At 51.0% G+C, this 60948-nt stretch overlaps 1 protein-coding gene across 1 annotated transcript; it reads right to left on the bottom strand.

The window, feature by feature from the left end:
* Nucleotides 1-472: 472 nt before the first annotated feature.
* Nucleotides 473-60292, bottom strand: TMEM266 (transmembrane protein 266). Its single transcript, XM_049777885.1, has 10 exons — nt 60163-60292; nt 55544-55732; nt 42155-42309; nt 40141-40214; nt 29545-29601; nt 28231-28369; nt 24915-25030; nt 8466-8655; nt 2923-2985; nt 473-1123 (listed from the first exon to the last, which is right to left on the bottom strand). Exons 1-10 carry the CDS (start codon nt 60198-60200, stop codon nt 570-572), a joined length of 1575 nt encoding a protein of 524 aa, XP_049633842.1. The 5' UTR covers nt 60201-60292; the 3' UTR covers nt 473-569.
* Nucleotides 60293-60948: the final 656 nt, after the last annotated feature.

The following is a 60948-nucleotide window of genomic DNA, read 5'->3' as shown; positions in this document are numbered from 1 at the left end:
TTATTATTAAAGCCAAGGTTGAAAATGGTGGCTCCCCCACCCCCACCCCCTCTTCCCTTCATGTGCATGGCAGCGAAGATGGGACTCGTCTCGGACAGACCCTGGAACACTCATGCGGAAGTGAGAGGACGAGGACAAAGGAGACGGACTCTGATGGCGTCGGCATCTGTGTGTGATGGCGTCTGCTCCCCCCCCAGGAGTCCTGGGGAAGACGGCATGGGTGGGCTGGGCTGGGCGGCCCCTGCTCACAGTGCTGCTCCCAAGGGGCCGGCTGGGCGACGGGAACAAAGGCAACAGAAGAGGCTGATCTGGCCCCCGTGCTCGACCCGGCGGAAGCTGGGCTGTGGGCAGGTTTCTTTAAAAATGGTTAAAAAGACACCACAAAACCACCACCGCCAGATCCCAGCCAGGAGCACCCCTCCCTGGCAGGCGCCAGCTCTGGGTGCTGAGGTCTGACCTGGGTCTGGCCTGGAGAGCACCCTGAGGAGGGGGCCGCATGGGCTCCAGGATGGCCTCTCCCCGCTTGCCACCCAGCTCTGGCAGGGTGGGGCCCGTCGGGGAGGGGTTCCCTAGGCCTCAGGGACCCTGTGCAACTTTTGCTCTTTGGATTCCAAAGATCTGAACTTGTCCTTCAGCACAGGTGCGGGGGACTGGAAGTGGATGACAGGCTTGATCTGAAAGACAGCAAAGTCCTCTTGGTTCTTCTGGTTGAACAGACCCACCCGCTGCTCCAGCCTGGGACTAAGCTGCGGCGAGCCCAGGGGGTCTGGGTCCAAGGCCCCTTGGGACGGGCAAGGGTCCTCCGAGAGGGAGGAGAGCAGGTCCTGGACCTGGGCCTCGCCCACGGGCGGTGGCAGCGGCGAGGGGCTAGGCTCCGACAAGGGCTCCTCGCGGGCAGTGCTGCAGTCTGTGGGCGAGCCCAGTGTCTGGCTGCTGACGCTCTGGGTGCGGATGCCCGAGCTGTGCACCGAGTGAGACACACTCTCCGAGGTGGCCCTGGTGTCCTCACTGCTGAGCTTCAAGGGCATGTCAAGGGAGAAGAGATCAGAGGAGATGTTGGGCTGGTGGATGTCGATGGCCGTTGTGGTGACCACGCACACAGCAGGCTCGGGGATGCCGCTGTCTGCAAGAAAAAAAAAAAAAATAAAACGGAAGGTCACGTGTACCCTGGGGTGCTGGGGACAGGCTCTGCTCATGACTTGTAGGGCTTTAGAAGACTTGAGCTCAGGTGTGGACATGGCAGCGGCTGCAGTTTTCATCTATGAGATGGGACTGATGACACTTCTAGAAAGCACCAATAATGCTGTCCAAGTGTTTCAGGGCTGCCGAGTGCAGGGCAAGGAGAACCCCGTGGCTGAGCCCCTCTTAGCCACCAGGATTGATTTCTGGAAGCCACTGTGATATAGGGCTATGGGCTACTTGTGACTCAACAGGCCATCTTGGAAAGCCTGTGTGGCAGCCTGATGTATGCTTTGAAGCCAGAGGGAGGCTGTTGAAGACAAGGTCCTTGTCCACATGCTAGGGAAGTGCTTTCTGAGGACTGCTCAGTGCAAGGGCAGAGATGCTCTCAGCAGCCTCTAGGTTAGAGATACTGAGGCCACAACTACCAGGGGTGCTACCTGGTGTGGGTATTCGGGTAGGGAGAGAATGAAGGCTAGTGGAAACGACCTCAAGAGGCTAGGGGAGAGGAGAGATGAACGGGCCTTGAAGGAACTGAATGCCAGACAAGAGAACATGTTGTCAGGTGTCTTATCCATGTTGCACAACAACATTCTGCCTTAGCCTGGAACCACAAGGACTGAAAGGCTGAGCCAGGCCTGCTATGGGATTCAAGACTGGTGCGGGTTTGGTTCCAGAGGGCAGCACTGGAAGATGTGAGCTCACCACATTCACATGATCCGCAGCTTCTACCAGAACAATTTCCCTTGGGGGAAAGTCCCTGAAAAGCAGCTGATTCCAACACATCAGGCACACAGAGGAGCAGAGCAGCTAGGAGAGGCTGAGATGGAATCATGATCTTCACGACAACATGAATGATATTGGACAGAAGCTCTGACAGTTGTTAAGAGAGGAGGTATCTTAAGTTCTGGGCAGAAGAGAAAATCTTGGAGCATAGGTAAAGGTCCTTCATGCAGGGACCATCTACAGTCCCCATTTTTTTTCTCCACTTTGGGCCAAGATGCCAAGTAGAAACCTGCAACTTCAGACAGCAACAAACCCTTCACTGTTTGTGCTCAGTGCCTAACTTGTAAATGAACAATAATCAGAATAAAATAGATGGTAATGATATACTTAAGAACAAATGAAACAAGTATGGTCTCTGTTTCTCTCTCCCAAACAATGTTACATGGACTATTCAGACCAGGTGACTACAGGTAACTACAGGTAACTAGAGTCCTGTGGCTCGCTGTGACTCTACAGCGAGTCATTGGTTGCACACCTGAAACCAACATCCTATTGTAAGTCAGTGATCCCAACAAACAATCCAAAAGCATCAAAGCTCAGAAGAAACCAGCCACTGAAGGAGATAGGGTCTTCTATAATAGAAGGGAAAACCATAGGGTCCCCCGAGCCTTTTCCCAGAGGGAGATGAGATCCTGGCTCCTGCCAGCACAAGCCCAAAGATGCTGTTCCTGCTCCAGCACCATCCTCTGGTTCTCTTACCCTGTCACCCTCTATTGAGCCCTTAGGTGTGGGTGTGCTGGGCCTCCAGCTTCCTTTCTAGCTGAGGTGCCCACACACGGCCCTCACTGGTGACCCGGAGGCCCCTGTCAACACTCAGAATTCCAGGCATCTGATACTTTGGTTCCTGGGCATGGGAGAAGGGCAGGGTGACTGGCAGATTGCCTCTGCCCTCAGCAATCAGGGCTCCCAGTGCTGCCCAGATGTTTTGCCACATTGGTCCTGGGACCCCATACTTACCACTGCTGGGCCCATTATAGTACTGGCTGATGTAGCTGTTCATGTCATCTCTCACTGTGGCATCTAGGGAGGTGGAGCAAAAGGGTGAGTGAGTCTGCAGGCGTGGGGACAGGGCCAGCCACACACCTCTCCGCTGTCACCACCACTGTGAGATGCGAGATGAGGTACTGCCAGGAGAAGTGACTCCACAGGGGACCACAGGCCGTGTCTGTCCCATCGTGGGGCTAAGGAAACACACAGCTTCCTGTGGGATGGGGGCAGCGTTTCTCTTCTTCACCTTCCCTGTCTCTGAAGCAAGGGGGCCTGTGAATGTAGCCGTGGCCTTTCCAGCTCAGCTGTCTTAGGCCCACAGCAGCTCTTGCTCTGAGAGTGCTGTCCTCCATGAGAAAAGCCCCCACACCATGCTACCCAAGCTTCTGGCATCTGTGCAGTGTAGGGTTGTCCCGGGGCACAGCCACTGCCCACTTCCATGGTACCTGGCACATGGAGTAGGGGCCAGGAGTGAACAATTACTAGGAAGAACAAGTGGGCAGGGCAATCCAGGGCAAGGGAAATGTGGGAGGAGGTGGTCGGGGGCTCTAAGAAACTGTGGGTCACTGCCCCATAGGCCTAGGGCAGACGGGAATTGGGAAGATCAGGCAGAATTGAGAAGTTCAGGCAGAAAAGCAGGGACAGGCACACACTTATTCCAAAGGCAGGGAGAGAGGAGGGAGTCTGGGCTTGGGCTCAGGGGACTTGGAAGTCCTACTTGTCATGGGCTGGGGGGGCAGTAGAGGGCACTACCAGGCCAGGTGAAAGCCCTGAAGGAGAGGGTGGAGTCAGGAGAGAATGTGCCCCCCACTAGTGCCAGGAGGTGGCCGAACAGTTGAAAGCTGGCAGCTCAGCGGGACGCCTGCCACCGAGAGCCTTGGCTGAATCACTCCAGGGCCTGAAGCCTGCAAGGGGCCTCAAAGTGACCTGGTTTCTGTCCTCAGCTCCACCCCTGGTGGGCTGTGTGTGCCCTCTGGTCTGTATGTAAAGAGGGGCAACCCCCCACCCTCAAAGTCCAAATGGAACCTAATAACAAGTTTGGGGTGACCCTCTGTGGAAGAATGACAATGCCCCCTACCCTCGGGCACCCCTGGGCTGAGAAGCAGGAATGAGTGTGAGAGGTTCACTGAAAGTCACTGAGGTCAAGCCCCTCCACTGCCACTTTGGGGCCCATTTAATAGCCATTAGCCCAGGCCCTTAAAAGCTTTTTTGGCCTCTCCTGACACGCCTGAGGCCAGAGGCTGCCTGAGCTGAGGGCAGGGTGGGTGGTGCAGTCACTGCTCTGCCAGGACCTGGACCTTCCCCCAGTCTGGGGCCTCCCTTCCTAGGGTCTGGGCTGTGAATGATGCCGAACCTCCAAGCTTCCTTCAAGCCAGGAACTGTGAGTAGCCCATCTTCTTAAGCCTCAGGCATGGGGCACTTAGTGTGGTTTCTGTGGCCGTGTGACGTGGCAGCCATACTAAAGCATCCACAGATCTATGAAACTCTCTCCAAGAAGGCCTGGACTTAGACTCTAGACTCCCCCACCCCCCATCCCATCTCAGTCTCGGTCTGGGCCTCAGTTTCCTCACCTGGAAAGGTTGGCAAGGTTGTGACAGGCTGAAAGTGGATGGGCTGCCGGCCTTAAGGTCCAAGCAGAGCTGCTCCCCAATCTCTGTGCCATGTCCCCAAGGCATGCCAAGGCAGTGCCCCCCCCCTCCCATCTCTGATGAGCTCCTTCCTCCAGCCAGCACCTGCCCAGCTGCCTTTCAGGGCCATTAGCCCACCAGGAAATGCCAACCATGCAGAGTTCCATGGTCCTGGTCTTGGTGCTACAGGCCTCTAGACTCAGTCCACTCCACCCTGACACTCAGACAGGACAGATGACTCAGGGGCAGCACATGTGCCGGGCTTTGAGTTCTATCCCCAGCACCGGGAGTGACCCCCCACCCCCACCTCCACAACCCTCACCTCCCTCTGAGAGTACTTCTGGGAAACAGCACCCCACACCCATGGTGGGGTAATAGGCCTTCGGGGCGATGGGAAAGGCAGGGACGGGGGGGGGGGGGAGAGGGCTGTGAGAGTAGCTTCTATGAGGAAGGGGGACCCTTCAAAGCTCCCGCCGGTGGGCTGGGCCCTGCACATGCTGATCCCCTTTTAATCCGAGCTGCTGTCCCAGTGAGTTCACAGTAGGCCTCGTGCCAGAAGCTGCAGCTCACACCCCTCTTCCCCAGGGGCTGACAGCGCCCCACTCTGTGACTCACTCTGGGTCCATGCAGATGCCTAGGTTGTCCTGCAGAAAAAAACTGGGATCCCTCAAGGCCATTTCTTCCTTGCCCCTGTGACCTCTGTGATGAGGGCACACTTGTCTCTTTCATCACCCAGGCTGCAGGAAGATTTGGAGCCTAACCAAGGCTCCTCTCTACCCCTGCATCATTTCTGTCTCTCTGTGTTTCGGTCTCTCTACTCCTGGAGGCCCTGCTCCCATCTTCCTGCAAGTTGCTGACAAGAACAAGCCAGGCACACCCTTGAACTCTGCCTGGTCTGGCCACGCAGCGGCTTTCCCAGATGACCTCCCAATTAGCTCTGACGAAACAAGCCTAGAATAGAACCCAGTTCCTCCCTTCTAGCTTGTGGCTGGACCCTGGGCACTTCTCATGTCCCCTTCCTCTCCTGCACCAACCTCACCACAGCCAAGTTTGTCCCCGTAGCCTCTGCACTGGCCTGAGCTCCAGGATCAGGTGTCTCCTCAACTGGTCCCTCAGGGTCTCTTGTAAGGGGTTTAAGAATAGAGCTGCTCTGGGCCTGACTGTACTAGACAAACCATCTGCAGGAGGCCACTGTAGGCCAGGCCAACCTACATCTAAGCCCATGTCCTCTTCCCCGTTCTCAGAGAGATCTTGCAGATACAGGCTGAGACAAGGGACTCTGTGAGCACTGCCAGCCTCCTACTCCAGAACTGCCCACAGGCCTGAGAGCCTTTGGGACTTACCAAGTGTCCCTGGTGCTCGGCACAGAGGCCTGGACCTTCCAAGACCCACCTTTAGGACCTCCCAAGTCCCCCTACATTATGACCACCCCCTTTGCTGCCCAGGAGTTGCTGTGTGCTGGGAAGTTTGGGGAATCAAGATGAGGGGTGAGGCAGGCACAAGGGTAGGATTTGGGCTGCCTAAGAACCAGAGGGGTGCAGGTTCCAGGGCCACTGCCCAACTCAAGCTCTACCCCAGAGCCCCCTCTGGGCCTCCCTCCCTGGGCTGGGAAGCTCCAGTCCTAAACCTCCCTGCATCTCCCAGAACCCCTGGTCCACTCTCTCCCTGGGATCCCCCAACATTCTGGATTATTTTTGGCAGAGGTCACCCAGACTCTGTCTTTCGGGGTGTGAGAGTGTGATGTGACGTCCCCTCCCTCAGGTCTCTGAGGTCCCTTAGGAACAGCCTTTGAACTCGCAGGCCTTTCCTTGTCCAGAAATGGGGGGGGGGGTTTCTACTTCTCAGCAGATGAGAAACCCCAACACCACCAAGACTACTCTGATGCTTCAGGAGGTTTGCTATGGATCGTGCAGAAACGCTGGGGCTCTCCCCCAAGGGACCCATGATTCATAAGTTACGAGCAAGCTTGGAGGCTAATAAATTTGGGGGAGCATTAATGACTGCTCCGGGGCCCTGGGAACAGGGCAGGCCCCAGAGTCTGCACTGCCAAGGCCTAGGTTTTAAAATTGATTTGTGCAGGCCAAGTGGGGATGGAGCTGGTGGGCGCTTGTCAGCCTGTGACCACAAGCAGCTGTGTGGACTGCAGGAGCGAGAGCTGGGTTGGCACCATCAGTCCCAGCACCCAGGACAAGAGCTCTCTGGAGGTTCCTGGTACGTATCACCAACTGCTGACCAATCCTGACTGCTGTCTGTGTGGAATCGTGAGGAGGTGGGTCACTGGGAGCTACCGGCCCTGACTTTCTCTGTGGCCACCACTATAATTCCTGCTGGCACCAAGAGCCGCCCCCACATGGCTCCTGGCCTGGGTGACATACAGTGCTCAGCCTCCCTGGCCCCTTGGAGGCTATGAATCATGCCACGTAGCTAATGTTCTGCAGTAAAGGAGCTGATGGGGTGCAGAGAGAGAGAGAGAGAGAGAGAGAGAGAGAGAGAGAGAGAGAGAGAGAGAGAGAGAGAGAGAGAGAGAGAGAGAGAGAGAGAAAGAGAGGAGAGAGAGAGAGAGAGAAGAGAGAGAGAGGAGAGAGAGGAGAGAGAGAGAGAGAGAGAGTGTGTGTGTGTGTGTGTGTGTGTGTGTGTGTGTGTGTGTGTGTGTGTGTGTGTGTGTGTGTCTGTCTGTCCTGGAGGGAAAGGAAGCAGCGTCCTTGGGCTGATAGCAGAGGTGCCATTATTGCTCCCTCACACATGGTGTGATGATTCCCCTGGGCAAGACTGCCACTGACCTTGGTCACATGACCTCTGCTCCCCTGGTGTCCAGGAGGTCAGCACATACCAATCCCCCAATATATTCCCAGGTGACATAGCTAAAACTGACACCTAGTGGGCAGTCCCTTCGCCCTCTTAATTCCTCCCTCTCCCCTCTTCTCCCTCACCCCAACAATTTTCTTCCTTTACCTTTCAACTCTCCAGCCTGGAGGTGGGCATCTGAGCACAGCTGGAGGAGGGGCAGCACGTGGCTTGGGGGAGCTGCCCAGGGCTGGATAGGAAGTGCTCTCTGATGGACAAGTCTACCCTGGGGTGTGCCAGACTGTAACCCGGCTCCACCCAGAGACAGTGAGCAGAAGACAAAGCTGCCTTCCCGAAACACTTTCCAAAGGCTTATTACATTTAATTGGGAGCCATATTCCGGATTTTCCCCAAGGCAGGAGTGCATTCCCGGCTCCGAGCACTTGAGGGGGGTTGGGGACCCACATGGGCCAAAGGGACAATACAGACCTTTGGCTTTGTGTTCTCTTGGCCCAGCTATGGGCTTGCAGGCCAGAGAGGAAAGCCTGAGAGAAACAAGCGTGAAGGGGCGCACTGGAAAATCCTGAGGGGAGGGATACTGGGAGTTCCGTTAGGGGCTGGGAGGGAACTGGGGCTCACTCAGATGGGTGCCTTGTTCCTCCATCCAAGCTTATGGCTGGACCCTGGCACTCCTCATGTCCCCTTCCTCTCCCAAACCAACTCTACCCCTGCTGAATGTGTTTCTGCGGCTTCTGCACTGGCCTGAGCTCCAGGATCAGGTGTCTCCTCACACTGGCCGCTCAGGGCCTCTTGTAAGGGGTTTAAGAATAGGGCTGCTCGGGGCCTGGCTGTGCTTGACAGGCGGTCTCCAGGAGGCCACTGGAGGTCAGCCAGGCTACATCCATGCCCCTGCCCTATGTCCTCTTCCCATTCTCAGGGACTTCTTGCCTGGCTTGATGCCTTTTCCTGAGTCTAGAAAGGTGATCCCGGACCAGAGGGTGTCCTCCCCCCTCCAGCACAATCTCGGACCAGCCTCAAGGACGACGCTGGGTCCTGGTAGACTAGAGGAAGGGAGGGACGCTCACACCCCCTGGGGCTCACCCTGCACGGGCCGCAGCTCCTCCACCAGGCTCTCGGCCGCCGTCTCCTCTGCCCAAGTGGCCGCCTCCACCACCTTGTAGCGGCTGCGGGGCTGGCTGAGCACGTGCGGGGCCTGGAGCGCTGCCTCTCGCTCCGCTGCCAAATCCAGGTCCTGCTGCGCCAGATGTGCCCGCAGCTGCCGGATCTCAAACTGCAAGAGAAGGAGGGAGGGCGTGTTGGGTTGTGGGCCCAGCAGGTGGAGGGGTGAGGGCAGGAACAGAGCGCCCAGGGGGGCAAGGGGTAGTGAAGGCAGAATCCGCATTCCCTGGCAGGTTGGGGTGGTCCTTCCAATGAGCACCCCTGGAGGCTGCATATTCCTGTGGCCCCATGGACACCAGGCCAGTGACCCCACCGTGAGGACCAGAGGTCAGAAGAAGACACACGACGAGGCTGGAGCAACCTAGATGATGAGTTCGGGTTCCCCCAGCCACTTGCCACCCAGGGAAAGGGAGAGCAGGGTCCAAACCTCTGGCGGGATGACTGGCAGCACCCCCTTTCCTCTGCTCCTGTGGCTGTTCTGAGATGGTTCCCGGCCCAGCCTCAATGGACTTGTCCTAGCCCAGGCTAAGGCTGGCAAAACTAGGCCTTGACTTCTTCATCTGTGAAGTGGGTGTTACCCACCATAAGCGTTCTTTGAGGACTTGGTGCAATACGACGGCATGTCAAAAAGCTGCACATGTGGGCCGGAGAGATAGCATGGAGGTAAGGCGTCTGCCTTTCATGCAGAAGGTCATTGGTTCGAACCCTGGCATCCCATATGGTCCCCCCGAGCCTGCCAGGAGCGATTTCTGAGCTTGGAGCCAGGAGGAACCCCTGAGAGCTGCTGGGTGTGACCCAAAAACCAACCCCCCCTTCCAGAAAAGCTGCACACGTTTGGGTTTTGGTTTACTGGGGGAGCTGGGCGACTTCCTGGTGCCCCAGATCCCTAATGAAGCGGCTTGTTCCTCCCCACGGCCGCCTTGCAGACCAGTTGGAGACGGGTCCACTTGGGAAAGGAGAGCCGTCGCCGCCATCTACTGTTCGAATCCAGCAGTGCACGGCTTCTGCACACACGCCCCAAGGTCTAACTGTGATCTGGTAGAGGGTGGCAGGGCTGGAGCTGACCTGTTTCGCTGATGATGCCTTTCCTCCACCTGACCTCTCCCAAGAAAATCAAAGCCTCATCTCCGAACATCTGCTGACAGAGGCGAGATCTGGTCCCTGTCCTCATGGTCAAACAGAATTCCTCCCTGTCTTCCCCATCCTGCTCCTCGGGCGTATTTTTCTTTCTTTTTTATATATTTTGTTTGTGGACCACACTCGGTATGAATCTGGACTTACTACTGGCTCTGTGTTCAGAGATGACTCCTGGCAGGCTTGGGGGACTGTCTACGGTGCCAGGGGTTAAACCAAGGTGAGCTGACTGCTTGCACAGCAAGTACCCACCTCATCCAAGTGGCATCTCTCTGGCCTTCAGGAATTTTCATTCCACTCCACCTTTGGATGCCACCTCGGACCACCCCCTTCCTGCCACCTTCATGGTAGGTGATTTGGGTTGACCTGGGCACCTCAGTTTCTATAGCCTCCCCCTGTCCCTTCTTCCCTGGTAATCTAGAGGCTTCTCAGCCAGAATCAGACCCACTGCCCTCAGCGTGGAGAAAACCCAAATTCCCACTGACAAAACAGACCCAGGATCTGATTGCTCACCTGGCCCCTTTCAAATCCCTTTCAAGCCCTCTGCTGTCTCCTTACACACACTAGGGCAATTGTGGTCTTGGGGCCACTCCCTAGCTTTACCCTCCCAGAGAGTGTTCTGACTCTTCTATCCCTGTCCTCACAATGCCCTTGCATCAGTCTATCTGAATTCACTGCATTCACTTACTACTTTCTGAGATTTTAAAATATATTTTAATGTTGGTTTTCCCCCCTTCCCTATGTAGCCCAGCTGCCTTCATGAAAACAAATGCAGACAGACAGGCAAACTCATATGTTAAAGTTCACAGGTTTTTGCCTCTGGAGACAGCTTTCCAGAGAGTTCTTTAGTCTCTTGAGCCTGGGGTAGATCATCTGAGGGCCCTTGTGTAGGGGCTGGGCAGTGGTTGTTAGTCCTGTTTTCAGCCCTGCACTCTCCATAGCCTGGGCTGTGCTACTGTGCAGGGTGTGGAAGGGGCCCCAGAGCCCTGTGAATAGACCTAGAGCCAGCCTGCCTCTCCCCTGAAGGACCTCACCCTTTCCCCGCAAGTCCTCAGGGTTCTGAGTGAAAAAGTGTCAGTCCCCCTCCTACTCACCCCCACTGGGCTCTTGCACCTTCCAGTTTCCCCAGATTCCCAGCATCTCATATCCTCCTGACACCTACAAACAAGACTTACTAGACCCTGTGTCCAGGCATAGGTGCATGGTGATGTTCATCAGTGCTCTGTTTAGTGGTGTTTGGGGAAAGGGAGCTGATAAATCTGTGGGATCGTCCCCCTTTCCTCTAGGGCATTTCTGATTCCTCTCACCCCAGGGCTGACAAGGGGGGCTCATTGAAGAGTGAGCTCAGAAAGGGAAGTTCCCAGCCAGATTCCAGCTGCCAATACCCTGTTGTGCAAGAATTGGGAAGATGGGCATTACTGGCCCTCAGGATCCTTGGACACTTCCATCCCCTAGTAGAACTGAATCCTTTAAGAGCCACTTTGCTGTCTGGAAGATGGAGGGCCACTCACCAGACAGTGCTCAAGGAACATGCTTATGAATGAAGTGATCAATATAGGAGGCTCCTCAGTTTGCTCAAGTCTGTGGTTTCACTAAACCCGAATCCAGCCAGAACTGTGCCCTAAACCTACCACAAAACCGAGAGACTAAAGGCTGAGCCCTGACCTGTCCCACGCAGTCATGACCTGTCACATATGGTCCTAATCCCATCACACACAGGGCCCTGCACCTGTTAGATTCAGCCCTAAATAACCTTGGAGCAGGTGCAGACCATGAACCTTGCCACCCCACACTCCAATGGGGCCAAGAACTGGAGAACAAGGCCAGATCATTCCAGGAGGCCTGTGCAGGGAGAGGGCTCAAGCCTCCCTTTGGCAGGCCGGGCTCAGAGCTCAGCTCTCTGAGGTCATGGAGGGCCCAGGGGTCTCCTGAGCTTGGCTAAGGCGGGAGCCCCTCCTGTGCAGGCCGATCTGAACTCCCGGGGGCACATCCAGCCCACTTTCTCCGAGGCCGCTCAGCACGGCCAGCTAATGGCCTCCCTGGCTACTCTGAGCTGCTGCATTATTGATGAGCTGTAATTGATACTGCACTGCCCGTGAGGGTCCCACTGGAATTCCGCCCAGACAGAGACCAAGGCACACCCAGCCCCAAGCGCATTTGTGCAGACAGAACCGCGCACTGAGACCAGCTAGAGGCTGGACATTTAAACCCCAAATGTTGGTAGTTCGTTCCTTCCTTCATTTGTTCATTCAGTCACTAAGAAGTTGTGAAGTCAGATTAACAGTAAGGTCTGTTTGGGAGTGGAAATGCTTCTTTCAGCTTGGAGCCAAGCAGGGGGACAATCAGCTGCACTCAGGGGATGATTTCCTGGGAAACCGGCTCTGGAGGGCACGTGTGTCCATGAGACGTTGAAAAGCGGCTGGGGAGTTGGGCAGAGCCTAGAGATGTGGTAACATGTTTTCTGAACACAGACTTAAAAAAAAAAAAAAGAACAAAACGAAACCCCGAACCCTAGCAAACTGAGTGGTGCAGGGTTGAGAGTTGAGAGGTAGTGGGATTCTGATGAGCGCTGGGGGAAGCGGCATTTGGTCACACTGGGAGTGTGGACTGGGGTGGGGGAGGAGGCCAGGAAGACACAACAGCTGTTTTAGTTGGAGAGGACCTAGATGAATAATGGGGATCAAATTGTAGGCAGTGGAGATGGACATGGGAATAGGAACCTCGCTTATGAGCTTGATCTCCCAGAGGCCTGGAGTAAGTGGATGTTCTGAGCTCTGGTTTGTTTTCCCTGAGTCCCAATGTGGAAAATGCAAGGGGGCCTCAGGGTGCAGAGCTCTGCTCATTGGGAGCAGGACACACCAGGGCGGGTTGGGACATTCTTGCTGGAACCTCAGAGTGGAGCTTCTCATGTCCTGATGCACTGAACATGCCACATGTGAGGTCTCCAGTGGATGGAAGTGTTGTCAAGAAACCCTGGTGTGTCAAGGCCTTGTCAGCATAGAGAGTCTTCTATGCTGGGGAGTAGGTGAGGACCACCCAGTGCAGCAGAAGCACCAGGAGAAGCACTAGGAGCTACTGGCTCCTAGCCCACAGTTCCTCTGTCAGAAAATTTGTAATCTGATAGGTGAGAAGAAGTGACATGGCTCAGGGAGAAGCCACGGGAGCTGGTGGTAGCAGGCAAGCAAGAACAGAATTTTCAGGACTGGAGTCACAGTGCAGCGGTAAGCTCTTGTCTTGCACCTGGCTGACGCAGATTTCATACCTGGCTTCCCATATGGTCCCCCAAGCCCTTCCAGGAATGATCCCTGAGTGCAGAAGCAGAGGTAAATCCTGGGCAATGCTAGTTATGGTCCAAAAACAACCTAAAAAAGGGGAAGGAAGAGCAGAAGTGCACCCACATGGTGTGGAGGAGAGTGAAAGGTAAGGCTGGAGGTAGGCATGGGAGCACTTGGTCTAGAACACCTCACTCTGGCTAGGTCTCACAGATAAGCCCTCTTCTATGACAAGCTCTAATTTGTTCTGGGACCCTGGCTAAGGGGAAAGAAAGTACAAGTGCCATTAACTATGGCTGTTGTCTTGAGGGTCGCCCTCCCTCCCTTATTCCTGCTGAAATGCTCCATTCCCAGAGGCCTAACTCTTTCAAGATAACACCATCCTGAACCTTGAAATGCAGCTCAGAATGTGTAACATACAAGAGAATCGCCAGCTATCAGGTAATCAGGAAAAAGGGTTGATTGTCAAACTGGAAAGAAACTCCCAGGGGTCAAGCTATAGAAGATGCTTGTGTGAACAGACTAGCGCTTCAAAACAACTGTGATGCATGTTCAAGAAAATAGGAGTAAAAATGGACAAAATGAACATGTCACTTCAATGGGAAAACAGAACCAAAGAAAGCAACCCAGTGCAACTTCAAAACTTAAGGAGACCATACCTGAGAGTGACATTCAGCTCAAAGGGCCAAAGAACAGGAAGATACAGGATAAGATAGAGCTGTAAAATTGAGGATAAGCTTATAGGTTGAAGGGGTCCAGGAAGACAGCTTTAGTGGCAGGCAGGAGACCCCAAGTTTCAGTCCCTGGCAGCCCATTTCAATACAGCTGCCTGCCACCTTGGAAGACCTGAGCATCTGAGCACTGAACTGTCAAGCTTCTACCAACTGGTCACTCAAACACGACTGGGGTAACCTCTATAAAAAAAAAAAATCAAAGAGTGGTACAGAATAGTGTCTATGAAACCTAATCAAAGGCCACCCTCGGGCAATTAGACCTCCAGAAAGAGGAGCATTTTAGGATGAGGCAGGTACAATAAAGACACCATAGCTAAGACCTTTCTAAGTCTAATGAAAAACGTTAATCCGGCCCGGAGAGATAGCACAGAGGCGTTTGCCTTGCAAGCAGCCGATCCAGGACCAAAGGTGGTTGGTTCGAATCCCGGTGTCCCATATGGTCCCCCGTGCCTGCCAGGAGCTATTTCTGAGCAGACAGCCAGGAGTAACCCCTGAGCACCGCCGGGTGTGACCCAAAAACAAACAAAAACAAACAAACAAAAAAAACAAACAAAAAAAAGAAAAACATTAATCCACACAAACAAACCCAAGGAACTCAGACTCCTAAGCAGGATAAATGCAAACACATCCCCAGCATACCCAAAGCTCTCACAAGTAATCATCCTGTGGGCCAAGAAAACCATCCAAGCTCCCACATTTCAGGGATTCATAGGGCTGGGTCTCTAGGAGGAGATGGGAGTGAACTGATGACCAAAGGAGGCACAATTCTCATTGGCCAACAAGCCCAGGGGGAGAAAATGCCAGTGCAGAAGTGGGGTGGAATATGAAGGCGGTGAGAGCCCAGCCCTGCTCATGCACAGCATTAACTCAGTCTTTCAAATCAGATAACCCACGCATCTCCAGGGTCGAGCGGGACCCACAGGGAAGTCCCAGGCATCGTGAAGGGAATGAGTCAGGCCTTTCCATGGGGCTGGGCGTCTAATGTGCTTGGGCAGGGCAGACCCCTGGGGCCACACCCAGGCATTTCGGCCTTTAATGGTCTGGTGTGCAGAGAACAATTGACACAGCCTCGGCCGGATCAATGCAGACTCTGCCCAGAAGCGTGATGCTACCTAATGCAAGAGCAATCATTTTCTCTTCTATTAGTGCTGTCTGCCCAGACTGGCCCTGCCTTCCAACCTGGCTGCTGCTGGGATGGCATCCAATGTTTATTTCCATTAGTTCCGCCATTGTTGGTAACAATAAAAACCAGGAGACAGTTGCAAATGGATGATTTAGGAGCGGGGTGAAGCGGAATTCAACCCTGGCCCCTTTCCATCCACTGTGAAGATCACTTGGCCATAAATTTAAATTATGGCTAAAGGATAACATAAGTTATTCCTCTGATGGCTAATTTTATCAGCTAAATAGGCTTGTCATTAAAGCTATCAGCTGTTTTACAAATCACTTCCCATGTTGAAAAAAAAAAAAAAGAAATTGAATAAAACAACAGCACTTTCCACCATGGAGATTTTGAACAATCCAGGTAAACCAGCCTTTGAGCTGAGTAGTGAGAGCTCTGCCAGAACAAAAGGGGCCCTAAAACCAAGCAAACAGCTCCCTCAGATCCAAGACTGAACCCCCTTTCCAGCTCTTCCTGGACAGGCTAGGGGCACACGTGCCCATGTGTCACCCTTGCCATGGTGAGCATCACAGGCAAAGCCATCAACATTGTCATAGGGATGCCGAGAGCAATGGTATTCAGAGCCTGGTGCATAGACAGAACAGAAATCACAGAGAACTTAACTTCCCTTCAGAACAGCTGCTTCCACAGAACCCCTAACCCTGCACTTGGCAGCAGGACATCCCACCAATCCCATATTCTTCCATGATTGACCAGGACTTAAGGCCAAGGTGCACCTGAAATTGCTTTGGAAAATAGGCCAGGGGAATGATATTCAACCAGGGAGGCATCTGGAGCCAGAGTGACAGTACAGTAGGTAGGGTGCTTGTCTCGCACGGGGTTTGATCCTCAGCATCCCAGGAGCGATTCCTGAGAGAAGAGTCAGGAGTAACCCCTGAGTACTGCCAGGCGTGGCTCCTAAAACGAAACAGTCAGGAGGGTTTCCCAGGGTGCTGAGATCAGGTTCTATGGATGGGGAAGGGACAAAAAAACCCTGCAACCTCCCTGGGTGGGTTCAGTGATGTTGTAATGGCTGGATGCTAAACATGCAGGCCATGCCCTTGGACATCTGGATCCTGAGGAGAGGCAAGTCCACAAGCTCCACAGCAAGGCTGTCGCTCTGGGACCTGTTCTCCACAGAGAGCTCCACTCTTATCTCTGGAGAAAAAAGGGAGAAAAAAGGGAGGACTGAGGAGTTACAAAATACTTGGCGCCCGAGCTCAGAAGCAGAGTAGCCATGTGACTTCAGGCCTTTCAATCCTGGCCACTACCCCTGCCCTAGAAGGCAGCTTCTGACTTTGGCTGATGTGTTTGTCAGCTGCAACACTTGTCTTTTCTTTGTGTGTGTGTGTGTGTGTGTGTGTGTGTGTGGTTTTTGGGTCACACCCAGCAGTGCTCAGGGGTTATTCCTGGCTCCATGCTCAGAAATTGCTCCTGGCAGGCACGGGGGACCATATGGGACGCCGGGATTTGAACCGATGACCTTCTGCATGAAAGGCAAACGCCCTACCTCCATGCTATCTCTCCAGCCCTAAGTAATTTACAGTGCATTTGAAGTGGTTACGGTATACTTTTCAAAACCTCAAAAACAAAACCTCAGTGTGTGTGTGTGTGTGAGAGAGAGAATAGTTATTGTATTTTTCTTTCTTGTTTCATATTTCAAAAAAAAGAAAATCCCATAAACTATTTATAGAACCTCCCAGACCCCACCAGGAGTGACCTCTGAGAACAGATGGTAGCAAGTTCTAGGCACCACAGGGTGAGAGATGGTCTCTTCTTGACATAGGAAGGGAAGAAAATAGATTTGAGTCACCAGGCTCTTTTTTTTTTTTTTCCTGTCTTCCCATCTCTAAAGGAATTCAAAACATCTTGCTTGCCAGTTCTGATCATCAGGGTCAAAATGAGCTAAAATACTGAATAATGCATGATTTCTACAGAGTCACCACTAAAATGATTTATGGTTACATTTATTCTACCTTCTTTTTTCCTTTGCTTTTTAATAGGAGCTACACAGTTAGTCCTGAGGTGGGAGGGAGAGATGTGACGTCAGGCATGTGTCCCCCACCCCATCCATGAACCCAGGGTTGCTCCCTGAGGGGGGGCTTGATTTCTTGATCCTCACAGTACCCACAGATGTCAGCCTATTTCCTCCATAATGAGTCAATGGAGGAGCTGGGGTTGGAATCCCCACAGTCCAATTCCCTGGCAAGAGGATCCTGCCATAACCACCCCCCCCCCAGCTGTCCCTTACTGCACTCTAGGTGGGCCCTAGACTAAGCCCCTGACTGCCAGGGATCCCAGGGTGAGCCACTGTGGAAAGACCTCCAGATTTCCCATATCCTCCTTCTGGGACCCTTGGAGAAGAGAAAAGGAACCACAGCCTTGGGCCTGATCCTACTGCATTAGTTTGAGACAAAATCTTTTTGTTATAAAGCCAGAGACACAGAAACAGTGAGTAAAGCATTTGCCTTGCACACGAAAACCTGGGTTCCATCCCCGACATCCCATATGGTCCCCCAAGCCTGACAGGCGTAATTTCTAAGCATAGAGTCATGGGTAACCCCTGAATGGTGCTGGGTGTGGCTGAAAAACAAGCAAAACAAACAAAAGAGCTGTTTGTTGTGAGGTTTACAGGGCCAAGCATGTACAGCAGGGACTTCAGAACCTGTTTTGGAATTAGATCAAGCTCCTGGGCACAGTCTTCTGGAAAACCTCCATGATGGTTTCTTCAGATAAGTTGCAAGACTCTCTCAGGCATTGATTTAACCTCTGACTCCACAAGCACTCTGGCTGCTGCAGCAGAGACACAGGCTGACCATATGCACTGTCTCTGAAGGACAGTGATGTCTCCACCAGGCACCAGGCACCATCTGCAGACCAGCCACATTCGCTTTCCTAAGGCAGTGTAGGATGAGATGTGGACAGAGCTGAGTGCCAGGAGGCCTGCACCTGAGGGGCACCGCTCTGCCCCCAGAAGCCAGAGGGCTAGAAGTGAGTTGTGGGCACCCAGCTGCATTCAAGAACACTTAGACTGTCTGACAGAGGGCCTGCTTCCTTGATGACCACCCCAGAGCACCATGTCCATGTTAGAAATGCGTCAAAAATTAAGTGAGAGTGGCCGAAGAGATAGCATGGAGGTAAAGTGTTTGCCTTGCATGCAGAAGGATGGTGGTTCAAATCCCGGCATCCCATATGGTCCCCCAAGCCTGCCAGGAGCAGTTTCTGAGCATAGAGCCAGGAGTAATCCCTGAGCACTGCTGGATGTGACCCAAAAACCAAGAAAAAAGTGAGGTGAGTCCTATAGAAGAAATAATGGTAAAGAGAGAGGCTCTGAGCCCCTTCTCCCTGTGGAGAACAGTCAGCATGGGTCTGAGGAAGCCCTAGAACAAGGCACAAGGACCCTCCTGTTCCCTCCTAGTTTAACACAGTTCCAATAAGCAACCCTGCTCCTTTTCTGGGCTTCCACCTACCAATCTTGGGTCACGGCCCCAAGTAGGGCATTTCAGCTGCAACATGAAATGGCGCAGGTGCCTCAGCTATGGACTCTGGTGATAAATGAACTGCTGCAGGGCACACAGACAAAATGGACACAAACTTCCTGCAAGAAGCTGGTAAACAGGTCACTGGGTGCTGCCTCAGGGAAGAAACGATGCTTAAGCCAAGAGCAAGCCTGTGATCACGTTCTTGATGACAGTTCACACTGGCACAGGTCCATACTAGGGTGGAGGAGAGATACATGTCACCAGACCCACAGCATCAACCTGATCATGAGACAAACACCAGCAAGTCTCAGCAGAGGAGATCCCGAGAGAGCCCTAACCAGGGCTCCTCAGAACTGCCAAGTTCATCAATGCAAGGGATGTATGGCAATGAGTTAAGGAGACACCAAGATTCAGTGCGACGTGGGGTCTGCAATGAGCATAAAGAGTAGGATCTGAACAGAGCAGGGGAAGGGGGGAGTGAGGTAGATGGTATTCTAGATAATTGTCACCATTTTCCCGTGCATCTGAAACTTCACTAATATTCCAACTCATTTTTATTTATTTGGTTTTGGGGGCACAACCGGCAGTGCTCAAGGATTAGTTGTGACAGGGCTTAGAATATCACCTGGGGTGTCAGAGATCAAAGGCAGGCCATTAGCCACGTGCAAAGCAAGTGCCCCATCCACTCTGGCCCCCTTCCAGTTTACTTTTATATATTTATTTTTGGTTTCGGGGCCATACTCTGCAGTGTTCAGGGTTACCCCTGGCTCTGTGCTCGGAAGTTGCTCCTGGCAGACTCAGAGGACCATATGGAAAATTGAACCCAGGTCTGTTCCAGGTCATCTGCATGCAAGGCACTACTACCACTGTGCCATTGCTCCGACCCCTCCTGTTTACTTATATATATATATATATATATTTTTTTTTTTTTTTTGGTTTTTCAGGCCACACTCATTTGATGCTCAGGGGTTACTCATATATATATATATATATATATATATATATATATATATATATATATATATTTTTTTTTTTTTTTGGTTTTTTGGGCCACACTCATTTGATGCTCAGGGGTTACTCCTGGCTAAGTGCTCAGAAATTGCCCCTGGCTTGGGGAGACCATATGGGACGCCGGGGGATCGAACCACGGTCCATCCTTGGCTAGTGCTTGCTTGCAAGGCAGGCACCTTACCTCTAGCGCCACCTCGCCGGAATCCTGTTTACTTTTAAAAAGAGCCAAAGTTGGGCCAGGACAATAGAATAGTGGGAAGGGCATTTGCCTTACACATGGCTGACCTGGGTTCCTTACCCCTGAGCCTGCCAGGAGGATTTCTGAGTGCAGAACCCCTGAGCATCACAGGGTGTGTCCTGCCCTTAAAAAAATAGTGCTAAGATGAGTGAAATCTTGGCAAAATACTGCTATAACTCAGGTTCGTACCAATACATCCTTGGGAGAGTGCAATTTCCTTGTCCATTGGCCAATGTCCCTGATTTCAATCACATCTTAGATGAAACTTAGTTTGGAAATTGTTTTTGTTGAACTCAGAGCTCCAGCAAGGAGAGCAAGAACAATACTGTGTGCCTAACATCAGAATGACATAGAACACTCAATGGGGCTGAGGGGATGGGAATTGGGAGGATAGCAGCAGGAGACTCTAGAAATGCCATTAATCATAGTCAGAGGAAGGGGCAGTGAGATGGCTCTGAGTTGGGGAGCAAAGTTTGCAGCACAAGGTCCAAAGTTCCATTGTTGATGCCACAGAGATCTCTGAGCACCATTAAGACAAATCCTGGGGCTCCTGAGTGCATCTGGCCTGGTTAGTCTAGTGTTCCGGGGTTCCTGAACATCGATAGGGAGGTTGCCCTACAGAGAGGCGAATGAAGCAGGGTATCTTACCTGCAGCAAGCACAGAGCTTAGGCCTGTGTTCAAGACAACCCTGTATGATCAGATCTCTGTTGTCACCCCACCCCCATCTTCCTGCGTAACCTTACCTGCTGGTAAGACCAGCCGATTTCTGGGAGGGGTCTTTGGTAGGTAACAAAAGGATTGCCTGAGGGGCAAGAGAAGGACTCAGCTTGAGATGGAGAAAGAAGTAGCAGGAGGAGACATGGCAGAAAGAGGTGGGATGACAGGGCAGCTGAAGAGAGCATGCTTAAAAAGGTTTAAGATTATAGGCCACACATGTTGTCCAGGGCCTTAATAAAGTTGATGTCTACTGAAACCTTGTGGCTATCCTGAACCCTCAGATGCGCTGGCTGGAGGGGGTTGGAGGAGCATGGCCCAGGCCGGCAGAGAAAGGCCCAACCATCCATCTCATCACCATCCAGTGCCATCCAGAACTCCATAATTAACATGTTACTCAATGGAGAAGTGATGCACATGGGAAAATGGTGTAGAGTATGCCCCCTACACACAGTGGACTGGAGGAGTGGTTTCAGGCCAGCCACCTAGCTACATGCTCTTGGCACCTGCCAAGCCTCTCTTAGCTGTCTATGAAATGGATGCATAAAGGGACGTAGGCAGGGCTCTGGCTCTGGCTAGCTCTCTTGTAGTCACTGTTTACTGCATCTTGGCCTTCTTTTAAGGATTTTACCAGATTAGAAAAATTAAGGTCCACCTGGTCTCCACCTGGAATCAGAGTCACAGGCTAGTTTGTGATGAGGCTTTGTCTCTGATGCCTTCTAGGTGGTTCTCTCGAGGATCAACAAACGTGGTGTCCAGAAACCACATCCTCACCTACTTATGGGTACCTGCTGCCTAGCAAAGCTCCATCCTAGTCTCAGAAACCAGCTGGGTTGGTGTGCTCCTCAGGAGGGGCCCCAGGGGTAGATGGGCTTAAACAGAGCAGTTCCCTCCCCTCCATTGGACCCTCCTGCCTTCCTCGGGTTCCCCCACTCTCCTGCTTAACCAAGAGCCTGGGCTTCAGGTGTTTTTTCCATTAAAATGGCTTTTTCCTGTTCATCTCTTTTCCAGATGTCACTCACCGGAGAGAATCAGTTTTTATTTATTGGCACTTTTCAGTGTGAAGCAGGCTTACCTGATTGAGACCCCTGGGAAGGAGGCTGTGTGTTTTTGGGGAGGGGCACTTTGAACCTGGTCTACTGGAACATGGGGCCTGGAGGCTCCATGTCAGGGTCAAGATAAAAACTCCAGAGGTAGGTAGCCATTTAGGCTTTCCTTGGCCATGAAGCTCTCAGCTGACAGCTACTGTGCAAATACCAGGGCTGCATTAATGGTGGCACTGTATGTGTAATTACACCCTGGGCTTCATCGGCTACCAGGCTGGGCCTTGGACAACTCTAGAAGGCTCCTCCACCCACACCATTCCTTCCCTCTGTCCCAAATCTGAGCCTTTCTAGAGGCTGGTGTTGCTGGGGAGAGATGGGGTGCTACCACCCAATGGTAGCCTGACACACAGTGGTGTCTATTGAAAACAATAGGAAGAAAGAAAGAAAGAAAGAAAGAAGAAAGAAAGAAAGAAAGAAAGAAAGAAAGAAAGAAAGAAAGAAAGAAAGAAAGAAAGAAAGAAAGAAAGAAAGAAAGAGAGAGAAAGAAAGAAAGAAAGAAAGAAAGAAAGAAAGAAAGAAAGAAAGAAAGAAAGAAAGAAAGAAAGAAAGAAAGAAAGAAAGAAGAAAGAAAGAAAGAAAGAAAGGAGGAAGGAAGGGGAAAGAAAGAAAGAAAACAATAGGAAACGAGGCCTGAGATGGCTCTGTGGCTTGTAAGCCTTGAGTTTGGTCCCAGGTGCCACCTGGGACCCCTAGTGTCCACACAGAGTCCCCCAAGGGTCTCAAACTCTCGGCCCTCCATACAACATTCTGTGGCCCTGCCCTAGAGGAATCTTTTTTTGTTCTGTTTTGTTTCAGTTGTTTGGGTCACATACCCCAATGTTCAAGGCTTACTACTGACTTTGCACTCAAGGATCACCCCGACTTTGCCTCCTGTGGCCCCCAGGTCAATTGAGTTGGAGACCCCTGGCGACAGTCTGCACATAGCCAGGCATGTGTGTACCCAGGAAGTAGAGAGCCTGTGGGCTCCACAGCGCCCTCTGTGAGCATCGCGTTAGAATGCAAGCCCCTGGCAGGCAGCTCAAGCCAGCGTGTGTGATCGCAGTTCACTCGCAGCATCACAGGGAACAGGTGGGAAGAAGCATCACAAAATATGAACAAGAGAACTAATACGCCCCTGGATTTAGGCCAGCGTGATTCACAATAGCTACAGTGTGGATATAATTCTGATCCCTTGGGGGGTGACTAGATAAGAATGTACTGATCAATTCATAGTGGCTGCCTACTCTTCAGCTACAAAACAGTCAAAGGGACGAAGCTGAGAAGATGGAGCTCAGTAAAGTAAGTCAGAGACGTAAGGACAGATGTGGCTGCTCATTCGTAAGAGGAATATAATGAAACCAAACACACCAGCTATTGGAACAATGAAGCAACCCAGACCCGGAGGGGAGGAGGCGAAGGAGGAACTGGTGGAGGTCCCGTTAGTTAGAAGGGAGCAGGCTAGAGCTCTGGCGTGCATACAGAGTGCCTGACACACAGGCCAAAGCCGGAATACAGAGCTCCCACACCTCACATAATACAAACAATAGCAAATCAAGAGGAAGAAAGCGCCACTAGAAAGCTACAGGAAGATACTACAGCAAGGAAGGTACTTACTTGCCTTGCACAGGGCCCACCAGGGTTCAGTCCCCAGAATCCCACACAGCTCCTGAGTTCTACCAGGAGCAATCCCCGAGTGCAGAGCCAGATCTAACCCCTAAAGCACCTCTGGGTGTGGTCCCAACCCCACTCTCCCAAACTAAGGAAATTAATTTGGAAACAATATTTACAGAGCAGCCACTGAACAAAGCTGAGTCAAAGCTCCATCCCCTGTAGCTCCACTTACTCTCTTTCCTCTTGCCCTCCTTGCCACCCCTGACACCCAGATCCATTGCAAACATCCTCCGGACCCTCACCTTTCACACACACACCCCGCTCCCAATCTAGAGGCCCCTTTGGTCTCACACAGCACCCCACTCACCCTTCCCTGTGCTCTGTCCTTACCCTTCCCTGTGCACCCTGCTCACCTGGCCTCTTGCCTGAAGAACCCAGCCTATCTCTGTTGCAGCCTCCTAACAGTTGCTTCTAGGTAAGGGCTACCTCACCCCCACCTCCATCCCCCCTGGAGCCTCCCCACAGGCAGGACACACAGGCTGGCAGTCAGGCAGGTGGAGAGAGGCTGCAGGCCCTGAGTCCATCAGTCTGGCACCTGGAGAGATAGCAGAGCCCAGAACCCTGGACTACGTCCCCTTCTCACTGTTCTAAGCTTTGTGCAGCTGACCTGTGAGACGGAGGCATTACCAAGTAGGTACAAAGATGGGGTGTCCATGACTTGCTGCAGTGACCTATGTTGACGTCTATTTGAGATGAAAATCCATAATCCTCACCCCTACAAATTGGGAAGTTGAAGAGTCTGGGGACCTCTGAAACCTTTACCAAGAGACAACTGGAGCTGGGCTGGGGCCAAGCCAGAGATAATCTTGCCACACTCGAACCCCAGGGATGGGAGAGGTGATTGTGCTGCAGAAGGCTTCTGTGGACCCAAAGGGAGAGTGCTGACTTAGGGGGATGCCAAGTTAGGGCTGCAATGTCCACACAGAAAGTCCAGTAAAGAGAAGGACCCAGACCCCACTGAGGTGGTGGCCCTGAGTGTGTCCAAGTGATGTGACAGCACTGAACGATGTTGAAATGGGAGCTTAATGGAACAGGTTGACATAGGGGTCGGATCCCTCAGGCTCCTCCTGAGCAGTCCAGGTACCTGGCAATGGGGTAGAGAGGGAATGAGAGGGACCCGCTGGACAGCCCACATGTCTGGAGACATCAGAGGTTGTGGGGTGGGGGGGTTGCTTCTGAGATCCCGGGAGTAGGGGCAGAGGGTAATGGTTATGGTGTCACCTGAACCTGCCACAAATGTCCAGCACCTGAAGAGCTTCCTCTATGAGGCTGGCTCACCTGATTCTGGAACATTCCCTGCTCCTGAGGCTGGATTTCTAAAACCTTTGCTGCCTAGAAGGAGGATCATTCAGTCCTCTCCCCTCTCCTGAGCTCCTATAGACAGGGTGTATCTGTCTCATCAAAAACGAGAAGCTGGGGCAAGGAAGGGGGCGAGATTTGGCTGAAGACACAGGGGAGGGTGCAGGCTGGGCCTGAACTCACTCAAACACAGGCCCCAGACCTGTGTCCTGGCCAGTCTGAGGACACAGCTGGCTAATACATCCTTAGGGTATTGGGAGTCCAGTGAGGCCACTGGCCCAAACTGATGCCCGGCAATCTTGTGAAGACAGGATAGGGGTTTGCTGTAGAGATCACTAGGGAGTGGTGGGTGAGTCTGGAGATTCAACCTCAGGCAGGAGACTAACAGATGATCAGGGTACCCCAGGAGAGACAGAACTGCCAGCTTGGGGCTCAATAGCAGGCACCTATTTCACATGTATGAGGCAGTCTCTAGGCAGTTTCAAAGCCTGAAGAGTCCGGCAGGGACAGGTGGACAGTAACCATGTGACATCCCAGAAGGGACAGGCAGAAGGTGGTCACACATTACCCCTTGCTCCTGACAAATCTGCGTCAGTCTCTCCAGCTGCTCATCCTGGATGACCTTGGCCTTCTCGTACTGCTGGATGACCATCTCCATCTCCACCTTCACAGGCAGGACGTACGCTGGGAAACAGAGGCAGGCCATGAGTATATGAGTACTGAGGGGCCCTGACTGGGGACCTGCATAATCTTGGGGCCTGGACGAGGCTCCTGAGGATCTTTGGGTGAAAGTTCCAGATGCCCAGCAGCATTCAGAGAGCTTGAGGGCAGGACCCACCCCATCACCCTGGAACTGTTCCTTCTGGGGCTTAGATCAAGGATGTTATACCCCGGTTCCTCTGGAGACTCAGCTACATGTGGAGATTGGGGAGCAATGGGGTTGGGAAAGAGGCCACACAACAGCCCCAGAACTAGCCCCCATCAAATATTCCAGCCCTTTCTGGTAGTTTTTAGGGCCACACTGGCTGTGCCCAGGGCTGACTCTTGACTGTATTTAGGGGTCGCTCTTGATGGCACTCAGAGAATCCTATGGAGTGCCAGGGATTAAGTCTGGACCAGTTTAACAAGGCCATAGTTTTCCCCCAAGTTAAATTATGGTCAAATTGTTGTAACTCTAAAACTGAGATAGTACCTTCTTCAGCTCTATTTATTTTAAGGACAGGAACAAAATTATGAAGAGATTAGCATTCAACAAACACGGAATTCATGGAAGAAGAGCTATCGGGGTTGGACTAGATGAAACTAACAAAAACCATGACTATTTCTATGGCTCGAAATAATTCCGTGATCTGAACCAGCCTTTGCATGCAAAAGTCCTGGGTTCAATCTCTGGCATACCATGGACCCTTTCTTTTTGTTTGTTTTTGTTTTTGGGCCACACCCATTGATGCTCAGGGGTTACTCCTGGCTATGGGCTCAGAAATTGCTCCTGGCTTGGGGGACCATATAGAATGCCAGGGGATTGAACGTGGTTTGTCCTAGGCTAGTACTTGCAAGGCAGATGCCTTACAGCTTGTGCCACCGCTCCAGCATGAATCCTTTCTTTAAAAAAATAAAATTTTAATTGAATCATCATGGATATAGTTTCAGAGATTTTCATAATTGAGTTTCAGTCATACAATGCATCTATTCACCAGTGCACATTTCCAGCTATCAATGTCTCTAGTTTCCTTTCCACTCTCCCCCTTAGCCTGTTTCCCTTCTGCTTCTCTCTCTTCTCTTCTCTTACCCTTCTAAACACTGGTTTGCAATATAGTTACTAAAGAGCTATAATTATCAGATACTTTACTTTCTTTCAGTACCCAGTTCCTGTCCAGAGTGATTATTTTCCTTTTTTTTTTTGGTTTTTGGGCCACACCCGGCGATGCTCAGGGGTTACTCCTGGCTGTCTGCTCAGAAATAGCTCCTGGCAGGCACTGGGGACCATATGGGACACCGGGATTTGAACCAACCACCTTTGGTCTTGGATTGGCTGCTTGCAAGGCAAACGCCGCTGTGCTATCTCTCCGGGCCCTATTTTCCATTTTCATTGTCATAGTGGTCCCTTCTCTGCCCTAACTGTAGCAAGTTTTCTACCATGGACTAGTCCTTCTGGCCCTTATCTGTATTACCTCTGAGTATTATTGCCATACTATTTTTAAGTGATTTATTTATTTATTTGATTTTTATTTTTTGATTTTGGGCCACACCCAGAGGCACTCAGAGATTATTCCTGGCTCTATGCTCAGAAATTATTCCTGGCAGGCTCGGGGATCATATGGGCTGCCAAGGATCAAATGCAGGTCGGCCTCATGCAAGGCAAATGCCCTACCCACTGTGTTATTGCTCTGGCCCCATATTATTTTTTTTATATCCCACAAATGAGTGTGATCAATCTATATATATCCCTTTCCCTTTGACTCATTTTACTGAGTGTAATACACTCCATATCCATCGATAAACAAGCAAATTTCATGACTTCATTTTTCCTAACAACTAACTGTGCTGTATTCCATCGTGTAGATATACCATAGTTTCTTTATCCACTCATCTGTTCTCAGACACTTGGGTTGTTTCCAGATTTTGGGTATTGTGAGTAGTGGTACAATGAACATAGGAATGCAGATGCCTTTTCTCCATTATATTTTTGGGCTCCTGAGGTATATCCCAACAATTTGGCCATAATTCACATCAACTGTACTATCAATTGTACATATCAGCTGTACTCTCTCTCCAGTCCCTTCTTTGGTAGTTTTAGGAGATGTTGGAAGTCTCAGTATCAACTCCAGCCTACTCTCTACCTGGCACTCTTGTCTCTGACCTCTCCTGGCCCAGTTCTTCAGACACCTCTGGAAATATTGCTTGCTTATCTCCCGCCACATCTCCACCCTCCACCCACAGCCTTCCCACCTTCAAACAGTCTTCAGCTGCTCAGGGATTCTCAGAGAAGAAAAAGCAGGACATGCTGTTTGCTTCCAAACTGGAAAGCAGATCTCAAGTCCTGGCTCCCGCCTGCAGCCTCCACCTGCTTCTGCCTGCACAGCTCTCTGCGGAAGCTAGTTCAGGGTAGGGAAAGGGCGGCACCTCCCCTTGTGAGGCCTTGAGTACCATGGTCATATCTAGTAGATCGGGAGATATGGGGGCCATCTGGAAAGAGAGCTCTCAGCAAGGATGTGGGGATCCAGTACATCAGGGCAGAGCAGGGCCCAGTGGCAGGGCGCTTCTTCTCAGGGATTGAGCCAGGAACAGGCCACGAGCAGGTGGGGGAGAGTGAATGGCTTAGACAGCCTGGGATGGGGTACGGGATCCTGGGGTGTGGACATCCTTGCTCAAAGTCATATTTTCAGAGGGAGCCTCATTCCTGCTGGCTTCAGTTTCCTCATTTCATTGTGGAGGGAGGTAACACCTGGTTGTGTTCAGGGCTCAGTGCTCAGGGGTCACTCCTGGTGGGGCTCAGGAAACCATATGAGATGCTGGGAATCAAACCAGGACTGGCCAATTGCAAGGCAAATGTTCTACCCTCTCTCTCTGACTGAAAAAGAGATTCTGGTAACTGGGTGAACCTTGCAGTACTCAGGCCTTCATGGAGTGCCGTGTAGGAACAAAGGGAAGGTCTCATGGTGCTTGGAACTGAGCAGCCGTGGCCCTTGAATGCAGGTCGCTGAGGAAACAGTGTTAGTCAGGCCTGCTGCTCAGAGCCTGGAAACCCTATCTGAACCCATCAGACAAGCTGGAGAACTTGTCTTCCACAACTCAGAGTCTCTAGCCTCTCAGTGGGAAGTCCTGCTTCCTGAAGTGACCTCATGGCACTTTTGCCACACCGTGTCCTTCTCAGGGCCACTTACCGTCAATGACTCTCTTCACCCGCCAGATCCGGAGCATAATGATGAGGCTGATGGCGTCCCAGGGACTCCGGGGCCCATTGGCCACAGTGGATGCCACCATGGGTGCCAAGGACAGGATGATGACAGCGCCATCAAATACCTGTGGAACAGGCAGTGGTCAGTGCCCCAGGCCACATTCCTGAAAGCCTAGGAACCAAAACCTGGCCCCGTACAGCAGCAGTGACAGCCAACCTCTCCCCTCTCACCCATTGGATCTTGAGAAGGCCACACCCATCCACCATCCCTTGGCCTCTCTTTGACCTTTAGACTTCAGAGGCCCTTCCCACTCCTGGGCCTGCTCCAGGTCAGTCTTTTCCCTCAAGTGACCTTAGCTTCTCTCCTGTCTCTAATCAGACAGCCTTGGGCTGATAAAGCATCCTGCATCCCCTCTAAATAGGGCACACACTCAGGGTGCAGAGAGGGCCAGGGTGACCCGCATGGGGCCCACAGTGCGAGGTAAAAGAACCATGGGGAGACCCCTTCTCCCAGATCAGCCAGAGTCCAGAGTCCACATCTCTCCAGCTTGGATGAATCTCTAAACCCCATGGGGAGACAGACTGGGATTGAGGGCCCCCAGCTGCACTGTTCAACCCCTAACCTCCCCTGACCTGGTCCAGCCTGGCAGTGCTCTGAGATTTCCACAGGCTGGTCCTTGGCATCAGCTACCAGCACTAGGCCTGAAGAAGTGATAAAATAGACAGGGAAGTGAGGGAGAGCTGGGGAGCTGGGAAGCAGACAGTGTGCCTTGACCTGGAGCCACAAAATTCCTCCCATGTCTACTCTTCTCAGCCCCTCCACTCTACCTTGAACCCCTGCACAAAACAGAGCAGCTCTGAAGATATGGAGGCTACCAGCACTTTATGGTTCTAAGAATAATTCAGCTCTCTGAACACTGGGCTATTTTACAGGGACTTCTTTAAAAACAATAACAAACACATTTCGAAAACAGTTGAAGAATTACAACCAAATGCTAAATTTTAGAGAGCTACTTTAATATGGTCCCTTTACTAAAACTTTTTTTGTTTTGGTTGGTTTTGATTTTGGTGCATACCTTCTAATGCTGAGGGTCTACTCCTGGCTCTGCACTCAGGAATTATTCCTAGCAGTCTCAGGGGACCATATGGGATGGCAGGGATCAAACCAAAGCCCTGGCTTGTCAAGTGCAAACTTGACTGCTGGAACTTTCTAAATCTGTCCCCCGCCCTCCTACACAATTGAAGCCATTCTTGTGTTAAGGATGGTATGAGGTTTTGGGGGAAGGACATGGGTCATTACCTCTATTTTGTTTTCAATGTAATCCCAGATCCCAAGCACCACAATCCGTAGAACAGTCTGCAGAGAGGAAGGGAGAAGACAAGAAGGATGAGTTAGCTTAGATAGCATATAGCCCACTCATGAGCTCATGAGTTCGGCTCCTTTCCTTTCTGTGGAGAAGACCCTGAGACTAAAATACAGAGCAAGGCTTGTTCTAGCTCTGATGGGACAACATCATTACCATCTCCAACCCCATGTCTCAGTCCACTGTGACCTCAGCCCCACAAAAGGGCCCCCAGTGTTTATAGAACACGCCACACCCTTTCGAATGATGCTTAAGACTAGCCCTCCAGAAGCAAATATTATTCTCTAGTTATCTACAAACTTGAACTTTCTTTTTTGTGGCAAAAGCTCTCATCCCTTCAGTTCTCTCTTTAGATGCCTTCCATCTGGCAACCCAGCTAGAGACTACATTTCCTAGCCTTCCTTGCCTCTGGAGTGGCCATGAGATCCTGCTCTAGCCAATGATTCTTGAGGAGAAATGGAGTCTCTCCAGGGATTCCATTCTGCCTTTTCTCCTATTCCAAGGGTTAGGATGTGGGCACATAGGTGTGACTGTGAGCTGTGGCTGGGGAAATAAGAGGGAAACATGCTGGATCCCACCATATCTGCCTTGGCTGCTTCCCTGTCACCAGGGAAGTGAGTCCTGTCTGTGCAAGCTCTGCTAATATTGGTTTGCAGGAAATGATAAGCAGCAAGACTCTTGCCTCTTTCTCTTCCCAGCCCAGGTCTGAGCAGTCACTTCCCTCTCTGAGCCTTTTCTCTTCAAGTTACTGTAGTTAGAACATCAGCCTCACACTGTCCTCCCCATGCCTCAAACAGGCTCGTGAGACTGTCTGATTTCTCTTTTCACCCCTAATCCCTGGCCTAAACATGGCGTGTTACCTGCTGCGAATGAATGCACACGCACTGTGAATGTGGTTTCACTCTCTAAGAGAACATCTTTCTCCACAAAGTGTTCACCCTGTTATTGTCAACGGACCTTGGTGCATTTATCTGCATGTCCTTCCTTGGGCCGGGATACCCGATTCCCTAACCCACACATGTGTCTTTCTCCCACATGCCTGAAGTATAAAACCTGCCCAGAAGACCCAGGACTGTTCATCATCTGTATTCAGAAACCAACAACAGCCAGCAGATGTGCCAGAATATATAGTAAGTAAGGTGCTTGTCTAGCACATAGCCAGTTTGGATTTGAACCCCTCTCAGAATGATCCCTGAGCCCCTCTTGGAATGATCCCTGAGTGCAGGACCAGGAGTCAGTCTTGAGCATCCCTGGGTGTGCCCCCTTCCAAAAAATCCAGCAGATAACATCCACCTATTCTTCCACAAGGGCTGTTCTGTTTTTACAGAAAAGGTGAGAAAGTAGCAAACTGGTTATCAGCTAATTCATCATCTCCGGAACAGAGAAGGGACCTGTGGCAGCTGGGCATCCTCCAACTGGAGGGTTTCCCAATCTTGAACTTGGGTGACATCAGGCCTGCTGATGTCATGCTTGCTTGATGAAACTCTAGGCATCACTGCAGCACAAAGGGAGTGGCAAAAGATCTGAGCTTGGTTAAGTACTAAGATTCTTAAAATCTTTAGTAGTTAGGTTGTGAGCCATGTCCCCTTTCTGGGCCCCAGTTTTCCCTTCTGCAAATGAGGTGCTTACAAATCAAATCTTCTTATGGTGGGGAGGATGTCAGGAAATGTGACTCTGGGCTGACTGTACCAGGTGGGGATCTGGTTCTTCTATGGAAAACAGAAGCTGCCCAACGTCATTTATTTGGACATAAGTTGTGGGTAGAGGTGGGCAGAGGAGGGGTGTTTGTGACTGGGGCTTGACTCTGCAGGGTTATTCTGTTGTCTGTCACTGATAGCACTGGCCTTTGTCTCTTCTGAAATAAACCAGTCACATCCACTCTAAACTCCCAATTCTAGACCCATTCCAGAAGGGGTCATGGCCTGGTCCAAAAAGGTCCTAACATTGGTCTTTTTATTTTTTTGGTTTAATATTATTATTATTTTATTTATATTTTTGTTTGTTTTTGGGTCATACCTGGCAGCGCTCAGGGGTTACTCCTGGCTCTATACTCAGAAATCGCTCCTGGTTGGCTCGGGGGACTTTATGGGATGCCGGGATTCGAACCACCATCCTTCTACATGCAAGGCAAACGTCTTACCTCCATGCTATCTCTCTGGCCCATATTATTATTATTATTAATCATTAGGCCACACCTGGTGGTGTTCTTTGCTCAGAGATCACTTCTGGTAGTAGTCAGAGGATCATATGTGATGCTGGGGATTGAACCCAATCAACCGTGTGCAAGACAAGCACCCTGCCCACTGTACTCTCAGGTCCATATTGCTTCTCCTTTTAAAACGGTGGTAAAGAGATTTGGGACATCAGTGGTGGGATTGTTGCCCTGGTGAAGGGGGGTGTTCTTTACATGATTGAAACCCAACTACAATCATATTTGTAATCAAGGTGCTTAAATAAAGATTGTATATAATATATATATTAAATAAAGATTTTATATATATAAACTGTGGTAAAATACTCCCAACTGCATTAACTGTTTATTCTCATCTAAGTGATCTATTCCTACAATTATGCCACCATAACTGCCAGCCACCTCCAGCATTTACTCATGGTCTTGAACAGAAACTATCCTGACTTAGCCTACCTCCCCCAAGACACCGGAGCTCCCTTCTTTATATCTGTGGGGGTGGAAACTGGGAGTTTCTGTGCTCTGGGTAGGGATGGACAAGGGAAGGGCTGAGGCAGGGCTCTGCTGGGCACAACCTCCCCTCCAGCAATGCTTCCTTCATAGCCAAGTGCCCCCCGAACACCAAGGCCGTGGGCCAGCCCTTCCATACACAGGGAAATTGAGGCTCTGGATAGTGGAGAGAGGAGCAAGACTACATCTCAATAGCTCCTCACCTAGGGGCTTCCCTGCTGTGACCCCTTGTACAAGGATCCCCTATCCCTGGCCTGATGGACCCATGATAGGTCTCCATGCAATAGTTCCAGCCTACAGGCAAGACACCTACTTCTGAAACACAAAGAGGTCATTAAAATGCATATTCCTGGCCTCTCCAGGAAATCCCAGGAAGGTTTCTTTCAGAAAGGTAATCTGCTCAGCAGCATTGCCCCAGCTGGCATGTCTGCAGTTCCCTCCTCCAGAGTCCTCCTACCCTCAGAAACAGCATGAAGACTACAAGCTCCAGCTCCAGAGAAATAGAAATGCCAAAAATCTTCCTGGGAGCCCTAAAACAGATTCAAGGTGTGCAAGCCTGCCCTCCAGGCAGCCTGAAGGCTTGCAGGCTGATGGGAGTGCTTGTGGGGGTTTGCAGGGCAGTGCGAGGGTGCCCCCTAGTGCTCGGCATTGTTAAAATAGTACCAGAGTGAGGGCCACCCTGCCAAAGGAGTGATTCAAGGTCTGTAGGGTAGGGCTGGAGGATAAGTGGTACAGCAGGCAGAGAGAGCACTGGCCCGGCAGGCAGCCCACCTGGGTTCAAACCTTGCCATCACATATGATCCCCCAAACACCACCTCAAGAAGTTCTGAGTATTACTAGGTTTGGCAAGAAAAAAAAAAACTACCCAGAAATAAAAAGATCTGTAAGATAGAGAAAATAGGGTAGGGTGGTGGTGACAAATGGTGAAAAGTCCATTAAGTGACCAGGATGATGAATGACCTCTGTGCACAAATCCCTGTGCAGCCTGTGGGTGAGGAAGAAATGCCCACAACATGCCAATGTCCTCTCTGTCCTCTCAGTGTCTTCCTGTAGTCACCACTCTTTGATCTCCCTCTCCTCCCAGAGCAAGGCTTGGAAGCCATGTCCTGGGGCCTAAGGCAAAAGCATCTGACTTGCAAGCACATGGCCATGATTTTGTCCCTAGTGCTTTCCACATGAAAGTGCTCTCACCTGAGCACAGGTCTGGTGTCTCTGCCTTCTGGACACCCCCCCCCCCCCCGCCAGTGTCACAACAGAATGTACTTCGCCTGATGTCCAGCCAGGGGTGTGTGTGAGCTCTGAAAGTCGAATGTGTCAGCTCCCCACCCAGAGAAGAGCGTGGGCCCCACAGGTGTGCATGCCAGCACAGCTGAAATTGTGCTACCCCCTGGTTGCACACACAACCAGGCATGTGTATCCTACCCCATCATCACAACAAAAGTGAAAGGGTGGACAGCAGGGATCTCAAACTCATGGCCCGCGGGCCATTTGTGGCCCTCCGTACAACATTTTGTAGTCCTGCCCTAGAGGAATCTTTTTTCGTTTCGTTTTGTTTTAGTTGTTTGGGTCACACCCCCCAATGTTCAAGGCTTACTACTGACTTTGCACTCAAGGATCACCCCGACTTTGCCTCCTGCAGCCCCCAGGTAAATTGAGTTTGAGACCCCCTGGTGGAGAGAAACCTTCCATGGCACCAGCTTGTCAGTAAATAGCTCAGGAGTGCATAATGGCAGTGTCTTTTATCTCACTGAGGCCAGCAGGGAGTGAAAGGTGCACTGTCTCTGATTGTTTTGGAGAGTGGGTCTCCCAAGCCATGTTCAGGAGGCCTGGAGGCCCCTCCTAGTGATTTGGGGACAAAGGGAATAAGGGTTCAATGCCAAGGCCCAAGCATGCAGAGTGCTGGGATACCTGGGCCATCCTATCACTATTTGGGGGTCCTCAGGGCCACATGGAAGTGCTCAGGGGAACCATTGCTACTGAGACCCAATGGAATCTGGCTTCGTGCATGACATTAACCTCTATACCATCTCTCCAGAACCCCACTAAGAAGTTGCTTTGAAGCCATGCTTGGGAACCCAGACAGTGTCCAAGTTCACCATAAAAAAAAGTTCCTGCTCATCCGGAACCAAATGGCTTTCTTCTTTCTCCCTTTCTCTCCCTCCCCTCCTCCTTATCTTTCTCTCTTTCTTTCATTATTTGTGCCATAGCTGGTGCTGCTCAGGACTTATATCTGGCTTTGTGCTCAGGGATCACTCCTGGTAGGCTAGGGGGACCATATGTGGTGCCAGAGACTTGAATCAGGACCACAACTGCCATAGACACATGCAAAGCATGTGTCCCCTCCTGTCCTCTGGTCTGTTTTCTATTCTTTGGTGGGGTGTTGGACCACACCCTATGATTCTTGGGAAGAGCTCATGGGTACATATAGGATTCTGGGGATCAAACCCAGGTCAGCCACATGCAAGGCAAATGCTCTACCCACTTTACTATTGCTCTGGCCCTAATTTATCTGTTTCCTATAACCTGTTTCCAGAACTTGACACATGTTTTACCAGGAACAACCCCCTTCCAGCATGTTTAGTTCCTGTCCAGGCGCCTAATGCTCATTAGCCTAATCACGGTCTAAAGACTATATTTCATCTCCTCTAGATGCCATTACCTGCCCCATAAAATCAGAGTCAAAGTCACAGCCAGTGGAAAAGGCAGAAATGCTCAGAGGACTATAAGGTGCCAAGGTTCAAACCTAGGGGCTCCCATGTGCAAAGCATGTAGTCCAGCCCTTTCAGTCATTCCTCTGGCTCAGAAATCAGGGTTTGGAGGACATTCATACATCCTTCAAGTGTGGGATTTGATGCCTGGTCCTTTGCCAAGCACTTGGGGGAGATATGAGAATAGAATGAGGCATCAGTCCTTCTGAGAGTAAGGAAGGGGAAAAGTTCTTTCTTTCCTGTGGGGCTCAGAATAGGGAGGGGACCCCCCCCCCACACACACACAGGCTTCTCAGGACATGAAGAAGGGTCTGGCCTAAAGTCTGCAGAGAGAGCAGTGCTAGAAGGGGCCAGGCCACCGATGAGCCACCCCAGGCAAAAAGCACTACAAAGCCTTTCCAGAGGAAGTGCTGAGCCTGGGAGTGGTGGGGAGCTGCGAACAGCCACCATTTGGCCCCGGGAGCCGGGGAGCCAGGGAGCCGGGGAACCGGGAATCCCTGGCAGTCGACACCGGTAGCATCCAGCCGGCTCGGTGCATGGAGCCCCCGTGTCCCAAGAGCCCAAGGCCACTGGTCATTGTCCCCCAAGCCGGGACATCTGGTCGACCTCTACTCTTGGATGAGACGGCCCGTGGAGCCCGCGAACCGGCCACTGTGCCATGTAGAAAAAAGTGCCCCTGCCCAAGGACCATGCTCTCTGCTGGAAAACAGTATTTCCATATCCGAGGCATTTCACTGCTGCTTACTGGGAAACTGTCAGAATAAACACATCTGTGGTGCGGCTGCAGCCTCTTTGCAATCTGATGGCTGCGCACAGTGGTGCCAGGGATCCACAAGGGGCTCCTGGTGGTGACAGAAAGTCAGCAGGGACATCACTGTGGGTTTCCACTGAGGCTGAGCCGAGAGAATGCTCAACAACACAAACATTAGAGTGGATGTGCAGGGAGCAACGATCAAGTGCAGGATGTGAGCAGAGTGTGCCTGGCTCATCAGTGACACACAGAAACCCACACCTGGACGCTGTATCAGGGAAATCACTGCCTGCGGGGGGGGGGGGGGGGTCTGCTGATCCCATGTCAGTAACCTGGGCAGTGAGTCCCAGAGCTGGGATGAAGGGGTGAAGGGTGGTCTGTGCTTTTGGGGGCAGAGTGAAGGCCCTCCTGTGGGGGGCTCTGGACACAGAGAATGAGCGGACCATGCTGTGTGTGCGCACTATAAACCCCGGGTGGGAACATATGAAAGGCTCATGGTAGGACAGCACAGGGTTAGTGCACTTGCCTAATGTGTTCCCAACCTGGCTGGGTCTTCAGCACCACATCCCCCTCCATGACTGCCAGCAGGACCCGGGTGGGCCTGGAGACCCTCAGCATCAGCACTGTGTCCTAGGGAATTCCTGGCCCCACAAGGTCCAAGCTGCATTTCATGTGCAGCTCTGAACCAACAGCGCAGTTGGCAGGGAATTGCCAGGAGGGGCTCCTGGGTCCCCTTTAGCACCTCTTGGGAGTCCCAATTAAACGCATAATGCTCATTCCCAGCAGACAATGATGAAAAATGTTAGAAAGATGCTGAAGCTGAAAGGCAGCGCAGAGACCAGGCATGGACCAGCTGCCTCTTCTTCCAGGAAAAGATTTGGGTCTTCCTGCCCCCTCAAGAGAACAGCCAACAGCCCACGGTCTGCACAAGCACCACTCAGGGTGGCCTGAGTTATCAGGAAGAGAAGCAGCTCCTCCTCCTCGTCCCCACCCCCCACTTACAACTCCAGGCAAGCAGTCTAGGGGTGTTTGATTGAAGTGTGGAAGCAGTATCTGCATGACTCCCCCTTTCTGCAAGTGGAACCTCTGTGACCCTACATGAATTTTGCCCCCTGGGCCCCAAATTCCCCTTCCAGGCAAAAAACTTGCACGATCCCCATGGCCAAAGGGACTTGGTCCCATTGCTTTGAGTAGCTTCTGCCTCACTGACCAACAGCTCAGTTTCACCACTACCACTACCCCAAGGCCTGGATCTGCTGAGGGGCCAGGATGGGTCTCACCACAGCCTCTCCAAATTTGAGGGGCAGAGGCAGGGCAGACGCTCCTGAGGTTCTCCCTGCCACCCTCAACATGTCCATTTGGCCTCAGCTCATTTCCCAGTGTGTCCAGGAACGGCAACAGAGGCGTCCCCTGAAAGCTCAGTTCGAGATGAATGAAGGTGTAAGGTTGCTCAGGGGTGAGAAATTCCCTGGCACACTGAATCCTTTAGGCCACATCTCTTCGGAACTGACAGGAATCACATGGGCTCCTGAGGCCTATCAAGCTGGACCTGAGCTGAGCATCCTTATGCCTGGGTCCCGCCACCATGACAGGAGGAGATGTGCTGAGGTGGTACTCACCTCCCCGGGCCCCTTCCCCCACATTCGTGCACTGCACCTCCCCCCTCGGCTCTGATTCTGTTGATTCAGGATCGAAGAAGAAAGCAGAGGATTGAGGGCAGACCAGAGCTCTGAGCCCTGGGCTTGCTTGGCCCTAAGTAACCCCTCTTGCCTTCGCCTCTCTGAGCTCATTCTGAGAGGACTATCTTTTAAGGTGTCTGAAGCCTCCTGAGAGGCAGCTCTAAGAACTGAGCATAAGCTCTGCACATAGGAGACAATACCCACACTGCAGGATTCTTTGAGGAAGGAAGGAAGGAAGGAAGGAAGGAAGGAAGGAAGGAAGGAAGGAAGGAAGGAAGGAAGGAAGGAAGGAAGGAAGGAAGGAAGGAAGGAAGGAAGGAAGGAAGGAAGGAAGTGTTGTGTATGTAAATATTTTGGGGGATTACTATGTTGCTCACCCTAAACTGATTAGGTGATTGTGCCCTACCCTAGGGTGTGACCTGGCATTCTGCCCCCACCCTAGGGTAGGACCTGATTCTGCTTCCACCATTGGTTGGTATCTGATCCCACCATTGGGTGGGACCTGACTCTGGAGTATAAAAACAAGGGTCTGTGGAAGGCCGGGGCTTTTGCTGGCTGGAACTGAATCTGAGTCTTTGGACTTCAGTTTTGTCCATCCCCCAAAATATTTACATACACAACAGGAAGGAAGGAAGGAAGGAAGGGAGGGAGGGAGGGAGGGAGGGAAGAAGGAAGGAAGGGAGGGAGGGAGGGAGGGAGGAAGGAAGGAAGGAAGGAAGGAAGGAAGGAAGGAAGGAAGGAAGGAAGGAAGGAAGGAAGGAAGGAAGGAAGGGAGGGAGGGAGGGAGGAAGGAAGGAAGGAAGGAAGGGAGGGAGGGAGGAAGGAAGGAAGGAAGGGAGGGAAGGAGGAAAGAAGGGAGGGAGGGAGGGAGGAAGGAGGGAGGGAGGGAGGGAGGAAGAGAGCTCTCAAGAGAGACCTTTGACTTTTTCAGTGAGGACTTTCAGTGGTGAACAGGCTACTTGGTTCAATTTGGAAGCACATTCAGGCCCTGGTCCTTCCTTCAAGGGAGCTCCAATCATGGCACATGTCCATCCTCTTAAGGGTAAGGGCACTTTGAGAATACCCTTCTAGCACTTTCTGAGCTCAATTCTCCTGGGAGCTGTGTCCAGGCTCCTCACTGGACTGTCCCAAGCTTGCTAAGTACCAACCCCTTCTTCAGACTGGAGAGGGGACCCTAGGGGTAGAAATTCCTTGTGCCTCCTAATTCAATCCTGCTGTGGGCTGCCCAGACTCATCGTCTCTGAGAAGGCCCTAGTCAGGACTGCCATCCTTGTCACTCTGTAGAGCCTGCAGGTGTCCTGTTGGCGAGTGGGGGTTGGGTGGATGGACACTCTCAGGTGGCCCATCTCAGGCAGTGACAGGAAAGGAGCGGTGATTAACATGAGGCCGTAAATTCTGCAGAACAGATAAAACCAGAGCAGCGGCACAGACAGAGGAGAAGCTGCAGCAACTGGTTCAACATTTGTGTTGGCAGATGCTGGCACGAGCACATTTTCCAAGGTTTGCATCAAGGGGATTGAGTGGCCACAGCCTGGGGGTTGTGGAAGGGAATCTGGGAAGGGAGCCAGGGGGCCCTGGGAAGGTAGGACCCTCAAATGGGCTGCAAGCTGGTCTGTGTCAGGTCAGGGGTGCTGAGGCTCCCTCAGGCAATGGTCTGAGCAGAAGGCTGGCGTCTAACCCTTTTCTGAGTCTCCCCTTGGCTCCCAGGCCAACCCTGAGCTGTAACCTGGAAACAGAAAGTCCTGCTCATGTTTGGAAAGCTGCTGCCCGGCCCCATCTGCCCACAGCCACACTGAGGTCTCCTGGATCTGAGGCCCAGACTTCCAAATCAGAGTATGAGAGGTCACACACCTTTAGACAGGGCCAGAGCAGCTTAGAAAAGACTGTCCACTCGTAGTTCATTGATACTCTCAGATGCTCTTGTTCTGCAACTCCATGAATCCTCCCTCCCTCCCTCCCAGGCTCCCATCCCAACCTCAAGCTCTGGGGAACCCCTGGCCTCCAGAATGGCAGCACAGGGTAGATGGGTAGGGATGAAGTGATGTGGATATCACCAGTCCCTGCTGTCATGTTAAATCAATGTCCTTTAGATGCAGGCCAGGGACACTGCAACAGACAGGGGGATCCCATCATGAAGACATTCTGACTCACACATTTCTCTGCCCTGCAACGCTGCAGAGATAGTGTCTGTGCCCTCCTTGACATCTAGATACACTCTCACAGCTTCAGAGGTCTTAGTAACAGAAAGGCACACCCACCCTGCACTTACACTTGGGGTGTACTTCCCACCCAGCCCGTCACCAGGTCCCCTCAGCATAGAGTCCCACACTGCTGAGCCTGGTTCCTTTCTCTGACTCTCAGGATTCACCCAGCCTCATCCCCATGTGTGTCACTGAACCCCTGACTCTCACCCGGGCTTTTACCTCCCACCAACCACCCACTGTCCCTTTGCCAGGCTCTGCTTGCCCTCACCTGGCCACACCTGCCTGGTGTCTATGATCCCTTGGGGGCTGCAGAAGGTGGGCATTGGCCCCCCTAAACTCCACTTCCTGAGTGTGTCCCTTCCCTTCATCCTGCATGGGCCTCAGGGCTCCAGCAGAGTTGAACACTCGATGCCCAGGAATGAATATCGGATAGGGGATATCCTAGAGAGGGGGAACCCCTAGAGCTCTAGGGCCCAGCATCCATCCACCTACCTCAGAGAAGAAGACAGATAGAATGACCAGGCTGATCCAGTGAATGACACCGGCGAACTGGAAGGCGCTGGAGACTGCAGCAAACACACAAGAGCAGGGCGGGTCTGAGGAGCTGGGCTTAGGTGCTCAGGGGCTGTGTGGGTGAGCATTGCTGTGTGATAATGTGTGCAGCGAAGGACAACAGCCTGGCAGTCTCAAGTGGTGTCAGTGAAGGTGGCTAGGGATGGGAGTGGGGGCACTGTCTTCCGTACTCTGCCCCAGGGCAGCCTCTGGGGCCACATTTTGGCTCTGATGGGCCTGGAAAGCTTCCTTACAAGGGGCTTGGTGATGATACCATGGGGAGTCAGATCCCCAAGAGGCCCCAAAGATCCCTCACAAGTCTCCAAAGCACTGTGTACAGTCGGGGACTCAGAGCTCAGGTCCAGTTCACTGTTGTCAACTCAGAGCTCAGGCGTAGCTCACTGTTAGGGACACAGAGCTCAGCCACTTTGACTGTTATTCCCAGCAAAGTATTTCAAGGAGAAAGTTGGTACAAGGACTAGACGTGGCAGGGGAGGGGGAAGAAGAGGGAGGAGAAGGCGGGGAGGCCAAGTCCAGAATGTGAGGTGAGGGAGCCCCTGGGTGCTCTCACATCACCTGTGCCAAGAGCTGGGCCCTGGGAGTGCTCTGACAACAGGAGTCCAGGCAAGCAGTGATTTGGAAAGGGCCATCATCAGGGTGAGAGTCTCACCAGGACACTCCCCAGAGGTCAGGCCTGAGTCAGGAGGATGATTCCCCCAGGCAGGGGTATGGGGTTTAAACACAGGACAGGAACAGCATGTGGCACAGTTGGCACCACCCAGGCCAGGCCTGCTGAGCTCAGCACCCAAAGCTTCACAGACACGCCCCGTGTTTTGTAGAGTACGGCTGGCTCCTGCCAGCAGCACTCCGGGGACTAATGAACCCAGAACTCTGAGAATAAGGTAGGTGGGCAGGAACCATGATGAGAAGATTGATTCAAGAGAGAGACTTAGGGGTCCCCGGGCTTTGGGCCAGTGATATTTCTTAAGGAGGCTTTGGGTCTTCTCCTGCCTGTGAACTCATGTGGGAAAAGCCAGGGGATGTGGCCAGAGAGGCACCCTCAGACCTGTGGGAACAGAAAATTCTTCCCCGTCATTTCTCAGCTGAATTCCTAGGCTTTATTTTTTTTTTTTTATTATTTTTACGGTGCACTTTAGAAGAGCAATAAATCTCTGATTGTGCGATTTATGGAAGAGAAGATGCCTTTTATGAGCTGCTATTGGATTTCCCACCAAAATCAATCTCCTGGATACTTAATTTAAGCAAAATTCCAGGGTCAGCTGGGTTCTCAGCTCTTCTCAATGCTTTGCCACAGCTGGTGTGAGAGCAGGGAAAGACAGCTTACAGCCAGCCCTCTGCAGTAGTGGCCACTGCCTGGCATGGCTGCACGAAGGTAGTCTGAGTGTCCAGCCACGTCAGTCACTTTATGCTGTAAGAAACTCCAATGAAAAGCCAAGGGATTTACCTCCCACCTTCGTGAAACCCAATAGGACTAATCAAAATAATTCTGTTTTTTTCTAACAGCCTTTCATCGAACTGGAAAAATCAGGTCCATAGGGGTGGTTGGGGACTAGATTATGTCCCAGACTTCCCATTGCAAGGACTAAGGACCACCTGCTTGGGATGAGGCCCCTTGCATCAGTGATACTGCCCATGCAGGCATCTCTTTAGGTGAGAGGAAATGCCAACATGGAAAAATAAAAATAAATCAAGAGCGCAAACAGGAGTCCCCAACATTTTTTATCTCATCTGTTTCTGGACATGGACTGCTTAAGATGGAAGGAAGGGTAAGACAGAGAGGAAGAGGCTGAGGTGAGGAGAAATAAACTAAGCGAGATGTAGGAGCCCCCCCTTTCCCCTCCCCAGGTGATCCCAAGCATGGGAGGGCCCTGATGGACGCACATTGAACCCCGAGATGATACGCGTTGGCGCAGGAAGCTCTTGTGCTACTCACACTGGAGAAGCTTTATATCTATTAGCAGTTCCAGGGTCAGGAGGAGCACCACCAATATTACACAGGTGACCAGGAAACTGTTGACGCTCGCACTGAGCAAAAATACCTGCCACACGGCCGCCCTCTTCCCGCAGCACGGCTTCAGCCAGGACGACCTGCAGGCAGACGGACAGCAGGTGAGATGGGGCAAAGTCAACCAATGCTCTGCTGCCCCTGCCTGCTCTCCGCTCCTCTTGATGCCAAGCTCCCTCCTTAATACCCCTTGTGAAGGGATCGCAGGGCAGCATGAAGAGAGTGAATGTCCCTTGCAATTGGGGCTCCATTTCCAGACTGACCTGGCCTCTCTCTGACCCTCTGTCTCACTGAGCCCCTCTGCGTGCAGGAGACCCTGAGTTTCACCCCTGCAGCATCCCGCCCAACACCTCCAGACGTGAACATCAAGAACTGGGATTTGCCCACTGAGCACAGCTGATATGAACTAAACAACAAAGAAACAAAAATAAAGTAGAACGGCATGAGAGCCCATGTCCAGGCATGTGGCAAGAGGGACAATGGTGACGGTGGCGCTGCCTTAGCACCTGGAATCTCTCTTAAGCCGGGAGGAGCTGCCTAGGAATGGGCACCCCTCCGAGTGGTGGAGGAAAAAATCTCTCTGCCTCATACTGGAGATGAAGGTGAGGGGGTCCACATGATGGCCCCCAGAAAGCCTTTTCTCCCCTGCAGGGACAGAATCTCTTCTCCCTGTGCTCCTTGTGCTCTCTTGGGGCCAGTCACTGGGGACTCAGCCGCCAGGAAGAGGTTACAGATATCCCAGTTAGCACGGCCAAGAAACTTCCATTTTGATGCAGCCCTCCAGGGCTTACCAGAGGAGGACACATTCCCTGGGACACACTGTCCCCCTCTGAGAGGGCACACGCACCAGCCCTCTCCTCCCATGATGCACTCCACATTCCCACCTCCCCTGTGCTCCCCCTAAAACCAGCAGCCCTAATGGGTCTTGTGGCTGTGACTGGGTCAGAGAGAGTTTAAGAGCTAGGGCTGAGGGGCAGGAAGAAAGGGCTAGCAGAGTGATGGCTTTTGGGGTCATCCCATTTTGGGAGGGGGGCACAAGGGTCTGCTCCAGATGCCCCTGGGAAGTCTCACCTCCTCACCTCCTCAGCCCTTCCAGCCCTATCTTAATCCCTCACACCTCAGATCTCACCCAGCCCCCAGCATACTCTGCTCCCTCTGGAAGCTTCATGCTCCTTCCGGTATGGCACTTCCAGAATAATTTCCCAAGGGAGGCAGCTTGTCACCCCTGAAACTCCCCCCACCAGCTCCAATGTCACCTCTCTCAAGCCTTCTATGTCCTCTCTCAATTGTTGGAGGTTCCTGCGAGCTATGCCATGCCACTGTCATCTGAGACAACACTGCGCAGTTGTAAAGGCACTTGTGGCCTTGGAGGCTGAGTGCCCAGACCAGAGTCACACCCAGACTGCCGGGCCTGCTGTGCACCCCACATGGCTGCCCCTTCCAACTGGCAGGAGAGGTCAAGGGTGTGGACCAACATTGGTCTCTTCCAGCTGCAACCTCTGCACTTGAACTGGGGCACACATCCTCTGGACTCATTATCTGAATGAGCACAAGCTGGTCTCATCCATCCTTAAGGGAGCGGCATTTCTTAGTTGGGCTAGGGGTACTCCATGGAGAAGCTGCAGGCACTTCTGGCTGGTCCTGGAGGTTCTGTCCAGGAGGACTCACATTGAAGGCTCTAAACAGCTCCATATTTTCTGACCCTTGTCCTGAGCCATGGCCCAGTTGGTCTGGAACCCAGTCATCCCAGGTACCCTGATCAGGCACCCAAAATAGTGCAGCGGGTATCCAGGATATCTAGGGTGCCACTCTATGTTGTACCTGCTTTCATGCTTCTCCTAGGCATGGGGGACAGAGATCTAGACTCAGAATCTCTGCAGGGAAGTGAGATATCCACCAGGAGCCAGCAGGGTGCGAAGTCAGGACAGGCCCTGCTACCCTCCTCCCTGGCAATTTACACCCCCAGGAAAGAACCAAACACTGAATGATTGTGAGCGTCTCACCTGGGACTGAGGAGAAGAGGGTTGGCATGGAAGCCAGCCTGCTTGTGCCATCTGGTCCCTGAGATACCCTGTTCAATAAACCCCAGTGAAGGCAGAAAGTGGGAGTTAGGAGGACCTCCTCCTCTAGAGCCAGACAGGGTCCTGCCCAGGCTCGGTCAGGCCCAGTGCCTCTGGCCTTCCTCAGCCTCCCACTGGGGATGGAGTCAACCTCATGCTTCTACAGAAACTCAAGGGAGTGGCTGGCATCTAGTCCAGGATGATTCTCTGAGGTTGGACTCAGGGCAGCAGACCTGGAGAAGTCCTCTGTTAGGGACAGTGGCTAGCAAGGAGGGGCTGCCTTGGGATGGGGGGGGGTAAGGGACTGGGGTCACACACAAGGTCAGTAGGCCTTAATCCTGTCACACTGGAGACCACCAAGCTATAAGAAACCCCACTGCCTGGCCCAATGCCAGACCATGCAGACCCCAGGATCTGCTGCAGGACCCAGACTTCCACCAGTGGTTTCCAATTTGCCAGAACAGCAGAGATCAGAACCTATCTTAGAGGTACTGGCTATGTAGAGGACTCTGAGGACCTCCAGGGGTCCCCTCTTTACAGCCCTGCTTCATGGATTCAGTGAGGCATGAGGCATGTCTCCCTGAATTAAGAGTCTATGTCTCAGGGAGATGCCAGATGATGGAATCTGAACTGGTGCTGGGATCTCACAAAAGGTACCAGGTTGGAGTGATAGTACTGTATGCAGGATGCTTGCCTTGCATGCAACAGACTTGGGTTCAATTTTTTTGTTTTGTTTTGTTTTGTTTTTTGTTTTTGGGCCACACCCAGCGGTGCTCAGGGGTTACTCCTGGCTGTCTGCTCAGAAATAGCTCCTGGCAGGCACAGGGGACCATATGGGATGCCGGGATTCGAACCAACCACCTTTGGTCCTGGATCGGCTGCTTGCAAGGCAAACACCATTGTGCTATCTCGGGTTCAATTCTTGACATTCCATAGGCTTCCTAGAGCCCATCAGGAATGATCCATGAGCAGAGAACAAGGAGTAAGTTCTGAGTACCATCAGGTACAGCCCAAAAAACAAACGAACAAACAAAGTACCAAGTATTTTGGAGGAGAATGAGACCAAGAATATGGGAATAGCAAAATGAGACACTGAAGACAGCAGGTTTCACCCAACACTGGATGGGGCCAGCGCCCTCAACAGGTGCTGAGAACAAGGCGAAGGGGTGTGTGTGTGTGTGTGTGTGTGTGTGTGTGTGTGTGTGTGTGTGTTAAGGGCTCCCTAAGCTACAGATGGAGGCTGCAGCCCAAGTCCAGGCAGGTTCCAGGCTTCCAAACCTTGAAAAGGACTCTGACCTCAGAGCTGCAGAACTCTACAGGGCTCTGGTGACTGGGGAGGAGCATCAGGCTTCTGGGTAGACTCCCTGTTTGCAGATCTTAAACTGCAAATCAATTTTCCTCTGAACTTCAAATGACTTGGACCTCTTTGGGTGCTTGCTTTTCAGCAGGAAATAAAATAGCACGCTTCCACTTATGCCGGAGAAGTTGCCAAGGGGCTTCAGGGACCAAGAGGGGAACAGCATTGAGTGTCTCCTTGAATGTCTCCGTGAGTGGCCTGCCCTGCCCTGCCGAGCCTGGAGCTGGTTCTACAGTGTGGCCACTAGAGGGCAGGCATCTCCTAATCGCATGCCCTGGTGCAGCCTCAGTCGCAGGGGCCTTGGTGGGGAGGGTGAAGGGGCTGCCAAAACCCGAAATGCCAAACACCAGATGGCAGCTCCTGGCAAGCAGCAGGTGTTGGGCTGTGAGGTGCTACCGGTCACACCTTAGGCCTCCAGAAATCCTGGGGCAGCGAGGGGAGGCTTGGTGAAGGCCTTTGCTGTCCCTGCTTTTCTTTTTCTGGGTCTTGAGTGTGAACATTGCCGACAACATTCTGGGACATTGCAGTGAACTCTGGCTCAATGCCTGTGGGGCCCTGGGGGTGAGAAGGGCCATGGGGGTCAGCCCAGGGCGAGGTGGCTCCAGGTCGCCGTTCTCTCTGGCGGCCTTCCCAAGGCTGGCATGGAAACAACCATGACGCAGATTCCCGAGGTGTCAGTGTGGCCAGGGCTGTCTTTGCTGCGGGAGCCTGGCGCTCCCTGAGTTCTCCTGTGCACTGGGGGCCGAGGGCTGGGAGGACGCTCATGGAGAGGATAGGGGACAATGACTGGATGGGGGGATGTTGCTGACCTTCCAGCCAAGGGGTGCATCTCCTGGTGGGCAGTCAGACCAGGTTCTGCTGTTCCTCATGGACATCTGCACCCACAAAGTCCCCAGTCAGTGTCTGGGCACCAGTCAGTGTCAGGAGTTGAAATGGAGTCCAGGCTAGGGCACCCCTAGCGGACTCCTACTCACACCCAGTCACATCAGGGGATTCCCTGCTTCTACAGGGTTGGGTCCCCACAAGCAATGGAAACCATCGGAGTTGGCTCCACCCTGAAAACACACAGCCCCCCAAGAGGCCTCTGACACTCCCAAGCAACGCCACATTCTTTGGCCCCTCATTGAACCACAGTTGGTAGACTCTTGATGGTGAAGCTCAGGGGTTCCTGAGCACTGCTTAGCCTTAGAGGGTTCCAATAACCAGCTCCTTGACTTCTCCCTGCAGAGAAACCAACCCCTCTTTCTGTTTGGGTGCCTGCGGTAGCTGGTGTCTCCCCAGGGTGCACCACCTCTCATCTGCCTCTGTGAACCCACCGTGGACTTGGCTTTCCCTCTCTCTGCAGGTGGCCTGCACAGGACAAAACTGAGGAAAAGCCACATACCAGCACAGTCTACACGGCCATGCCACTTTCACCTATGACTTTTTTTGTTTTTGTTTTTAGTTTTTGGGCTACACCAGGTGATGCTCAGGGGTTACTCCTGGCTCTGCACTCAGAAATTGCTCCTGGTTTGGGGGACAATATGGGACGCTGGGGGATTGAACCTCTTAGGTCAACCGTGTGCAAGGCAAACGCCCTACCACTTGTGCCACTGCTCCAGCCGTCCATCCCCCCCCCCTCCCGCCTATGATATTTTTAGTGACCTCAGTTATCTCCCCTGGTATGTCTCACTTACTATGTGCCAACCAAAGGCAAGGCAATAACTGCATAGAGCAGGGGCCTTCCTCTTAGATCTTGCTCGAGGGCCCAGAAACACATTCACCCACTCTCAGGCCACCCTCAGCACATGTCTGAAATGGTCCCAGGTGTTCCTGCTTTTTTCTGACTATCATTCATTTCTTCTCTATCTCAGTGCTCAGGGTTTTCATGCAAGGATGAATGGGCATTGGGCAGGCAATCTACAAACTAATCCCTCTCCAAGAGAACAGAAGTCCAGGTGGCCACTCCTCTGTCTTCCAGACCCAGTTCCAGGAGGTCAGTCACAGAGATATACAGAGTAGAAACAGCACTGGAGGTGAGAAGCCACTGTTGCTCCTTCAGGGGACCACAGTCTTGAAACTTTCTTGACATTGCTCTGCAATCCAAGCTAAAGGTCAGCCAGGCTCATGAGACAATGACTTGTGCTTGTCCCAGAATCTCAGCTCTCTTGTGGCCCCAGAAATGCCAACTCTGGGAAAGGTAAGAACACTGAGCAGGGAGTGAGGTACATGCAGGAGCCAATCACCCAGGACCTACACTGAACCACCCCCATTTGGGGGACAGCACACCGGATGTTCTGATGTGGGGGAGGGCCTGGGTGATGTCTACATATTTTCTGAAGCTTGGCTCCATCCCGACTCGGGCAGGGAGTGGAATCAAAGGCCTCTGTCAGAGCAACAGCCCTCAATTCGTGGGGGGCACAAGCCTGGGGGTCTCCTGGGCCCATAGGAGCAGGGCTGCTCAGATTGATCGGTTTCCTAACAGGGTGGGTGGGGAACAGAAAACACCCCACTTTTCTCTCCTCTCTTCAGAGCTATAGTGGGGAGATCTTGGGTCAGCTCCAAGCATCTGGCAGTGCTCAGGGGTTACTCCTGCTCTGCACTCAGAAATTATTCCTGGCAGGCTCAGGGCACCATATGGGGTGCTGGTGATCAAAACCAGGTGGGCACATGCAAGGCAAATGCCCCATCTGCTGTGAGGTTGCTCCAGCCCCTGTCATCTCTATATTTATATCTCTATATCAATATGCTCTTTATTCTTCTCAAATACATCTTGTTCTTATTTGTGTGTGTTTGGGCCACACCCAAAGACTCAGGGGTTACTCCTGGCTCTTTACTCAGGAATCACTCCTAATGGTGCTCAGGGGGCCATACAGGATGCTGGGGGATTCAATCAGATTTGGCTGTGTGCAAGACAAATGCCTTACCTGCTGAACTATCACTCAGGCACCAATATGGCCTTATTTGATTTGGTTTATATTGTCTTCATACCTATACTGTCTATACCCCCATGCCATCTCATATGACTGGGAGCCCTCAAGATCTATTATTTCAGCTCCTTTTGTTGGGGATCAGGTCTTGCACTTGAACTTTCCCCCCAAATTACTGCCTTGCTCAGACACCCCTACCCAGGAGATGGTCAGAAGCGCTCTGCCGCCACCTAGTGGTAACTCTCAGCTGTATTCTGCACCTGGGAGCAGGTGGGGAGGACAGTTACTAGATTAGTTTTCTTTATCAAGGAAAACTATTTGAAATTTTTCAAAGGAAAGAGGCATATTAGGAAAGTGCATATTAGGAAAGTTTTCCTGGTCAGGGTATCACAATCCTCCCCAGAAATCTGAACCTATAAGAATAATTATTATCACAGGAGAGCTGGGTCGCCTGTAGGAGAGATGGTTTGAAAATAGGCAAATCTCACTGGCATCAAGTAAGTGAATAAATGATGCTTCCTTCTCCTCAGAAAAGATTACACAGAAGCTATCCCAAACCAGGAAATGATAAACTTCATACTTATGTCACAGCAGGAATGGAACCCCAAAAAGCTTTTCCGTCTATCAAAAGGAAGTCAGAATTGCACTAAACAAATTCTGAGGCAAATATGATTTTTGTTTGTTTGGATTTGGGGCCATTCCCAGAAATACTCAGGGATCAGTCCTGGAAATTCTCAGGGGGACCATCTGGGATGCCAGAGACTGAACCCAAGCTGGCCACATGCAATACAAGTGTCCTACCCATTATACTATCTATCTGGCCCAAATGCAACTTTTTTTCTTGTAGCATGACAGTGGAGTTGGTGTGATAGGGGCAGGGTGCCTGCAGATGGTCGAGCCAGCCCCAACCTTCAGTTTAGGGTGAGAGAATTGTGTGCTCTCTCCCACACACTGCTCTGCCCTTGGCTTTTGGGTCAGACCCAACTTTTCCTGCCTTGAACCCATATCTTAACCCAGAATGACCCAGTCACTCCCCCATTCATTCAAGTCACTCGACCCACACCTTCTGCTCCAGGCCAAGGGTCCGGGTGTTGCTTTGGGTGCTGCCCAGCCCATGGAGAGATGAGCAGACATGTGAGGTGACAAAGCTATGGAAAGACTGAGGGTGCGTGGGGGAGGGCCCCCTTTATGTGTGGGGGAGAGAAAACTTTAAATGGGAAGTGGTCCTGAGCATACCAGTATGGATCGAGAGAAGGGTATTTTGGGATCTGGCTCAGTAGTTCCCTCCCGCCTCCCTCTGCTTCCACCTTTGTTTGCTGGTGTACCTAAAATTATTTTAACCCTTATTGAAAGATGCTGCTATACTGGATCTATCTTTTCCTTTTTTCTTTTTCCTAGCCCAACATCTCTAAAGCCACACTGTGCCCCTATTACATTTCCTCTGACTGTGACATACTGACAGATAAGTCTGTCTGACATCTCAGTTTAGCCCTTTCTGTAACTCTGAAATAGGAGCCATTATTAAAGGCTTAACAGCTTACATTTATTGGGAGTGGGAGAAACACTTTTCAGTGCTCAGGGCTCTGTGCTTAGGAAAGCACTCTTGGCAGGGCTCAGAGGACCTTATTGTGGTGTTGGGGATCAAACCTGGGTCAGCTGCATCCAAAGCAAATGCCTTAACCCATGTACTCTCTGGCCCAGCTGATTAAGGAAAAGCAGGGGGTAGGGTGGCAGGCACAGGGGGACTGTGGCTTAAGAGAGGAGCTGCTGAGTGTCAAACACTTAAGGGTCCTATGGCGAGAAGCTAGTCAGGGACATAAGGAGAGCAGAGTCCATGGTGTGCAGGAACTGAAGCTGGGCCTTAAGGATCCAGAAAAGCACAGAAGAAGCTTCTAGAAGTTCTAGAAGCAGGGGAGAGAGAGAGAGAGAGAGAGAGAGAGAGAGAGAGAGAGAGAGAGAGAGAGAGAGAGAGAGAGAGAGAGAGAGAGAGAGAGAGATATGAAGGGAGCTAGCAAGGCATGGAGTGGAGACCTGTGTGTCTTTCCTTCCAGGAGGAGGTGGCCTGCAAGAAGCTCATGGAAATGCAAGAAGGAAGGGGAATTGGATTCAGAAATGAGGGAGTCCGAAAAGGAGGTAGATACAAGGGTGCGGTGTAACCACATGTGACAGATTCTGCTCTCTGAGGAAGGAAGAGAGGAGAGGGGATTGGAGGGGGCTGAAGAGAACAGAGGGAACTAACGTAGCCTCTGGCACTGGGAGTGAAGTGAACCTAGGCATCAGAACCAACAAATAAGCAGAGACTGGAGCTCTTTGGTGGGACACACATTAGCAGGCTGGATGTCTGTGCCAGCCCCCTGCATGTATGCGCACACACACACACAAGCACACACATACACACACACACACACACCCCTGGGAACATAGCTGGATGTCTGTGCCAGCCCCCTGCATGCACACACACACACACACACACACACACACACACACACACACACACACACACACACACACACACCCTGAGAACACAGCAAGATGGTGGTCTGCATCCCAAGTAGAGAACTTCCTGGCTGGTTACTAGATAACAGCTTGGTCCTGAAATTCCTATGTCCTGAACTGGAGCAGTAAGTGTCTATTGCTCGAAACACCTGGCTAAGCCAGATCCCAGTCTGCTCTTGTCCAGTTTTCCTTCCCTGAATCCTCAGCTGCACAGAAGCAAATAGGCTCAGCAGTGGTGGCGCTGCAGTGAAGGCTTTGGTGGCTAAGAACATGTAGGACCAAAGGCTCCGAGGAAAGCCCAGGAGCTTAGTTATAATGGGTCTGCCTCTGCCTGTGCTTATAGGCTTGCCCATGAGGACGTGAGGCCCCTTCTTCCCAGGGCTTTCATGATCTTGATTTCTCCTCTTGCTGCATGAAAGTACAGGGAGAAGTAAACCGGGCAGCACAGGCCGGTAAAGATGGTGTGTGTGTGTGTGTGTGTGTGTGTGTGTGTGTGTGTGTTGTATGTTAATCACAGGTACCAATATGAGGTGAGAAGGGACAGGCAACTCATTAGGAGAATGAGCTGGATCAGGAGCCAGATAGGTCTCTGCTTCTCTATTATTGTACAACCCTGCGCCAATCACACCTCCTCTTCAGGGCCCTGTTGTCCTGTTGGGAAAATGAGACTAGATGGTCTCCAAGGTCTTTCCCGAGCTAACAGTCTCAGATTCTAAGATAATCTGAGGGCACTGGCATGAGCCAAAAGACTGACTGGCTACCAAACCCCTCAGCTCTCTATGACTAGGGTCTCAGAGTCTCCCAATTCACACAGAAAAGATTCCATCCCAGGGTAAGAAAAGCTATTTCTGATAAGACCAGACCTGGGGGTAAACCTGATCAGAACTGTCGAGGGGGTTGTTAGACTGTAGAAGGGGCCAGGTTGGAAATTTGGGGGGAACCCCAGGAAATGCAGACTGAGCCAACAGGCCTTGGAAATCAGCCTTCTCTCCCTCCTCGGGTGTTGCTATTTTGCCTCCTTCTTCCCCCTGGCTCTTGTCCTGGACCTTCACTTCCTTTCCTCAGGAAACTGTGTGGCCGCCAGTGGGCCCCCTGCAGACCGCACCAACCGTGCAGCAAATCCTTTCTCTCTTTTGCTTCCTATTTTCCCAACAGGAGCAGCAGTTCCCCGGGGCACACCTGGAGATTCAAATCAAATCAAGAGCCTCTCTGCCTGCAGGCACTTCATTTGTACTTCCCTGATTGGAAGCGACCTTGCAAGAGGCCAATTCCAAAGCAAATGGAAGAAGAAAGCTAGTGGGCCTTTTCTGGGCCTCTTCCCCCACCTCCCTTCCAGTTTATCTGGAGAAGCGGTGCCTGCAAGGTCTAGTCATTCACAGGGTGCAGACATGGGATGATGATCTGAACCCAAATTCTCCGGGGCCTTCTGGCTTCTTTCCCCTGACAAGCCTCTTTGGGATGGGTAGGGTGCACTGCCTATTTGGAACACTAGAGGGAAGTACCACTAGGCCTGAGGGGAAGGTGTGTGTGGAGGGGAGTCCGGAGGGGAGTCAGGGCCGACCTGGCTGGTGGTTGGCAGGGTCTAGTGACCCTGCAAGACTCCTTGTCCGAAACTAGGAAGCGTTCCAAGACCATGGCTGCAGAGCATTAAATCAAGTGTAAGGCCTTTGCATGTTCGTGCAGGAAGTTCTCTGGATCCACCCAGCTGGTTGAGCTAGCCTATTTAGGGCAGTGTTTTTCAACCTTATTGTGCAAAGGCACACTTTTTTCATGAAAAAAAAAAAAATCACGAGGCACACCACCATTAGAAAATGTTAAACAATTAAACTCTGTGCCTATATTGACTATATTTATAAAGTAATTCTCTTGAATAGAAATCAAATAAACACAAAATTATTTATAATTACTTTATTATGAACTAATAAAGTATTTTATAATGATTGGTCTATTTCTGAGCTGTAGCTGCCTGCTACGGATGAAACTGAAAATTTGGGGCCGGAGAGATAGCATGGAGGTAAGGCGTTTACCTTTCATGCAGGAGGTCATCGGTTCGAATCCTGGCATCCCATATGGTCCCCCGTGCCTGCCAGGAGCGGTTTCTGAGCACGGAGCCAGGAAAAACCCCTGAGCACTGCCGGGTGTGACCCAAAACACACACACACACACACACACACAAAAAAGAAACTGAAAATTTTCCCAAGGCACACCAGACCACGTCTCACAGCACACTAGTGTGCCTCCGCACGGTGGTTGAAAAACGTTGACACCTGTCCTTAGCCTTCTTCCACCTTTTCCTCTGAGGTCCTGTTCACTCTATGCACAATACCTGTAGAAAATTTCTCTTTTCAGATATGGCCACTGGGGTGCCGGTTTTTGCAAAAGGTGTAGTGTTTCATAATTGTTAGGCCATTGATCTTGGGGAGAAGGGGGAGCTCCTTTGGGAAACACATACCAATACCAAGCTCTGCATGGTGAACTTTAGCTCAAAGGCTTCTCCCTTGTTCCTACAGTAACTGCACAGCCCTTCATCTTTCTCTTCAAAGTTGCAAGCGTGTTTGCAGAATGTTTGAGACATGGGAGAAAGAATGGCACAGAACTAGCTTCAGTTCAAAAGTCTGTATCCAGGTGTGAAAGGAGTGCTGGGGAAGGTCTGACTCACTGTGTAAACTCTGACCTCCTTCTGCCCTTCTCTGACCTCAGGTAGAGCCCACCCTGCCTCCTTGAAAATGGGGGCAAGTTACCAGATCCCTTAGCTTCATGCAGTTTGCATCTTTAAAAGTATGTTTGTAGGCACACACACACACACACACACAAAGTATGCTTGTAAAACTGATGAGACTAGGGCTAGTGAAAAGCACATGCCTGGCAAGTGAGAAAACACATGTGTGGTATGCATGAGGCTCTGAATTCAACCCCTCATCCTGTGCACCCCACCTAACACACCCAGCACATATGGCTCTGATGGCCCCAGAGCACTGATGGACCAAGCAACCAACTATCAGGCCCATACCCCTGGTCTAAGCATCTCTGGGAGTGGCCTTGCATACCCTGGGCTCACTAAGTGACTCATATTTAAAACAAATAAAAATCATTGCAGCGCCATTCAAAATAGTTAATATCTGAAAACAACCCAAGAACAGATAGATGAATTGATAAAGGCACTGTAATATATACATAATGGAATACTATTTGGCTATTAAAAACACACACAAAAATCATGCAATTTTTTGTTTCATGGATGGTTCTGGAGAGTATCATGCTGGTGAAGTTAGATGGAGAGGGCCAGAATGATCTCTCTCATGTGTGGGATAGAAGGAAACAGGAAATAAATAATCATAAGCAACAGAAGCTGAGAGCTGGTCTATAGAACTAGGCTTATGTAAATTGGGGAACACTCTAGAAGGAGTGTGCATTTTATGCATTGAAACATTGCATAAAACCCAGTCAGTAACAGTACTGTAACAGTGCCTATGATTACATTTAATTTTAAAATAAAACAACCCAGGGCTGGAGTGATATAGTACAGAAGGTAGGACATTTGCTTGCACAGAGCTAACTCAAGTTCACTCCCTGTCATTTCATCTCAGAGCACCACCACTAGTAGTCTCTGGGGTAGTAGTCCCTGAGTGTAGAGCTAGAAGTTACCCCAGAGCACCACTAGATGTGCCGCCACAACAAAAAATAAAACAAACCCAGGGCTGGAGTGTTCAGTGGTAAGGCACTTGCCCTGTACTCGATGGCTAGAATTCAATCCCCAGCATCCCATATGGTCCCCTGACCCCAATCAGGAGCACAGAGCCAGGACTAAGTTACTGGGTGTGTCCCCCCCAAACCCAAACAAAGCAACCAAAAAACACCCAGAGAGGCAGAGTGATAGCACACATTTGCCTTGCATGTGGCCTACCCAGGACTGACCCTGGTTTGATCCAGCATCCCATACGGTTCCCCGAGCCTGCCAGAGGCGATTTCTGAGTGCAGGGCCTGTAGTAGACTGTGAGTGCCACCGGCTATGGCCCCAAAACAAAAAAACATTCAGATAGGGGAGTGAGCAGGTAAGTGTGGGAAAGGTATCCGTGTGATTCTGATAGCCCAAGGAGGAACAGGTGGGGCCATGGGCACTGGGAACTGCGTGTGCAGGTGTCCTGGCTGGAAATTGGAAGCAGATTGGAGAGCCCAGCTGAGATGCTGTTTGGCTCACACAGAGCATGCGAGCACACAGTCTCTCCAGGGCCTGTCCCTGCTGAGAGTCTGCTAGTTAGAGGCCAAATACAGCCCACACATGGGGTCATGTTCTTGATTCTTCAGAGGACACAGAAGGGATGGCCTCTCCAGCTTATGCACATTAACCTTCTGAGTTTTATTGCCCAGAGAGCAATGACTTGCACAGAGGGCAAGCAGGGCCTGGGGAGCAGGAGAGACCCTCACCTCCCTGCAGTTACTTGGAAACCCTGTGCAGGGTCGGGGACGGGCTGAGGCACGGCAGGTCCACACCTACCCTTCTCTTTGCTGATCTTCGTCCAAATTCGACAAGAGCTGTGAGCCCGCTGAGGAAAGGTCCACTGCAGCCAAGGGCAAGTCCCGACAGGCAAAGTTCACCAGCTGCATAGGGGCCATGCTCCTGGCCTCCTCGTCCACTTGTTGGGAGATGACCTCGACTTCAGAAATTCCTCTTTCGTGGGCTGGCCTGGGATGGGGAGCAGGGCAACAGGGAAGAATGAAATAAGGTTTCTGTTCCCAGAGACCAGATCAACAGGCAGGAAAACAGGAACACTGGGAAAGAGTCCTTCATCAAGGGGTGGTGAGGACCAACCAGTGCTACCCATGGCATGCCAAGGCCTCGTCTTCTTGACTTCTCAGCCAGTGAACTCCACTGTGGGCTGTTCCCCTGCTCCTTTCCCCAGGAAAGGCCCTTTGGAAGTTTTTCTTTCTCTGTTCAATGGCAAAGAGGGTTTTTTTTTTTTTTTTTGGTCACAACTAACTTTATTGCTGATTGTGAGGTTTACCTAGAGACCCTGAGAGTCAAGAGGTGGGATACAGGGCTGGAGAGATAGCACAATGGTAAAGCGTTTGCCTTAGACGCAGAAGGGTGGTGGTTTGAATCCCGGCATCCCATATGATCCCCCGAGCCTGCTAGAAGCGATTTCTGAGCATAGAGCCAGGAGTAACTCCTGAGTGCTGCCAGGTGTGACTGCCCCCCCTCAAAAAAAAAAAAAAAAGAGGTGGGATACAGCTGTGTCTTTCTCATGGCAACAGTGAACATCATTTTATTTAGGGGGCCAGAAGTGGTGTTCAGGAGGCCCAGGGGCCATTTCTTTTGATGCTACTCAGGACCAACAGTACTGGGCCACTAAGGCCATCCCTGGCAGTGCTGGAAGTGTGGGTAGGGGATGCCAGGTGGTACCAGGGTTCAACAACTTGATACCCCAAATTCAACAACATGGAGCCTTGAACATCCATGTCAGCCATGGCAATGGCCAACTTAGCTCTTTCCACAGCAATCTTACTACTCACTGCTAAGATTGGGAGTTAGAAACAAAGTCACTAGTATGTCCCCTCTTATGTTATTTTCAGCTCTCTAATGATACAACAATCAATCAGGGTATGTGGCAATTGCTAGAAATCTGGCAGTACCAGTGAACATAGAAGGAGAGAGAGAGAGAGAAAGAGAGAGAGAGAGAGAGAGAGAGAGAGAGAGAGAGAGAGAGAGAGAGAGAGAGAGAGAGAGAGAGAGAGAGAGAGAGAGAGAGAGAGTGTTCAGAGCTTGGGGAATATCACTCTTGGTGATACTTGACCTAGCAGTGCAGGCCTCATGTTCTGGGCTTGGCAGGGCTCTGAAATCACTAGGGCTACACCTGATAGACTGGTAATCCAACTTGGGACTTCATGGCTCTATTCCAGGCATTTGCTCCAACCTTTTGCATTTGTTCCTGTATAAGAGGTCAGTTTTATTTTTATTATTGGGGGGGGCCTAAGTGGTGCTCAGGAATCCTGGGGGTCTAGCAGTTCAATGGCAGGATCTGAGGATTTAGTGTTTCCTACCTCTGAGTGTCAGAGATTATCTGGAGGCTGCCCCAGTGGTGCTTGGGGCTTCTAGAGTCACATCTGGTTGGACTTGGGGTTCCAGACAGTACTTAGTGATGCTCTTGGGAGAAATATTGGTGTTAATACCAAGGAGAATTCTGGGTCTTTCTTTGGGACCTTCATATCTTCAACTGGTACACAAGGGAGGTGAAATGGAGGTTCCTCAGGGTTGCCCTTTCTCATTCTGTGGCTTGCCATGGATTAGAGGAGGAGAGACTGAAGGGAAAGATCCTATTTGAATGTGCTCTCTATATTCATTTGTGTTATATATTTTAATATCTCCTTCATACCCCCATCATCAAACACCATTGAAAATGTAAGCAATTGCACAATGTGGAAGCTATCCAGGAAATTTAGAGCAGGATATGGCACCTTCCTTTGCTTAACTCATCCAGATCATTGAGAGAAAGTGGGATGTTGACTTGAATGCCACAGGTTGGCTGCCTAACCCCCCTGAATGCACCGAGTCACTTGCAGGGCCCCAATTCTCTTTTTAGACCCGACTTCAACCTTTGCTTTTTTACTCCCTGTCAAGTACACACAATAGTACTGTGTGACATTTACAAAATGACTCAAGCCTGTCAGAGCAGTCAGAGAAAGGGAGGCTGCCGTTTCTCAGCTGGGGAAATCAAGATGTGGGTGTTGATGGGGGAAATCCCAGCTCTTCCAGATGTTGCCAAAATATAAAATACTGGGTGGAAATTTCTCTCTTTGGGGAGATGTAAAGAAGTCAGGGCTTGCTCAATGGAATAGTTTTCTGACCAATGAGACGTTCAGGAGAAGCTGGGGGAAAGAGGCAGAGACTCTCAGGAAGCAGCTCTGAGTATTTTAGAATTTCCATGTCCTGGCTTCCCTGCCCCCTGTTCCTCTCCTTTCTACAAGCCCAGCTCTATTTTGGTTATGTGTGCTAACAGATCCCTTTCAGCAGGAAGCTAAAAGATCCTCTTTGGTAGAAATAAGGGTCTTTTTGTTGTTGTTGTTGATGATGATGGGGACCACATCTAGCTGTGCTCAGGGATCCTTCCTGGCAGTGCTCAGGGCATCATAGGTGTAAGTGGTGCCAGGGACTGAACCTCAGTCAACTGTGCGCATAAGTGCCTTACCATATTCTGTCTGTTTCTCTGTCTCTGTCTCTCTATCTCTGTCTGACTCTCTGTCTCTCTCTCAAAGTGAAGCTCAAGACATGGAGGGCAGCTTTTCTCAAGGTACCCCTCATGCATGGAGCTAAGGTTAGTGAGTGGACTGTCACTAAAAAATTGAAGACCCCCAGACCAAGAGTCATATCAGTGGTCTTTCCACAGAAACCTGTCTACATGATTACAGAGCAACAGACTTTACCAAGCGAGTCCCTCTTCTCTTTCGCTCCTTGACACTTTCTCATACATTACTGCAAACATAAAGTCCTTAGTCTGTACTATTTATGACAGACTAAAATTTATAGCTGTGTAAGATCTCCATATTTTTGGAGGGATCACACTTGGCAGTGCTCAGCGCTCAGGGATTCCTCCTGGCTCTATGCTCAGAAATCGCTCCTGGCAGACTCATATGGGGACCATAATGGGATGCCGGGATTCAAACCACCGTCCTTCTGTTATGCAAGGCAAAAGCTCTACCTCCATGCTATCTTTCCGGCCCCTATATACACATTATATGTATATATGTATATGTGTATATATATATGTATAATAAAACTGTTCTGTTTCTTCTCCACTCTGATGCTAATTTGTTTGCTCGACAAGCCTGAAAAGAAGCTGGAGTGGAAAGAAGAGGTTTCCTCTCTGTCCCTACAGACATTCTGGTCTTGAAGAGAAGAACAGTGGAGCAGATTCATGTGATTCGGGAGCTCTGCTCACAAAACAAGAGCATGTTTCCCAGGAGGCTAGATATAGTCATGTGACTTGTTTTGACCAATGGGATATTAGCAGAAGCAAAAAAGGCACTTGTTGGATTTCTGTTTGCACACTTACAGCCCCAAAAACAGACATTCAGAAGCTGCCTGCCTAGCCTGGGGGAAACTGAGAACCAACACAACCCAGTCCAGCTTCAAGTTCACCAACAGCCAGCAGCCAAGCCCCCTACCTAGCAGGATTACCTGGTCAAATCTAGACATGTGACTTCCTGCAGCATTCTGTTAAGGTGTAGTTGCTCATCACATGGCCTTACTGTGGCAACTGGTCCTTGATCCAAAGGACAGCGACAGGCTAGGACGAGGAATATAATAGGAGAGCTGTTCTCATTTGGGTGATTTCCCAATGAGAAATTTGCAAGCACATATACCAAGTGACCATTTTGCTAGTGTTGGTGAGATAAAGTGGTTGGTCTACCTGACATTTCAAAGTTTGGGAGCTAAAGGGAATCCTCTCAAGTGTCTTGCCTCTGGCTTCATAAAATTTGCTTTTAGAAACCCTCTAATGACTTTTAAATCACCCTGCAATTCCATCTTTTAGATTCACTTTAAGCCTCTCCTCATCTTTCCTGGGGTTTGTTTCTGAGCCTGTCTCCCATTTTCTCTAGATAAAGGCATGTGTTGAGCGCTTGGCTGAGTTAGAAAATCCTTGTCTTATTTAGAACATCCTTGTCTTTTGGGAGATTTATAGCAACAGTTTTGAACTGCAGAATTTTGCCTTTTTTTTTTTTTAACTAAAATATGAGGTGACAGGGAGCAACTTAGAAAAAGATTTATACCAGGTCATTTTCATGTGGTACACAAGGACAAAAACTCCCTGGAGGATGGATATACCCACCCACCCAAACAAACTGATTATTTCCAGAGAACAAGGGAATGAGCTATTGGTGTGTCTGTAAAAATTTGTTTTGTTTTGATTTGGGGCTACACCCCGTGGTGCACAGGAATTACTCCTAGCTCTGTGCTCAGAACTCACTTCTAGCAGGCTCAGAGTATCACATGGAATGTGGGCAACAGCCCCAGTGATCTGCATGCAAGGCAAATGCTCTACCCGCTGTACTATAGCTCCAGCCTGTTGTCTATCATTTTAACCAGCCCTCACAGAGAGTGCTCCTTGGTTTACTTACTGTGGATCAGTCATGTTGAAAGATGCAGCCAGAGCCATGAGTTTTCCTGGTTCCTTTAGTGGGGCTCAGCAATCTGGAGGCTTGTGGTCAGCATTTCCAGGCAGGAGTTCTATAAGACATACAAATATGATGTTGGAAAACAAACAATTGTAGAACAGGAATTTCCAACGCTCAAATGCAAACCAAAGAATTCCTAGACACATCAAAACATATGAGTTCTTGGTGCTTTCTTCAGAGAATAACATTGAACAGATTCATACCACTACATTCCAATAGACAGGCATGGTAGCTCCCTTTATTTTAGCTAAAAAAAAAAAACTAAACAAAAACAAAAACAAAAACAACAACTGAGCCAAAGGGAAAAAATGACTTAATTTTTTTTTTGCAGTTAATAATGTTTTTATTAGTTTTTTGGATGTTATACAACTATTAAAATGCAGTTTTGAAAGTTGTTTACTATATGAGAAAACAGTTCAAATATGTATTTTAAAATACATTAAATAGAAAGAATATCACAACCCAACTGGGTAGGCTCTATCATTCTTTCTTTTTTTTTATCTTTATTTAAATACCTTGATTACAAATATGATTGTAGTTGGGTTTCAGTCACGTAATGAACATCCCCTTGCACCAGTGCAACATTCCCATCACCAAAGTCCCAAATCTCCCTCCTCCCCACCCCATCCCTGCCTGGACTCTAGACAGGCTTTCCACTTCACTCATTCATTCACAGTGTTATTGATAGTTCTCAGTGTAGTTATTTCTCTAACTGCACTCATTACTCTT

This window comes from Suncus etruscus, chromosome 1 (genome assembly GCF_024139225.1).
Source record: "Suncus etruscus isolate mSunEtr1 chromosome 1, mSunEtr1.pri.cur, whole genome shotgun sequence".
Taxonomy (NCBI): Eukaryota; Metazoa; Chordata; class Mammalia; order Eulipotyphla; family Soricidae; genus Suncus; species Suncus etruscus.
The sequence above is the reverse complement of the archived record's forward strand: the minus strand, read 5'-3'. Positions and strand labels throughout refer to the sequence as shown.

Coding starts and splice junctions, on each gene's coding strand:
- TMEM266 (XM_049777885.1), bottom strand. CDS start 60,200: ATGGCTCTGGCTGCATCTTTCAACATGACTGATCCACA. Junction 55,733..60,162: donor TTCAACATGACTGATCCACA/GTAAGTAAACCA, acceptor TCCCCATCCCAG/GCCAGCCCACGAAAGAGGAA. Junction 40,215..42,154: donor AGATATAAAGCTTCTCCAGT/GTGAGTAGCACA, acceptor TGTTTGCTGCAG/TCTCCAGCGCCTTCCAGTTC.